At 38.3% G+C, this 72,089-nt stretch overlaps 3 protein-coding genes across 3 annotated transcripts in view; 2 read left to right on the top strand and 1 right to left on the bottom strand.

Moving 5' to 3' along the window:
- LOC139732546 (TBC1 domain family member 25-like) overlaps window positions 1-9,350 on the top strand; it is a 15,426-nt gene extending 6,076 nt beyond the window's left edge. The window contains exons 2-4 of the mRNA XM_071643401.1: window positions 4,790-4,899; window positions 6,219-6,370; window positions 7,445-9,350. Of these exons, the coding sequence (XP_071499502.1) occupies window positions 4,790-4,899; window positions 6,219-6,370; window positions 7,445-9,342 (2,160 nt within the window). The 3' untranslated portion in view covers window positions 9,343-9,350. The remainder of the gene's footprint in view (window positions 1-4,789; window positions 4,900-6,218; window positions 6,371-7,444) is intronic.
- A 10,295-nt stretch (window positions 9,351-19,645) lies between these two features.
- LOC139732547 (piercer of microtubule wall 2 protein-like) lies at window positions 19,646-24,767 on the bottom strand. Its single transcript, XM_071643402.1, has 4 exons — window positions 24,665-24,767; window positions 22,504-22,627; window positions 21,325-21,458; window positions 19,646-20,974 (listed from the first exon to the last, which is right to left on the bottom strand). Exons 1-4 carry the CDS (start codon window positions 24,701-24,703, stop codon window positions 20,906-20,908), a joined length of 366 nt encoding a protein of 121 aa, XP_071499503.1. The 5' UTR covers window positions 24,704-24,767; the 3' UTR covers window positions 19,646-20,905.
- A 1,203-nt stretch (window positions 24,768-25,970) lies between these two features.
- Window positions 25,971-47,883, top strand: LOC139732557 (nicolin-1-like). The gene is made up of 7 exons (XM_071643411.1): window positions 25,971-26,153; window positions 27,901-27,976; window positions 37,960-38,060; window positions 38,993-39,106; window positions 40,126-40,206; window positions 43,735-43,839; window positions 47,842-47,883. Exons 1-7 carry the CDS (start codon window positions 25,971-25,973, stop codon window positions 47,881-47,883), a joined length of 702 nt encoding a protein of 233 aa, XP_071499512.1.
- Window positions 47,884-72,089: the final 24,206 nt, after the last annotated feature.

Raw genomic sequence — 72,089 nt, forward strand, 5'->3', positions numbered from 1 at the left:
TCGTTATAACAGGGGTGCACTGTGTACATGAAAACCTGCAGGTTTAATCAGCCAGATACAAATACTCTTTCAACTGTTCTTTTTTGAGTTGCAAGATACAGACATATCAGCTGCATGGTATTTCAATTTGAATTCACCAGTGATCTGAAAAGAAAATTGACCAGTTGATAGGCATTTAGTAGCCTAAGAGTGCAATGCACACCATCTTGAAGTTTGCTTCAAGAAGTATCTAGGGGTAAATTAGATCAACAGAATGATACAGGCTCATGTAACTTTGACCTAAACTACAATGAAAGTAATTTGAATTCCAAGTTGTCATGTATTGCCACAACACGGTAGTATCAGTTGCAGTAACATACTGTTTGCGTATTGGAGGAGATAATTTCACAGTCTCACTAGTCACTGATATTTTAACTACGTACATACATATATCTTCACTAAGATTACTGGTACTTTTCACAAAAAGTATATTTCAACCCTAAAGGGTGCTGGAAGCATAATGTTCTACAGTATGTAGGGTAATCAATCAAGCTTGTAACTACATATGCCAATAGCAGAAATTTGCACATGACACGCAAAAATTAACGTCAGCGTCCTCAATCGAGAGCTCCCTATTTTCAGCTTTCACTTCATGTGGGTATATCCAGTGGTAAAATAATTTTCTCAGCAGAGTAGAAATAACGTGTAGACAATTATTTCCATGAAATGATAGTGGTAAAAGAGCAGCATCAAAGGTCATTGTACTCTTGTCCTGTGCATTATATCATGCATTAGGCTATATCTCACAATTTTGTGACATGTTCATCATGAGAAATAGCCATCCTGAAAATAGTTGATGTTTCAATAATCTGGATGGAGAGGTTTAAAAAGGATGTGCTGCACTGTCATGCTGTACTGTGCTGGGAGTGTACCAATTGATAGCAATCGCCTCTGTCATGAGAAAGTAAAGAAAAAAAAAAAGAATCTACTGTACACTCAAAGCTCTTTTTTGGCCATCAGCTGCCCATACAGGGCCCAGACCCTGGGAGTGTGTGAAACTTGACACTCGCCAAACAACTAATGACTGGCTATTAGTACCTGTGCGATGATAAAATGCAGGCCATCACATCAGTTCCAGATGGATGGGCAGCCCGCTCCCTCCTGATCGTTTAAAATTCAGGCTTGGGCAAATGTCCTCTGCTGGTATGCATAACATGGTCTCCCCGTTGAGTAAGCATACGTGTATGTCAGCATGGATGAGTGCACTTTTTAAACATTATTTGACCCTGTTTTTATCAAGGGTACTGACACGAAAGGCGCAAAGACATCATCATGACTTTACAAACTAGAAAAGCACTCTGAGAGCGTAGACCTCCGCCAAGCAGCTACTTCATTTCCACCGATGATCTTGCTCTTCCACAGAGATCAGTGATTTCCACTCATACATATTAGTACCATTACATGCTGAAAAATTGCCCAATTTCCCAATATAGAAGCCTTTGTTACGTCATAAACCTTCAGCTGCGCAGCGCACCTTGCCCTAACAGAAACTAGAGCACGCACTTCAGTGCACGTATAAAAACCTAAAAAATGCGCAGCTTGAACTCCCAAGTTCATTGACCCTACCTGCCTTAATATAAAAAAATCCTTCATAAAATCCATAAAAATTCCCGGATCACTGCCAAAATTTAATCGTCTGTTCCTTGTGTCATTCTCAACCTTTCCTGCAAGTTTCATCTAAATCTGTGCACAAATTTTTGAGTTATTTTGCACACAGACAAACAAACAAACAAACAAACAAACCAACGGTAATGAAAACATGACCTCCTCCCTTGGAGGAGGTATGTAATTATATTTTCTCTAACTTGCCTGAATGAGTGTGTGGGTATGAGCCCACTTACAAAACTGCTGTTGACAGGAAAGCATCTTCTTTATCCATTTTATGTGCCCAATACCGAGTTCTAGTTTGCTATGTCAAGCATGGGAGTGGATATGTAGCATGCTGTAAATCAGATCATACAGTCTACATATCATTTGTTTGAATGATAGCTTTTTTTATTAAAGAAAAATCCAGAGTGATTTTGTGGTTTTCTAATACCTTGTCACGTACATGTATGTCACTTACCTTTTGTATTATACAAAAGCAAACTGAACAGATTTAGATTTTGAGTGATAGGTTATGAATCAGCTAATTACTTCTTGGATTTATGGTAAAGTTTTTTTTTTCTTGTGTCATTGAAGATGAAGGTAATATTCTAAAATGGTACAATTTATTCATTGAAGTTGGGGACTGAATAATGAAATGGAATCAAAGTCCATACAAGGACAGGGTCAAAGATATGTGCAGATATGTGTATGGTCATTCCATGTGGTATCAACAACAAAAATCTTATAGCAATTAGTAGTCAAGGGCAAACTTTGTAAATGCTATTAGGATTTTAACACAGTATGCACAAAAACATTGTACATTGTACTGTATAAGCTGCATTGATATTATGCAACAGAGTGCTTGAAGGTAATCTTAAAGGGATCATATAGTTTTGGTTGAAACCTAACTAGGGGTTTCTAACATTTTTTGCTGAGATAATGAGAAACCTCTTTTAAAATGTGAAAGAGCATGTACTGTACATGGTGTACACACAAGTGTACATGTACAGTGTACATTGTAATTCCAAGAGGAATTCAATGTTTCTTTGATGAAAATTGGTTTTGAAATGGCTGAGATATCCAAAACAGAACAATCCTACTAAAAGATGGGACCCACTTTAGCGTATCACCTATTGTGATTGTCAAAATCTGTCTTTTTTAAAAATTCTTCTTTCTTTCTGGCACATTTTGTGTCGTGAATATCTCAACAATGACATTACGGAATGACATGAAATTTTCAGTCAACATTCATGACAATATCTAGCCACAATAACATGTTCGTGACAATAACATATCTCTGACGTCATCTAGGCGCCATTTTGTGATTGTCAGACAATGTCACATGATCGATCATAAGTTCATAACTAAATGTCATTTCTATATCATTTTCGTTTAGGTCATGCCTGATCGTTCATTACTATGCTAATTACCCAGGTCATCATGACGCGCGCGTCAAAATTTTAAAATGCTCAAAATGACTTCCCAATGGGAAATCTCGAAGTTTCAGACAATTATAAGCGTTCCAAACAATTCCGCCCGTACGCGTCCGTCCGCGCACGTTTTCGAGCGCACAGGGCATCAGCAACTTGAAAATGCACATTCCTGATACATTGAGTAACAATATCCACTGATTTCCGATCAATTTTGACCTATAACAAAGGAATGCACTGGTGTCAAGTTGGGCATTGACTTTTCCCCCTGTTATATCTATACATTGTTTTTTTGTCTTACCATTTCCATGGATGTTCCGTGGCCGAGTGGTTAGAGTAACGGTTTCGCATGCACGCATTTGAGGGATCGATGCTCGCAGGACACTTTTATTTTTGATTATTGTTTAACTCTTTTCAGATAACGTTTCATATTCACATTCTTTTTGTTGTCGACCACGGATGATCGGTATCTAATATCAACCCAGCGTATCACCAACTCGTCTTCAGTGAGGAGTTTCATGTCTCGTTTCACTTTGTTTTTGAAGGTCTCAGCCATTCCAAAACAGATTTTCATGGAATAAACTTTGAATTTCTCTTAGAATGGTGTGCTCTATACTATTTCATAAGTGGTTTCATGGTATCTTACAAAACATTAAAAGCCCAATCCTCATGTCAACTAACATTATACCATCCCTTTAAGCTTCATGTGTGTGAGGGTAGGATTGAAAGGATAGGGTCAAATCAAGGACATATTTGACTTGGATTAGATTTTTACCGTCTGGAGTGATAGACAAAATGTGGAATGTTCTATGAGTACTTCAAAATGTGAAGATGAGGTGCAGGATGGTATAAGGAAGAGCAACATTTTGATACATTCAAATGCTTTTCTCAGGAATATCAGACTTCATGGGAGAGGAGGGAGAGGGCAGTCTTTGTTTCTTTTAGAAACAGTTAGACCCCGTTTACAGTGCGAGGGGCTGGGCCCTTCATTTCAGTGTAAACGCACAAAAGGCCAAATGCGGGGCCAAAATTGGCCGCGCATTTGGCCACGCTCTGGAGGTGGTCTTGGCCGCGGCTGAGCCGCAGGCGAGCCCGGCCTTTTCTCACTGTAAACGCAAACTGGGCTAAATGCGCGGCCAATTTTAGTCTGGCTTCCAAACCCTCTGCCCGTACTATTTCTTTACTCAGGATATTAACCCCCTCAACGTCAAAAACTAGTATACAGTAGTTTAAGGTAGTTTTGTCCTGCAAAGGATTTTTCCTTCGGCAAAGGCCTTTGCCAGAACGGCGACTTCGTCGCCACGGAATTCATTTGGCAAAGGGTCTGAAAACCAGACTATACCAAATTGCATTTGTTTACAAGCAGAGCGCCACTGCGACAAAATATTGAAAGGTTTGAATGAAAAGCGCGGCCGAGCCCAGCAGTGTAAACGGACAAAATTGTGGGGCTCGGCCCCACAATTGAGGCTGGGCTCGGCCCTGGCTCGGCCCAGCCCCGCACAGTAAACGGGGTCATAAACTGCTTGTAATATGCATGCAATGAGCACTATATTTTCCCACAAGAGGAGTGCAAGGCAACTGTGACTCCAGTGTTGCTGTTGTCTGTCTATTCTTATCATTTCTTTTGCATGACTGCTTGCATTATGTTTACCATGCAGTACACTTTACACGGAACATACATATTATCGTTTTTGTTTTGTTTTGTTCTGTTTTCCTTTTGGTCTTGTTAACAGAAATGCTCAGGGCTCCATCAGCCAGAGTACAAGAGCTTTAGCATTGACCCAGAAATCACCAGCTTTGATATGCTGCAGCTGCTCCTCATGCAAGCCTTCCAACTCAAGATGTAAGTTGCATAATACGGAAATGTGTTGCATGTTTGTCTGTTTGAGCATGTGTTTTAACTTTACTGATTATGTTCGCAGCAACCATTTAAATCTCAAATATGGCTGTGTTTGATTTGCGTGCCAGGTATGTGTGACTGTACGCCATTGTTCTTATTAAGGCTCTGCCATGTACCGTTTCAGGAAGCTTGAGTTTTAATTTGCCCTTCATCAGGTGTGACAATTTCATTGTGCTGTGACACCTCAGTTAAACTTGATATATTATTGCGATTAAAAAGAGTTGCTAAAAGACTGGTTGTTCTCTTCTTCTTTTTCTTTGTGGTAAGAATTTTGATTTCAAGTGGTGTTAAAGGGGCTGTACAGTACTGGTTGAGGTGGGGATTCATGTTTTTTACATTCCTAAGTGAGATAATGAAAAACCTTTCATGAAATATGAAAGAGCATGTAATTTTAAGAAGGATTCAACGTTTATTTGATGAAAATTGGTTTTTAAATGACTGAGATATAAAAAAAAAGTGATTATAATAAAAGGCGACAGGCCACAACTTTATTAGGATCTCTTTGTTTCACTTTGCTTTGGGATATCTCGACTACTTCAAAACCGATTTTCATCAAATAAACTTTTGATACCCTTTACAATTGCATGCTCTTTGACATCTCATAGAGTGGTTTCTGAATATCTCGCAAAACGTTCAAAGCTAAATCCTCACCTCGACCAGAACTGTACACACCCTTTAATATGTCTGTGAGAGCTTGATTTGAGCAGATCAGGATTAGGGGGAAGTTTATGAATACTATTTCCTTGATACAGCATTGCAATGATGTTGATGCTGCTATTCTATTACCACATTCTGTATCAAAATAAAAAGTTTTGATGCTGTGTGTTGTTTATAGACACTGTGGCGCATCCTTTTACAGGAAGTGCCCGAGCAGGAAGTATTGGAAGTGGCTTGGTTCAGGAGGGCTCCAGGAAGATAACAAACAGTTAGGAAGGCCTCTAGGGACAATCTCTTGTCCATTGGCGACTAGGTACCACAGATCCTACGCTTTATCCAATGCATGTTATCATAGCTTGTGCCACTTCGTGTTGGGAGGAGCTTTAGCTGTCAAGAAAATGCCAAAATCCAAAAGGAATTGTACACAGACTGTGCATGGTCATGAATGAAAACTTACCTCTGTGACTGACCTGAGAGAATCACCAAAAGGATGCAGGTACATGTAGTATTGTTTGTGTTGTGTGTGTGTTTTGTTTGTTTGTTTGTTTGTTTTTCTTGCAGAGAGATACACTGTTTCGATGTATCTCGATACTATTCTCTTGCAGGGGTTTCACCATCACGTATCTGTCCCATGATGATAGCGGTCATGAGGTCTACCTTTCTATGCTGTCTGACTGGGACCTAGACGCAGCCATCTGTGGGGCTTCCGACCCCTGCCTGAGACTTAAGGTGGATGCCAAGCCATTCGAGGGACCAGGTAAGACACCCAGAGGTCAGGGCTTGCCCGCAATGGTCACATAAAACAATATACTACTTCCTTGTTTTGCTTGAGTGCAATGAGACCACTGCAACCAGGATAACTTCCTGGGGTGGGACCACTTCCTGTCATCAAGTACATGTTCTCCTTCTATTTCAATACTGTGCTTGTTGCCAAGTTTGCTTCACTCGCTTCAAAGCAAGATAACTTGTAGAAAGATCTGATTACTACATGAAATATTATGCCAATCCACCTTTAAAAAATAGTGTGCCAAGGAAAACTTGTTGTTTGAAATTGTGCATTTCATATGGGATTATCGTAGCAAATGTTTTGATGTGCTATCATGCGGTTCTATTCTAACCGTTCACCAAATCTACGAAGTGTATATGCTTGAAGCTTCTGGTATTTTCTGTTATGTAGGAGCAGCTACTTCTGTAGCATTAGTTGTGCTCAGATTTTCATCAAAAATACTCATCTTATCTTGCCTGTGATCTAACTAAAGCAAAAGCAATGCTTACCAGGTATATATACAAACTGTTAATGTGCAGGGTACTGTGTACATCATATATTTAGCAAGTCTAATTTTTTCACAATAACAGGACTTCGCAACAATTTGGCGAGTGGTTAAATTTGCGATTGCGGAGTACAGTCTGGACGATGAAATGTACTCCTTGCTCGTCACATTCATGTCGTGATCAGAGTTAATATTTTCATGTGTTTTTAAATTCTCGCGAAATTCACGAAAATAAAAACCTCACAAAATATTTGGTGTATACAGTAGTCACCAGTATAGAAATGTACAGTATTGTGGTATGAAAATGGGGGTTTGTCAAATACATTTTGTAAGTGATGCCAGCTACATTGTACAATGACAGTTAAATGCCAACATCTACCTGTAATGCCACTATTTACATCAAAGACCTTTGTTGTAGTCAGTGTGTTAGTGAAATTTTGAAATACCTAAGTGGTGAGAACCAGGGGTCACAGTCATTAAGTTGACTTTTTGCTGCCGTGCCAGGCTAGGAGATTGCCAAAGAATTGATAATGATAATGGTATTGTCATTTGGTTGGCAGGACTCTTGGAGGACTGGGATGTCATCACGGGAATGGAAGCACCAATGCACAATTCCAACGATCGCAGCCACTCCGTGCCGCTCGTCGGCGCATTCATGGATCAGGTGGGGAAGACATTCAATCGATTTCAGCGTATCTTCACCACCAATGACGACACTCCCGAGGAGAAGTATGAGATGCCTATGCGACCCCTGGACGACCAGGAGTTCTGGTCATTCCTCGATCCCCTGGGCCGTCTAGAGAGGCCCCATGAGCTCCGCATCAGGGTGTACAAGGGAGGAGTGGAGTCATCGTTGCGCAAGGTTGTCTGGCGCCATCTGCTGAATATATACCCTGAGGGCATGACGGGCAATGAGAGGCTGGAGTACATTCGCACTAAGTCACAGGAGTACGAAAGGCTCCGAGACAGGCTTCTCAATGACCCCCGTGACGACTTCAAGAACATCAAGAATATGGTTCGCAAGGACGTTGTTCGGACTGACCGCCTCGAAAAGTTTTACGCTGATGGTGATGAGAACCCAAATGGGAAAAAGCTGTTCAATGTGTTGACGACCTACTCTCTTGCACATCCTGATGTGTCTTACTGCCAGGGGATGAGTGACCTGGCCTCGCCCATTCTCTATGTTATGAAAGACGAGGCACAGGCCTACATCTGTTTCTGCAGTCTGATGAAACGTGTGAAAGGAAATTTCATGCCAGATGGCCACGCCATGTCAGTCAAATTCCTGCACCTGACAGAGCTCATCCGGTGTCTGGCTCCGGACTTCTACGAGTACCTCAAGGAGCAGAATGCTGATGACCTATACTTCTGCTACAGGTGGCTGCTCCTGGAACTGAAGAGAGAATTTGCTTTCCAGGATGCCCTTAGGATGTTGGAGATCATGTGGAGCTCTCTTCCACCAGATCCCCCGGCTGATGGCGTTTGTCTTAATGGTCCTTCCACTGGGAACTCACCATCTGCATATGCTATAGATAGAGTCCGCTTCCGTTTCTCACGCCTGAGAAGCTCCTCTAAAGACAGTCTTGGCAGCCAGAGTAGCCTGAACAAATCTCAGCACTCGCTGGCAGGACGCACTGATAGCAGTTCCATGGACCACCTCAAGGAAGAGGATCAAGACAAAGGATCTGAAGTGAAGCACACAGAAAGGGAGCACTCAGGATCTGATGGTAATCACCATGATGAGGATAATCCAGGAAGCCAGTCTGGGGGGAAATCGGAACCGGCTGAAAAGAAGGCTAAGCCATCACAGCCCAAAGGTTATAGAACTGAACTCCACATTGAAATAAGCCAGAATTCAGAGAGCAGCAAGATTTGCAGGAACGCAAACTGTCCAGACCAGCATGCTTCTGAGCACCCTTTGGACACAGCGAGAAAGAGCCCCCCGACAAGCCTTGCCTTTTACCAGAAATCCAGTGATGAGATGACGTCTCCCGGAAGTGAGAGTTCGCCTCTGTTGTCTTCTCACCCATTGTCTCCCCCTCCCAAGTCTCCCCAGAAAGCTCGACCCATATCGTCACCCATCAAGTCACCTGGAAAGTCCCCTACCTCCCCCTCTCACAGTCCCTATCGGGGCTTACCCGCACCGCAGGACTTTGGGGGAGGGAATCCTTTCATGATGTTTGTGTGTGCAGCCCTCTTGCTGGGACAGAGCAGGCGAATTATGGCCAACCGGATGGACTACAATGAAATGGCCATGCTGTTTGACCGCATGGTTCGGAAACACCACCTGGGCAAGGTTCTCCATCACTCCAGGGCACTCTACTTAGAGTACCTGCTCTCGGAGGCAGCAAAGCCCCAGGTCCAAGTTGTAGGTACCAAGGACATGGGCAAGGATGGTCCTGGAGGGGTGTCAGGTCTCAATGGGTCAGCTGCTGCCACTTTCCAAGGCTCCTGCTAAGTATTCTCAAGCTGATCACGGCACATATCTCGCTGTCTGTAATACTTTTTGTCCTGACTTGTCTGATGATATGTTTTGTTCCATGTATTAAAGCCAACCTTCTCATTAAAAGTATTATTTCTGGTTGTAAAGTGTATGGTTTAAATTTTGTTACATGCTAAGTCATTTATTTCCCGTCAATTTGCTTCAATGTGGTTCCTAACCATTCCTGTTTGCTGTAATTTTGAGAGGCCTATGTTGTAGAGAGGAGCGTACTAGGTAGAAGAACAACATGAAACTAACTCCTGTAGATGAAATATAACCAATACAATAACCTATAACATGTATAGAAGAGATGACTGTAATACGAGTTGATGCACCGCGTAGGGTGCTTAGGCATCTGTCATGACTGTGCACTTTTTTCCAAATGGTGCAGTGATTGGGCATTATCTACAAATAGTAAAATCTTTTCGTGCTATGCTCCAATTAGTGCCATGCAAGTGGGTCTGCTTTATATGGATTCATACTATGGTGGCAAAACATTCATTGTGAGCCCGCTTTCTTGACATCACAATTCTTGTGTTGAAATGGGGGCCTCCTCACATACAAGAACTTTTGTTCAGTTTTGGCGAGTGGTGTTCACATCATGACAGATTACATTTTTTTTTCTCACCTGCACACTGCAGATTTTGAATTGAAAGGTATTTATTGGATGACATCCATTGCAGCCCGCAGGCTGAATTGCAGACATTTAAAATTAGATACATGTTGTGTAGTGATTGGCTCAGTTGTGTTCTGCTGCGAGGTCAAAGTCACATGACTGGTACTCTTATACATGTACTTCATTGTTGTATCAAGTGATGACATAATACATTGTATACCGTATGTGTATATATATGTATATGTACATATATATGTACAGTCCTACAGGAAATAGTACTAACCATTGATTTAAATGCAGCATTGATCAATTCAGTACTACACTCCAGACATGGGCAATGACCAGATTTCTGAAGTCTACATTTTGAATGTGGGATAGTACATGTAGTATGATGCAGATTTACTCTGTCCTTTTAGTACACCAAGTTTCACAGCCCCTGGCATATGTGAAATCCTCCCTGAAAACTTGAACGACTTCTCATCTGATATATTTCATTATTCATATTATTATGCTATTTCTTTTAGCTGTGACACACTGTCTGTTATGTGCAAAGGCCCCTTCCTGTAGAGATGAATCTCACTAATATATTAGAATAACTGTAACAATCTATAGCGTACTACTTTTCATGTACATTCTTTTTTTTTTTCATTTGTGATGTAAGACTACTCATGTTGAAAGTGTAGTGCCATAATTCTTTATGGCTGGCTGTCAGAGCAGAAAAATTACTCAAACAACTTGCATATTCCCTAAATCATGTGGTTTGGGAATAAATGCTGGTATGATCATATCGTTGAGTATTACATGCTGACAAGAAAGAATGAGAGAAAAAGAAAAAAAAAACCACTGCACTTTTAGCACATGCATAGCAAGCGTGTATGGTGATAATCCTTTGCTGGGTAGTAATTCAATGTTATTGATCTGCATTCCTTTTGAGCACGTGACTGGCCAGAGATTCTCCGCTTTGTGATCAGCAAAAGCTGGTGGTTGCACAGCTGTTCCACTCCTTCTATCTTTTGCCAAATGTGTCGTAGTGGTGTTATTCTTTTTTTTTTTAATCTTTAGTTTTACATTTTTAACACTTGTGCTGAACTGGATATAGCTGAAGCAGACATAGTGATGCGCACTTGCTGTAGTGACATTTACTTTTATGTTTGGGGTAGATTGGGTTTCTCGTTCGTCTGTTTTTTGTTTCTTTGATTATTTGTTTTGTTGTTTTGTTGGGTTTTTTGTTTGTGAAACTGCTCAACTTTCCTGACAGAGATTGTTCAGTTATGTAACGTCAGGGATGGGGGATTGGATAGAGTGAGGTTATTAGCAGATGGGTGGGATAACTCCCTCGAACATACAGTATTGACACCCTTGTGGTTTTGGACTAAAGATATCATGTGACATTTCTCCATCATTATCATAGATTTTTATTTTGAGAAAGATTGGATTCAACTGTACATTCCGTTTCCTTTAGGATTGATGAGCAGCACATATGGGGGGCGGGGGAGGAGCTGTGTCATCATCCTCATTGTGGTGTTGCTAGCCTGTTTGCATGAGGTTTTGGATAATTTCTACTCCCCTCAGAAGAGCAAACTCAGAATGGCTGTCATTAACTGACAACACATACATAATAGGTTACTTTTTAAGTAACCAGTAATAGTTCTTTTCCTCAAAAGTGACAAAATTGTTGTATTTACATCTTGCCATGAATGCAGAAGCACATAGTTTAACACTGCCATTGCCATTCATATTTCCCTCTTTTTTTATTACCATGATAGCTGTACCACTTTTTTCTCTGTCTTTAGTTGTGATAGAGAAAAAGTTGCCATGTTTTGTCAGCATGCCCAGTGTCCCCTCTCCCATCCTCAGAGTGTATATGTGGGACTAAGCAGACACCAGTGAGCTGTATAGATGTGTTGATATTGTGTGTATTCAGCATAGATAATGTATCTACTGAGGCAAAGTGCATTGCTTTTGCTCTATAGATGTATTGTTTCTCGGTGGATTTTGTATAAAAGTACTGACATTGTACATGTGGAAGCATTGTGAATGTTTATTGAGCAAACAAGTTGAGATATGATTATGGTTTTGCAACTGGACTGTCTGTTAGATGTTTTTTCTTTCCAGTCTAAAGTACGGATATTTTTGCATTCTTTGTTTTTGTTAAGTTATGGTTCAATAGGATCTTGTTTCATCAATTATCTGTTACATGCTTGAAGTACTATAGTCATCATAGATTGACATACAATAACTGTACAAAAAGATACGTGATGTCATTAGCCACAACTCAGCCCACACACAACTTTCCACCTGGTTGCGATAAGACTGCAGACAAATTGTACCCATGTTGAATCATATTGGATATTTGATCCTTTTTGACATGCCCAAAACCTAACATGCAAATTCGAACTTTTTACCATTGTCGGATAAAAATTCATACTCTTTATCCATTTTTGAAAGAAAGTTAGTAATATGACATCACAGATTGCAAATGGGGCATGATGTTACTACAGGGTATAGACAGTTTGTGAGCAAATATGATCTCATTGCTCTCGGGTAGTATCTTGTATGTGGGTTTTGTTATGTTGAGCATATCACTTGGACTTTCATTATTAAAAGTGCTCCTTTTGCTTTTGTAAGTGATTGTTGTGATCATGTTATTGAGGCTAAGCCCTAAAAACAAAATTATATGAGATTTTACACATAGCATGATGCCTATATTGATAAGAATATGATATTGGCTGGTTGTGAGAGGGATATAGAAATATATTGCCCGCACCAGGAACATCTTGTGCAATTTTCAGACAAACACTGTGGAACATGATGTTAGCTTGTAGTGGGGGTGGGGGTGGGGGGGGGGGGGGGGCATTCAAAATTGCTTGAGTTACAGCTGTAGAAATGTATTGCACACCAGTCACAGTTAGACAAGTACAGTGTTGTCTTGCTAAAGTTTTTGTTTTTGTTTTCATTCCTTTTAAACAGTGGCAGGCCACTATCATGATAATGAGTTTTCACATGGCATTCTGTCTGTGAAAACGTGAAAAGCATATGGATTTATTTGCAAATGCCATTCTCCCCCATGATTGATATCATCACCAAAAGGACCTTTGTACTGCTAGATATGGTATCAGGCCTGATTATGGCTTACCCAAGTAATGTACAATTTTAACTCTTTCAATGAGAAAGTATATCGGGTGGAAATTGTTTACTTTCTTCTTTTTTTCATCTTTTCTTTTTATTAGTGGGTATTTAAGTCTATGTATGTGAAATTCTAAGTCATGGGAACTGGTCACCTAGGTTACTGTGATTACCTGGTACTCAATTGTAAGGCTAATTTATGGGAAAACAGTACGTAGGCCCTACACTGCCAGGCCTGCTCCCCACAGGCCCTATGTCATCGAATACCGACAACTACCTGTGGCAGAAAATGGCTTTGATGTTGCCACCTCACCTCACTCAATTTTGCATCAGTGCAATGCTGTAATTAAGTACTGACCCCCCCCCCCCACGCACACACACTCGCACAGCTTTGTTAATGTAATTCGCAAATGAATTCCTAATGAATCGTGAAAGTTTGTCCTTGAGATACAGTCAGCCTGCTAGAATTACAGTTAGTTGCCAAATTAATTGCCCAAGTGTAACATTTTTGTAATCATATTTTTGTAAGTCAGTATATTGTGACGGTTGATGCTCAAGTGAATTCAGGTCTCTGCCACTGTGTGTGGCCATGGTAGGATCTACCTATGAATGATATTTGTCAGCATAAATGGTGTTATAACATGTTTAAAACTAGGACCACTGAAAACATTTGAGGTTTGCTGGCTCAAAAGTCATAGATCAAATTTAAAAAAGGTGCAATGGACAACACTTTCTTGGTTAGGTTGAGGCTTTTGAATACAGGCAGAACCAGACGTTTCAAAATAAACGGATGGAAAAGGAATGGTAAGAGGAGACCAATTGATCAACATCAATATGTTCCTTTCTCAGATTTTTTTTTTGTCAAACTCTTTCTTACCAGCCTCTTTAACAGAGCTACCAAGTCTCATGCATTTTGCGTGAGACTCAAGCATTTAGAGTCCGTCTCACGATCTCACACATGGCACCCATTTTTCTCACGTATTGGGTGAAGTCTGCAACTTGATATATTAATATATCATTAATAATTTTATTTATTTTTATTATTAATATTATTAATAATGAGCGTAGCTCAAAGGATTAAAGTGATTGTTGCAATTGAAGGTATATTTCCCTTTTGTCTTTCAAAATAAGTAAAAAATAGTCACTTAAGTATGCACCTCATCACACCATTAAGAGCTAAAAATTGAAAAAGCTCCCTACTAACCCCTCCCACACCCTCGCCCGCGGGCATGTGCGCGCGCCAAGACGTTGAGTCATGAAAATCTCACTCATAAAAATTTTTTGAACTTGGCATCCCTGCTTTAAATGGAATGCACATTTTTCACATTGTACAATTAGCACTAAGTTTGGTGGATGTGCAGTGTGTAGGGCATTACAAAACCCTTGCCATGGAATATGTGACATGTATAAGTCAGCATAGGACTGCTAAGCACTGTTATATCATCGGTATACACCATGTGTAATGTAGGGTGATTAACCACCGTGGGTAAGGTTGCAAATCGGTGCAATGCAAACAACGGCGTAAGGTGAGCTCTGACACAAGTAGTGACCCTCACACAGGGTGTACATGTCGATGTGTGATATTCATCCAAATATCATTAGTTTAATAGCACAAATGTGCAAAATGGCTGTGCTGTAGTACAAATGCATGTTTCAGGCAAACTTGTGTATCGGTATTCTTCATGGCCGATAAAGTGTATTACCGGCGTTTATGAGATCCCTTGTTCATGGTGTCTATGTGATGAATCCTGAAAATGTCATAGATTAACAAGGCAAGAGTAAGTAGCGGTGAATGTAGTGTATACATTGAAATTTATTATGTATATCGCTGTTTGTATTCATGAAATGTCTTTTGTTTTACTTGAATGCGCATTGGTGAGCACTTCAGAAGTGCTACGTATAGTATTTGCAGTCCATATTATTGAAGCCTGATTGTATATTTTGTGTTGTAGAAACTACTGATGTGATAAATCAAACAAAAAGTACTACCTTGACCCTCTTTCCCTGGCCCTTTCATCTGGCCTCTTAGAGAAAGTTGATACAATTGTCATGTTCACACGCTGTTCCCAGGGGCGGATCCAGGAATTCCATAAAGGGGGGGGGGGGGGGGTGCCTTTACAAAATTAAAGGGGGGGGGCATGGTGCATTCAACTCCCTTTTTTTTTCTTTTGTTGTAACTGGATCCACCACTGGTTCCTAAACTTAGTTTAGGTCCAAAACTTAACTCTCAATGATTAGCATGAACCTTGCTTCTTGTTCGCTTCCGGGTCAACCTCCAGCTGCACTATTTTGTGTGGTCATTTTATCGGTCACAGAGAAGACTGCACTTTTGCTGTAATCATTGAGCAAGATTCGCTTGTAAGTTGTGTCTTAAAGTTTAGGTGCGCATGTGAACCCGCGTTGTGAATTCACAAGTAGAGCTAATCATCGACAATTCAGTTTACGATCTAAACTACAAGTTTATTGTACAGTTAACCACACCTTTTGGTCAGTGTGGGACATTGTGAAATCCCTGATTAATCGCTGCATTGTGGTAGTGCCTGAGAGGGGATGTCCCAGGGTTCTCTCTCTGTCTGTCTGTGGTTGGATAAATTCCTTGCAAAAATACATAGCAGCAAATTAGGTAGGTAGTCATGACTTTGAAATGTCTCAAAGATGGATCAAAAGGGTGATAAGATATTGAGGCCCTGAAATCAGTTCTTGTACAGGTGTAGTATTTGTTTTTCCTCTGAACCTTCTCATTTGTAAACAGACAGAAAAAGAAGTGACAAATGCTTTCTACATGGCCTCATCCCCTGTAAATAAAATGATACTATTCAAGCCATATTGCTCTTATGTGTTGTACCAAAGATGCTGAAAAAGAAATTAAAAACATTAGGCAGATCCATTCTGAGTCAGTAAAAGCATCATTATGATAACAGAAAGAGATAAATCACTTGATAAATATGAGTCTTACTGTCTCAATACAGATTCAAAGACAGAATTCAAGGTGAAAATATGACAAGACATCATTGGAACTATTAAAGGAATAGAACTAGATCTAGAAGGATCAAGATAAGTAGACCGAAAATAAGAGAGAGGTGGGGGGGGGGGGGATGAAAGCAAATCTTATAACTTCAAAAGTTGATTTTTTTTTTAGTTGCCCAAACTTGTCTGTAAGACAGTCTATGGACAAAATAATCCTGTGCATGTGTGCTTTTCCTCAGTTTTAACATTTTGGGCACTATATGCTGAAGACAGATGAAGCAAAATTGCCAAGACAATCACCTAGCTTAGTTTGGAAATTGGTAAAATGAACAAGAAACACTTGTAAGGGCACATATCTATTTTTTTTTCTTCATAGTATTTATGTACCTTATGTTGCATTTTCATTTTTAGAGGGTATTTGGATAGATTAGAGCAAAATCTTGCATTACATATCAGATATAAGGTGAAGGGATGTTTACCTACACAAACCTAACATTTCTGGTGATGTTTTTATGACCAAATTGGTGTGAACTTGAGTCACAACAACTATTTTCCACTATCTTCTTTTTGATTTACTATTTTGCTTTGGAAAGAGTGGTAATATTCTTATGAAATTCCTGAAGTTTTTCCTTTCATAACTTATCTTTGTTTTGTTTTGTTTTGTTTTGTTCAGGAGAGATTGTGCTTGTGTGTTTGAGTGATATTGTTATCGACTAGGAGGCAATTAAATGGTTATTCCAACATGTTCACTGGATGGATATTACTCCTCGTACAGTGTCAAGTCAGTAATCCAAGTTAAACCTGCTATAGCAGCCAGTACAAACTTCCCCAGACATGAATGATGTGCAGAGAAAATTTTGCCTGGATGTGGCCACCAGAGTTGAACATTTAGCAGCCATCTACTTTCTCACTTGTGGATAATATTTCAGTGTGTATAGCAGTCGCAGATTACAATACAGGTTTATCCCTACCTGCTAGTATCTTCAATTAAAGTACATTTTACCTTTCATTTGGCAATTGTTTCTGAATCTCACAAAGCAGCCTTATGAGGGCCAACTGAAATAGTAAGCCATGAATACATGAAAATATCTTCTTACACTCACTATAATACTTTTGAGATACAACTACTGTCGTCTTGTGTAAATTTCCTCCGCCATTTGTGTTGCCGACATTTGTGATATGGACAAATATCTGTGAGAATGTGTAACACAAAGCTGAATGGACTGCCAACCTATCTGTAGTGGCCATCTGCGTGTAAAGGCCACCCTGTCAATATCCTTTGTAATGGTTGGCATACTTTAGTTTGACTGTACATATTCTTTCTTCACAGGTCTGCTGCCATGATACTGTATAAAGCTGTTATTTTCGCGTACAGATATTTTCGCAAATGAGCAGGTCATAGACATTTTTGTGAGATGTTGTTTTTCGTGAATTGACACCGATGCTATCATAAGTGCACTATTCCCCTAGCGCATGGCAACATTTTTGCATGTTGCTAAATTCACAGACCAACTGTGATTCGCGAAATTCACAAAAATTAAACCCTCATGGATGTACACAAGGTAGGCTCATTCAGTCTAAGATTCAAAACCTGTGTCCTCTCTGTAGTAGTGAATTCTTCATGGCTGCGTATTTTGTCCCAGTGTCTAGCTGTCAAATATGTGATGTGACAAGTCTGTCACGTTGCAAATTGATCAAACTTTATCCATGACGGATCATGTTTATCCACAGCAATATTAAAAGTGTCGGTTATGTGGATTTACTGATGTAATTAAATCCCACATAGATCACCATTTATTCACTTTTTTCAATGCCCAGTACTGGGCATAATCAGGTATGTGCAGTTTTTTGTTTATCTATGCATTATTCTGCCGTTTCTGAAGTCAGTAAAACATACCAGCATGTGAATGAACCTCAAAAATCTATTTCATCACAAACATGTACAGCAAGGGCTTTAATTGTTATTGATTTATCTGTGTATGTGTGTAAAGTATATTTATTTATTGAGATATTGGGTGAAATATATAAAAGCTAATTGTAAACAGTACAATAAAGTTGAAATGGATATTATGTAACAAACAGTAACTCATAATTATACATGTATGTATTAAAGCAGAGTATGAAATATGGAATGTACTACATGTACTTGTATCCATGTCAGTGTACACATGGTGAATTATCACTGCATGAGGCGTTCATAGTAATTGTCAAGTGCTATTTTTCCATGGACAGCATTTATTGATGTACTGCCTGTATGAGCTCTGTCCATCATTGTATCTATGTGAATATTATTTGTGCAATAAAGCCATTTCAGAATGGGATGTGGTCGGCACTAAAAGAAGTGTTCTGTTGCAGTGATGTGTGCAGTGTCAGTTTGATCAATCATTACATGTCATGTCAGAGATATTGCACAAAAATCCTTCACAACTAATCACAACACACTATGCATGAGATTTAAAGAGACTATACAATTCTGGTTGAGGTGAGAATTTAGCTTTAAACGTTTTGTGAGATATTCAGAAAGCCCTCTATGGGATGTCAAAGAGCATGCGATTCTAAGGGGAATCAAAAGTTTATTTGATGAAAATCGGTTTCGAAATGGCCGAGATATCAAAAAGCAAGGTGAAACAGGGATCTTAATGAAAGGCGTGGCATGTCGCCTTTTGTTATTATCACTTTTTTGATATCTCAGCCATTTAAAAACCAATTTTCATCAAATAAAACGTTGAATCCTTTTTTGAAATTACATGCTCTTTCATATTTCATAAGAGCTTTCTCATAATCTCACTTAGGAATGTTATAAACCTGAATCCTCACCTTAACCAGTACTGTACAGTCCCTTTAAACTCCCTTGCAGATTGTTCGTATTTCTGATAGCCTAGTGTACACATTATGTACTTTGAGAGTTCATGATCCCCTTGTTTTGGTTTGTGTACAAGTACAATGTACTTCCCATGCTTTCAGGCAAATCCTTAACAATCACTTCTTCTTTTTTTCCATGAACCACATTAGTTTTTCTCCAAAAAAAATATTTGCAGGCGCACACACACACATATTATATACAAAGCCACACTCATGTAAAAATCAACTGACAAATCTAGTTGTCTTTTATAGAAATGCATGTGTGTGAATGTGTGTTATTTGTGCGATATGGTAATAAGTTCAATGATTTCTAACACATGCGTACAGTATAGTGTGTCCATATACTTTTGGCTACTTCTTGTGCCTGAGTGTTATGTGTATACATGTATCAATGTATACTGTGCTTTATCCAGTGTGTGTATATACAATCATACTGTATATCAATGATCAAGACTCATAAGAAACAAATTACTACAAGTATGTGAATGTCTAGACTATGTGCAAAGAACTTGCCATGTTTCACCCCCTTGTTTCACATTACAGTGTATAATGATCTAGTTAAATGTATTGACACTGCTCAATAAGTTACTAAATACCAGTTGCAAAGCACATTCCACACATGACTTTGTCACTGGTTTGAGCCATAAACACATTTTCAGTACACACTTCTGACCGCACGATTCATACAATTGTATGTGTACATCAGTCTAAACACTTAAGTGCATCACACCAGTTCATTGCGATTCATACATCCATACAAGTTTTATTACTTCATAAAATTTAAGACATGCACAATAAGAGAAAACACAAATCGATCATGTGCATGAGAGGTACATGACCCAAATGAGTTCTGATATTTGGATTACCGTAAAACATTGCAGGCACAATAGAAGATAAGTTGCATTCATATCATAACACCTTTAATGCTTTTTATTTCCCAACTGGTTTGAATACCGGTTTAATTAAAAAGCTGTGTACTGTACCGATTGATATACAGTCACAGGTGGTTTTCTCCTGTTACCAGATCCTTCAGACTTCAGTAATTATTGAAACACATCAGGTTAGCATGTGTCAAAGTAGTCAAAGAACCTCTGAAAGCTATGATGACTCTCATTGGCCAAATAATTTACACACTGTTTCTACATGTAGTATAACATACATGAGCAACGTATTGTGTGCGTCCAGACAAGAGCATAACAGTGAATTCTATTACAAGGTACTCGTGCAACTAAATTTGATGCTCCTAAATTCTTTCTCAAGCAGATTTAGTCACAAAGATCTTGTAGAGGCTGTAAAAAAAAATCTTCACTTTATGATCATTTCTGCTATAACCATGATGTGCAGTCATTGATCCAGTCTCGATGCATAGAACCTACAAGACTTGAGCTTTATCTACAAAATCTAAAATGATAACAGACTATGTTACACAAGCACATGCAGGTGATGATCATGCTTCCTTTGACATTAAAAAATTTATCAAATCGCAAAGATTTGCATTGCATTTAAGTTCAAAAATAACAAAATGTAATACAGGCACATTGTATGAATGTCCCTGGAGTGGTTTCATAACATGTATGAATATGATGTCAACACTCAATATCGAGAAAAGAGAATTATGTCCAGTTTTAATTTTTACATTTCTAATATATTTCGGCTATGTACAAATTTACATGAAGTCAATTTTACAAAACTCAAATATTGCCAACAACTTCCAGTTCATGTTTCAGAACAGCAGCTGTCTACACTGCATATTGTGTATATCCCTGTGGTAGCTGATAAAGATTTCCTGCCATGTGAAAAAATGTGAATAATCCTTAGAACCGTCCCGTATCACTGCGGATGCTGCGTGAAGGACACCTGGTTTGAAGAAATCATGCACCTCAGGAGGATGTCTTCTGCTGAACTGGACAGGATGCTGGTCTTGTTTTATTTTTTATGCTGGCAGCAGAGTCATTCCTTTTTGTTGCATCATAAACAGCTTGGGTTTGTGCTGGTGTTGACACCCTCGTATCGGACCATGCCAACCTTAAGCAGTGGCTGCAAGTGAAGGAAGTAAGAGTTTGTATTAATAATCTTTAGTTCGGTATTTGTACTCTTTAATGCTGCATTACAAAACATAGCAAAAAGAATTCTGACATGATCATACCTATCATACAGTTGCATTGAAGTCATACCAATAAATTTTCATGATACTTTTTTTCCATTTTCGTATAATAACTTACAAATTAAGAACACAATTACATTTGTAGAGTACTACACTTGTATGCCTTGCTTATGAATGCTACTCCTGGTATTTATAAGCTAGGGATGAAAGAGGAAATTGAACAAATGAAAACATCATAATATGAGTACTCTGACTGAAGATCAGTTGCCATGAATTTACTCACCTCTGTGAATTTGTTGGTTCTTGCATGAAAGCACGTCGGTACTGTATGGACAGAAGGCGGTATGCTTCCGTAGCTCATGTTTGTGGTGTAGTACAATGGATTCTGGGGCTTGGAGTTGTAGCCTTCAAACACATCTAAATAAACAAAAGGTGAAGAATAAAACAGTTCAACTGTTATTTCACCCTCAGAAATCTTAGGAGAACTAAAAAGGTATACAAGAATCCTTCATAAGTTTTCCTTTGCTATACAGGTAAGAGGGTAAGTAAGAGCATATAATTGGCTCCACTTCTTGTCATTTTAAAAACAATATACAGCCCTTCCATATCAATAACAATCATGCAGATAAAATATTGACACACTCCCATATTAACCCCCCATAAATAAAGCTGCACTCTTCTTTTACCCTGGTGTTATACCATCCTAAGAGTTAATGTATCTTAGGCATACAATATCCATTATGTGGTTTGTTGCTTCCTTTTTGCTGTTACATGTAGTATTATTTCATTTTCCTATATTTTCAGTTTCATCAAAAGAAAGTCACCTGTCAACAATTGCATATATGTCATGCAGACCTAATGATACAGAGTCTCTTTTGCAAGTATAAGAAATGTGTGAATCAGGAGTTGTAAAACAATTTTGCAAATATTGGAGTAAGAAAGACATAGACATCTATTGTAGGCCTAAGTATGGGATTTCCATCTTGGGTACCGGTACATAATAGAGGTCTGGGTTTACAACACATTTTTCATTTGTCATTTGGGAAGCTATATTTCCTCAGACATTTTTTTTTTTTAATTATTCATTGTCACAACAAATATTTGTTGATGTGCAAAATTGTCAAAAATAGAAACACTGTCACTGTGAACTGTTGTAGAGTTTCTAGGTATAGACATGCAGTACAAGTACAGTACCTACATGTATACCTCATCTGAATGAAATATTCAATTTATTCAATTTCAATTTATTTGTTCAATTCCACCAAGAATAACAAATCAAAAAATTCCAAAATTTTACCAAGTAGGGCCTGCAGTTTGTGTAAGTCTGGCAGGTCCTCAGCAAGGTGCAGTTTTAGTCTTGTGGTGTTTTGTTTTGCTTTGTTTTGTTTTTATTATTATTCTGATTCAGCTGCACTCATTGCTAAATAGAAATTCTACCATCATTGCAAATGGCAAAACTTACCAGGGTTTTCAAATCTATGAGGAAGATTTTCAGTACGGTAGAACTCTGACGTTTTTTCTCCTGAAGTTTTCTCTAGGGTCGATGTGGCAAGAAGCTGACTGGGCTCTGTCCTCTCAGTGTCCATCTGTTGGTTATGGGAAAAAAAAAACAAAGATCCGTTTTCAGATCAGGCTGCACTTCAATATTTTCCAAGAAAAGCTCCGACAAATTGTATGGTCTAGTTCTACAAATGATCTTCCTATTGACTCCAGAAGTCTAACGTTAAGAGTCTAGAAAAGTTCTAGAATCTAGACCCTACATGTGAACAACTTTCTGTTGGGCTTTTTTTTCCCCTAGTCTAGACATTTTTCTAGACACTCGTATCCCTAACCCCAGGGCCCAGGGCACCCCGTTCCAACATATCGACACAGTACCGGTACATTGTACATTGAAACTGACACCCCTATTTGATTCATCCCGCTGTACACTGTGTTACCATTGTAACACAGGGTACGGCACTGTGTAGCGCCATCTCATGTCCATTAATTCAATTACAATTGTACGTACAATGTTGTCACGGCGACTATTTTCTCATCATCAGCGCCGGCATAAATCGGGGTGCCTAAATCGGTGCGGCGATGATTGCAATGTTGATTTTCCTTCCATGTAAACTTTTAAACAGCAAAGAGTATAACAGAGCATGTAAATTATTATTTGCATGCATTAATTGTTGCATAATCAAAAAATTCTTATTTTCTGTGCATGAGATAGGCTAGCCCCGGAGACCCGCCGCTCTGCGGCGGGGTCCTGGCGGTTACCTAGCAGTTTCGTTCAAGTGAGAATCACGAACAACTCCCTATTGCCACATATACGGCAACTTCACAAATAAACCATGGCTAAATTTCTATCATAAACACAGTGACAATAAAAAATGAAATATACACTACCCCATTGCCTTGTTTCTTCTCACCAATTTATCTGGAAACAGCAAAATTTTCCACATTTTTTAGGAGTAAGCGGCCTGCCCTAGTGGAGAGCTTTGCTGCTATTTTGAACGTGTATATCCATTTGTACGCATCTACGCATGCGTGAACAGTGACGTCACCGTTACGGATGCTCAAGGATATGAATAATGCATCATCGCACGGTGCATATAAGGTGAAATGAATATGCATCATGTAGCGAGCGATACAGCTGTCAATGGACCGACTGAATGCATGCTGTGCGCATGTGCAAGTGATTGTGAGTTTTAGTGAGCATCGGTGAGCTGAAGATATTTGCCTTATAAGACAGCATTTTCTGCATCATAAGCAATGAAATGCATCAAACAGTCGCCTATGTGAATCATTTAGGTTTATATCGACCCATGTAAGTATTCCTAGTAGTTTTTGTTGAAAAATTCAGGAAATACAGCGCTGGAACGGCACCCGTTTGGTACAACATTAAAATCTCAATGCCAAAACGGCGCAGCCCCAACACTGTACGTTGTACGTTGGGGCTGCTGGTCGCAGTTAGAGATAGGCCTACTACTAGAGACTTGTAGAGTCTAGGCCCTACATATTTTGTAAGAATTACTTTTTTACATTTATGGTAACCCAGGGTAGGCCCTACAGTGCAGAAAAAAAAATAAAACATTCAACAAAGTGGCAAATTTTCATTTGGTAGGCCTACCCCAGGCCCAGGGTACCAAATATTGCATCATTTATATAGCATTGAGTAAGTCTGCAGTAAATCCCCGCAGGAGAGAGTCTTTACGCGTGCTGAGTTACATGTAAATAGATCTACAGTAACAGTATGATTATAATAAAGTCCTTGGATCTAACTATTGTAACATTTACTGTTATTTTAGATTTAGTGCATTTACGTAATAGCGTGTGTTGCAGAAAGGTAATAGGATTCCTTAGGAACCGCATTTCATTTTAAGGTATATTTAAAAAAAAAAAACTCCACAGGAGATGTTTAAGTTGAACGGTTAGGAGGTCTATCTAACGGAGTAACGCATCCAACTTTATGCAAGAAAATTAGAGATGGAGCTACGGAGGTTAGACTTCTTGGCTAGATTTCTTTTTAAAAGAGTTCTAACTTCTAGTTTCTACACTCACTCCTTTTATATTGAGTTATAATGCAAGTTCCAGTGATGACAGTGTAACATAGACATTTCCAAGTTTCAATAGTTACATACCTGGGCCTGCTGGGCTTGAGTTGACGTTTGGTTTTCCATTGTAGATCTCGAATATCTAGGGTCTACTACTGAGTAGAAAGTAGCTAAGAACTATCGTCTGTTTGACTCGGTAGTCAACTGGCCTTCTGACAAGTGTTCAAATGCTGACAAGACTAGATGGAATGAGCAAGACTCGGTCCGGTCGACACGCCAGTTCGATGCGATGTGATACACAGACTTTGCTGCATGCATGCTATGCTACGAATCGTACGGTAATAATATTGACAGCGACAATGGGGAGTTTTCCTTGTTGCTAAGCACCCGTCGCCGGAAGCAAGTACAGCGCCAGTGCTGCATTGCCAATCTAAATATAATAGCGATGATAACAACTATATCTGTAATGATATTTAAAATTGAATGCACGATAATTTAATTTTTTACAAAATTAATAAACATAAAATTTTTAACTTATAATATGTATTTCAAAAGTCTCTTTATGATAAAGATTAGTATTCTATATCTACATTTGCTCTAACGTGAAAGCGGTACGTACACAACTGTACGTATCGTACACGAAGGGAGTGCGGTAGTGGAATTTGGTGGAATCCTGACTTGCCTTCGCCGCCGCCCGCCGCCGGCGCGTCCCCGCTGCTGCTCGAGCTCCACCCGGTCCTCCAGGCCAGCCGAGGCGCCATTCCGCGACACCGTGGACATGATGCATGGATGCCGCCTCACAGATATGATGAGATAGGCCTGCATTACATAGCTTCTGAAGTTCTGTATCGTTAACTGCTTTGAGTAGAACTGCCGATTGATAATCAAGTATAAGTAGTAAAACTAGCATAGCACAGATCTAGTCTATATAGTTTTACTGGCTTGTGTGGCGGTCTTTCTTGAACGTTCAAATGGGTCATTCCTAAACAGAACGAGAAAGATCCGTCTTTCCGGAGGAGTCTTTTATTTATTTATTTTTTTTTTTTGGACGTTATCGCTCTCCTCCGTATAAGGAGGGGATCCGTGAAGCCAGACGCAGTCTCCGCGTAACATTTCCCCGAAGACCAGGTAATTTACACTTACAGACCGATCTTTCGGTCAAGGTCATTCCACGCTCACTATCATGCTATCCACTCTCGTCTCTCGTCTCGGAGCTCTCGTATTCTGCATGACTCTTGTTGAAGCTAGAATCTAGGGTGTTCTAGCAGGTAGAAGGAACGGTTAGAACCTTGCTGCAAGCACAGTCGCCTATGTAGGAGCAGATGCAGTTGTATTACTGATAAGATTGTTGCCACAGTCTCCAGAGTTCAGAGAGGGCAGGACAGACACAACAATGTTTATGAAGGTATTGAAGCATCGTACAAGTCAAAATCGAAGTGCCTCTGGAACTACGCTCAGTTGCACAGTGAAGAAACCAGTTGATCTGATCGCAAAACCGCCATCTGACAGAAATTCATCAGCAACATGTGGTGTTTCGGTGGTTGACATCACCTTCCCTAACTTCAATAGTGTTGATGTAAGTGTCATCACTGTTCATGCATTTGCAGGCATATATATATAACTGTGTGTGCTTGAACGAGAACCAGCCCACCCAGACGCTGTGTGCAGTGACATGGTTCATGATGGTCTACATTGCTGTTTGTTTGTTTGTTTGTTTGTTTTGTTTTGTTTTTGTTTGTTTTTTGACTGGTATAGGTACTTATAATGGAATCCGTGCATGAAAAATTGACATTGTTTGAAGAGGGTATTTCAATTACATCATTGTGAGTGAGACTTAATGTTTATGTCACATACATTGTAGGGGGGTCTACGTGATGATGAAGGAATTGAAGCTAGATGTTCTAGTCTAGACAAAAAAAAAATCTCAGATGAGAGGATACCTGTCTTTTACATTAGAAAATTGTCTGTAGTAATGGTTGAAGGCTTGAGTCGAGTTAAAAAAAAAAACATCCATACCTACATATTTTTCAGTAAAGACAGAGATGAAGTATTTGCAACAAATGTCAACACACAGGAGAGCTGATATTGGTCGATGAATGTTCTTAATACATGTAGCTGTGTCTTGTTGATGGCACTGGCACTACTAACAATCCCATTTTCAACACAGTGAAAATATAGAGCTCAATCTTGCTGTCAATGCTCTGATTTAATGATGAGTCTTTGACTTTGGACAGAAAATATGAAAAATATCTACAATCAGCAATAACCCCATCATGTTCATGATTGTGTTAATGACTGCAATTTATAGTACCAGTTTAATTTGCTGGAATCAGCTATTCTACTCCCCCCCCCCCCCCCCACACACACACACACTAATGCTGATCATATATTATGTGACAGTGCACCACAAAACGAACAAAAAGTCGCACCCATTGATTTTAAGTGAGAACTCAAAAAGGTGAAATGGGTCGACAAAGTCAATATCAAGTTTTTTATATTTTCTGAATGAGCTACCCTTCTACATTTTTCTTAAGTTTGGGATCATAAAATGACTGGGAAAATGCATTTTCAGCAGTTTTTCTACAATCCTTTTTTTTTTATTTTTGTAAAGTAGCAAGATAGACGGTATGTCTTAGAGGCCCCTTTTCATTTCTTGATAATCCATTTGCCCATTCTTCACTTTCCAGTATGATAACTTTTGAAGGGATAATGCTACTGCTTTGAAAGTTGGCGTTAATCGTGGACAATGTGTGTTAATAGAGCACTCTAAATTTCAACTTAATCTGATAATCCCTTCATTGTTGCTCCAGTGGTTTATGTCCTGGTTTTTGTCCCATTCATCGCACAGCTAGCACGGTTTGGTGAAGATTAAGCGCTTGAATAAACGGATAGACCCTGTACTTCAGAGCCTCTTTTCTCTGTTCACACTTTTCCAGAGTGTGTGCATTCTTTCCAATATTAAGATAGGTTAGGAGAGTCCATTTTAATTGAGCCATACATAATTGTAAAGCATATAGTCTGCTCTTTCAGAATCTGTACTCAAATAAAAATCCATTTGTGGTGACTTTTTGTTGGTTTTGTGATGCAGGGTCACATATTTATGTGCACCGTGTATTATACAAGTGTATGTCAAAACTGGTACCGGTAACATTTTTTGCGCATTAAAAATGTTTGTAGAGATGACTATTAAAAACTATTCTTTTTTAGAAAAACAAAACAAAACAAAAATAAGCAATCTAAGTCAATGAAAATGTTTTCCTTCATTTTACAGGTACCAGTACTTTCAAATTTTGATTTCTCCTCTTAACTATCTTTATGTGCAGATTGGAGAAATTACCTTTAGGAACAACTACACTGGCTTTCTGTCCATGAAGCTGAAGTGCTCCAAGGAGACACAAGGTACAATAATTAACCCTTCAGGATTGACTGAGTTTGCTAATAGTACAACATGCATTGTCTGCCTGAGTATACACAGGACTCGTCCTCAACGGGTTAATATTTGAGCTGTAATGCACAAGTAAAGGGTACTAGTAACTCCTAAAATTCATTCTTGTTTTCTGTGGCAACAATTGTCCTAAATGGATTGTCTTTTTAATTTCGTTACTAGTTGGTAAATTATGTCATATGATAACTATAATGTCATCACATATCAAGACACTGTTCTCCTACATTTACAAAAACATCAGAATGTCAATTTCATCATTGAGGATGTAAGATGGTAAATATGAAAAAACTGTGCATCTGTATGCATGTACCTGAATGCTAACTGTTAAGGGCCGTTCACACTGGAGCGGTTTTGCGGCAGCGGCAGCGGCAGCGGCGTGCCGCAAAAATCCTTCGCGTGTTGTTCAAGTACAACCGTTCACACTGGAGCGGTAGCGGTGACTTTCTAGAGCGGCAACCGCAAGCGGTTTTCTCGAATCGCTCCGCTGAGCGATTTTTCTAGTCTGCCGCTGCGGCGAGGTTGCTATTGACCAATCATGATACAGTATAGTTCGTGACGTTATTATGTGGGTGGGGTCATAAACTTTAGCTTGAAAAAGAGTCTCGCGAAGGTACAGCACGTCGATCGAAGAGCGGAACGAAGACGTCCAGAAAAGACAACTTTTGTACAATAAATTCAATTATGTTCACAAAAACACTCCCTAGGAAAATGTCGAATTGGAGACCATTGGTGATGAAATCGGGCTAAATGGTAAGTTGCTCGTTTGGTTTTCTCAAGGTTTCGCCATTTGTTTCGACCCTTGACAGCGGTCACTCTCTTGCAGAGGCTACATTGCAGATTGTAACTTTCCACGTATTTTGCCATAGACGCAGACTCGCCAGCGAAAGAAAGCAGTCTATCAATATCACAGTCCCATATACGCCTATCTACTGAAGCCTTGAAGTCTAGAGTAGATCTAGAACTACTGTTAGGTCCAGTAGGAGCACTCCTACAGTGTACTGTCCGACTAGTCTCACACCTACTGATGACCAGTAATGTATGGGGTCCATAGATGGGAAGGGCTTCTCATATGATAAATGGACCACAATATGGTCGATTGTATACCGGTAGGCAGGCGGTAGGGCCTAACATTCCTCATAAGTCATTGAAAAAAGGTTACATAGGCGTATACAACCTATAACGTTACGTTATGATATGCTTCTTAGTATACCGTACCGGTACTAGACACTCTATCGTTAGATATATTTGATATCATAGAGTATTTTTGAATTATTTCTAATAAAATCAAAATAATGTAGGCCCTGCCTAGGGAAAATTTTGGAATTCCAATCCAAGTACTAGTACTTAGTAGATTCTAGATCCTAATTCATAAGTATAAATTTGGCATAAATTAATACAGGGAAAAAATGATCAATGATAAATGGCAAACAAATTCAAATAAAAACAGAAACACCTAGCCTCTAGGCCTGATACTAGATACTCTGATAGTACTGTTAACGTTAGACATAGTTCTAGACTCTAGTCTAAAGTATCTAGACCTAAACGCGCGTTAGGCCCTAAAAAAAGGTATGTTCTGGGTATTGACTCTGCCTCCATACAGGACTAGATCAGTTCGGGAAACCCACTCACAAGGGGGGCCCCTCCTTATGAGTAACCCGTCCCCCTTATAAGTAACCCCGTCCCCCTTATAAGTAACCCCCGGGGCACCCCTTATAAGGAGTCTCCACGCTTTTTTGCAATGCAACGCGAAAATGAAAGGACTGCGGCAATTCGCTTGATTATGTCCATAAAGCTTCACAAGTTTCCTAGTTACTCACGAAATTTGAGCAAAATCGGTTTGAGGCATCATATCTAAAATCATGGATTTAAATGCGATGTCAAACGACCCATGCGAATGCTGAAATGCGAGCGATTACTGGCGTGAGTGTCGCCAGGCGCGGCGGCGCGGCAAATGCTTGAGTGCAGACGTGGCGACTGAGTACGTACTCAGTCGCCACATCTGCACTAAAGCATTGCCGCGCCGCCGCGCCTGGCGACACTCACGCCAGTAATCGCTCGCATTTCAGCATTCGCATGGGTCGTTTGACATCGCATTTAAATCCATGATTTTAGATATGATGCCTCAAACCGATTTTGCTCAAATTTCGTGAGTAACTAGGAAACTTGTGAAGCTTTATGGACATAATCAAGCGAATTGCCGCAGTCCTTTCATTTTCGCGTTGCATTGCAAAAAAGCGTGGAGACTCCTTATAAGGGGTGCCCCGGGGGTTACTTGTAAGGGGGACGGGGTTACTTATAAGGGGGACGGGTTACTTATAAGGAGGGGCCCCCCTTGTGAGTGGGTTTCCCGAACTGAGATCTACTAGGTCACGTACTACGTATAGTGTTTTTGTACTGCCATACTGCCACCGCACTGGTATAAATGCATACACATGACCACAACTTTGTCCATTGGCATCATTTTGGCATGACAAAGACGATCTACTTGAATTTACTCGCGTTCAGTCTCGCATCATCAGACAGGCAGTGAAGTAGGACTGATTTGTCTTGTTAGAAAGTGAATCAAATCCTCTCCGGCTGAGTCTGACCAAGTTAAGGGTAATGTTTTAAAATCACTTTAACTGTAACTGTACTGTAGCTGGTAAGCATGTGCATTATCTTGTCTTGCCTTTCCAAAGATGCCCACATTTCCCACAATCAATAGACTTGGACGGTTTCTTCAATGTATAGTAAGGGTACCAGCTATTGGCAGGGTACATCGACACCCTGCGTATCATGGCTGTTTGCGTATAGAACAAAAAGGTACGCGTGGGATTAAGTGCCATTTTATAGCTATGAGAACAGTAACAAAGAAACGAAAATCAAGCCAACAAAACAAACTGAACACATTTCAATTACACATCCACTCAGTAACAACGCATGACTATGAAATTCACATGTATTACCTATGGAGGGAAGGGGTGCAGATCGTGAGGTACCCTTTTTCAGCCACGCGAAGAAAATGCATCGCACGCACTAAAATTGCATAATTTTACAACGGAGATTCAGAATCAACAACGGTCACGAGATTTGAAATTGCAGTATTTGCAGGGTACAGCTTATTTGAGGAAAAACTTAGGCGAATTTGTTTTATACTTTTGGAATAAACGAGCCGCAAATTCATAGGGTGCCGATAGGTGGTACCCTCATTCATACAATTTAGATGCCAGTGATGCAGTGGTTGGTTAATTGCTGACCCTTGACATATTGTATCAAGGGTTGAAGCAGCCAATACTTCTTCTGGGAGGCTGTGCCAGTGTTGTGTTCCTCGGTAGGAAAGATGACCCTCTGTATTGTGTTCTGCAGGTAATTCAGTGCATTAATTCATGTTGGTAGCAATACCAAATGTATATTTTCATGAATAGTTTCATTGATATAAGCACTTGGCATTTTAGTAGCACTTACACTGTACTGCAAAATGAGCAATTTAAGAGCAAAATCAGATATCAAAAGTTCAGGCAATCAATTCCTGCATGTGGTGCTGGGTGAATATGGGCGTGAAGGGCTAAGGTGCTTTTTAAAAGAGAGCTGTTTATATTACATTTTCTTTGTGCTGAGTAAAAAGTTCCCCCTATTCATGTAAGGAAATAACGTTATAATAATGCATTGTACATGTATAACACATCATTTGTATAACACCTCACTTGTATGAATATTATTTACCTCAGATAAACAGTGAGTGAATCTGCTTCCCTCCTATTCAGCGAATGCGGAAAGACCATGCAAAGGAGGCTGCATCCCTGACCGGGCTTTGATGCAAGCTCACTCATTGACTGGAAAGCTGTGAGTTTCAGCTTTCAGGATTTACTGAAAGTGCATTATTCAAAAGATTGACATTCTAGGTACATTTCGTCGCTTGCCCGGAAGAAGGGAACGAGCGCGCGAATACGCGTAAAAATAGATTTCGAGAAAAGACCTGCATGAGGTAAGATCATAAGCAATATCATAAGATTTGTAGATTATTCATTATAGCCACTTTAGCTAGTACCAAATTGGAATATTATCTGTTCACTTGTGAATTTTCAGCAGTATTGATATTCAAATATCAAAGATATAGTCAATTGAAACTTTAAATTGCGATTTTCTCGAAATCTATTTTTTACGCGTATTCGCGCGCTCGTTCCCTTCTTCCGGGCAAGCGACGATTTATACCATAACCATTGTTCAGAACTTGATCTTAATCATGTGGGAGGAAAAAACAACAACTTTATTTACGAAGTGATGGTACATGTATTGTACTGTACCTGATAATTCTAATGACAACACAGGTACAGTGTACATATTTTGTATGTCACCTAGAACTAAAGAGTGAACTTAACTTAAGAGTGAAATTTCTGTGAAGGCACATCTTTTAATCTTTACCCTGCCCCTTCATTCCAAGGTAATGTACATGTATGTAGATTCTTCTGTTCTTTCATATAGCAACATCCCATGCATTTGACAAGTATCACAATATGCAGCGTGGACCAATCAATCATTTTAATAGTGTATATTATAGTGTACCAAAGGTGCCTAGGTCTAGCAATTGGACCATACCAATTTAATCAGTTTCGGAGGACATGAAAATGCAAGTGAAATGTAACTTTGAATGTGAAATTGTCTGTCACTTTTATTTTTTTTTTTTTTTTTTTTGGGGGGGGGGTTGTCAAAAAAAAATTGACTTTTTAATAGACAAAGTTACACTTCTTTGCAAAGATAGTTCTGGTTTGTAATTAAGCTAGACATGGGAAAAAACAAACAAACAAACAAATAGCACCATGAAGGCCAGAATTGTGTGAATTGTTCTGTTGTGATCTGTAGCTTTCATACAGGCCTGTACTACCTCCCCATTCCCTTCTGAAACAATTTTGCCCCCTGTTTCCAGATATCATGTTTGACTCACTCCTGTATGTGCATAGTAGATCTTCAGCTTTAAAGAATGACCTTCTGATCTTGGTCACTCTTACTCCTAGTTTGCTGGAGTTGCTAGTAAATATATTATACAAAATTACTGGAAATATCATGTGTATAAATGCATAAGAAAATAGTGCACATCGATATGTCTTCAAAATGTTTACGCTGTTTCCATATATGCTTGTCTTTTTCGTTCTTCCAGGAAGGACTGTTTTAACTGCTCATATGTGGTCGACACAGAACATCCGCTGTCACAGCCCTTCATCCTATTTATTGGAGAAAGCAAATTATACCCTCTTCAGGTACATGTATCTGCAGTTGTGAAGCACAGGGCACAGTCCTCAAGGCATTGTGGGTGCAGCTGATCTTGTCTTCAAGTTGATCTTCGTTCTAAATCTCAACTGCTGGCCACATTGCATGGCGGTGAGACCATTTTATAAGGGACTCCTGTACAAACAAGGAGGATTTGAAACTTTGGCATCCCTCCCTTATTTTCTAAATTTGCCGAGTCAACCATAATGCAACCATTTATTTATCATCTCCACCCTTCCCATATCAAGTCTTCATAATAAAACAGCATTTGCTTGAGAAGTACATACAATGTTATAGGGAAATAGGCACTGACCTTTAATTGTGGTCTCCTCATAACAGTGACCATGTTATTTCACAAGCCATTTGCCATATGGATATTGTTGTATTTTGACTATGCACCTGTACTGTGTATGAATGATAAGGTACACTTATATTGATACTATTAGTGGTCAGTGCTTCTTTGAAATATGTATTAAGTTTTCAAGGAGTTAGTTTTACTTATTATAATGTAGACAAGTATCGAATATGTGAAAAGCTGCTAATTCCATTATTACACACCACTCCCACACATAGTGTGTACAAGTTGACAAGGGATGTATAGAGCACCAAACTGCGTCATCGCCATGGAAACTAGTTCTAAATGACCTCACCTGGCCTAAATATCTCTCAACACTATTGTTGCTAACCATGCTTGCACCTGGTTCCAGCCCAAGTTCAACAACTCTCTTGCTTTTTTAGGAGTTGATTTAGAACTTGGCATATATGGCCACTATTACAGGTAAATGCAGTATGTAATTAATGTGTTGCCAATGTAATGACAAAAAAAATCCATAGAAAATTTAACCAAAATATTGTGGATCAAACTACTTTCAGTCTTTATAATGTGAATGGTAATTTGAAAACACAAGATACAATTGTCTTCAACTGGCATCCTTCATATATCACTTGAGTAGTGAAGATGTACCCCAAGCAATTTCATCTATGTTCGTAAGAAGTGATCAAGTTCATCACGATTATCATACAAGGCAGGCTATTGTGTATCACTTCGCAGTTAGAATTCGACTCAGGAGAAATGTGATAGCATATACATGTACCGGCCCACAACACAAGAATTCTTTGCATTGCTCCCAGGTAGGCCAGTAGCCAACATACTATTCAAAAATGTGATGAAATTCCACCTTTTCACTATGCACCTACAGTGTACATAGTACCTGTCACATTTGTGTATTTGACTTTGGAGTATGGATGCAATATTGTATTATGCTGCATGGTAATGAGTAAAATAATTAGCAGTAAAGCAAGCACTTTATAGTGTACCTGAAGCATGTTACTACAGATTTTTGAAAGCTTCAAGTTTATCTTGAAACCCAAATCTATAAATGTTTTTACAGTTTTTGCAAGCTTTAAAGCTTTTATGTAGGCCCCATCATATTTCTTATACTTACAAGTGACATTTTCACACGATATGACCATGTATATTTGTGTCAAGTATATTTTTTTCTTTTTCTTTTACAATCAAAAGACATGATTGTATATATTTTGTATTCTTGTTTTGTTGTCAATAATTTTGTAATCTCATCATTGAGAAAATGGAAATATGAAATAAATTTGAACTTTGAACTATAGATGTTGACATGGCATCGAATATTATTTTCATTACATGTATAATCTTGAACACTCAGTTTGTACTTTCCTTGCATTAAATTAGTTTTTGGTGTCAGAAAACTCATAACGGGTCATTGCATTATATGCGTAATATGTTGCTATTCTGTTTGCTACTTGATTTTGTTATCTGACTAGCTAAATTGAACCATGTAAGCATCTAGGTGCCCATTTTTGTTGTATTCCTTTGCTTATCCTGATTTTCTAGTGTTTGAGTTTGTAATCATTGTAAATCTCAAGCCTCATCCACCCCTATGTATCCGCTCTTTCTTGCTCACTTCATTTGATGAACTCTGTACTGCTCTTTTCTCTCAATCCTATTCTCTCCTATATTTTCCCGTCCTACATGTATGTACATGCGTATCTGGGCAATTGCCCCAGAGGGCAATTACCCCCTGGCTAAATACTGGTTAGTGGTAAGGTAAGAGTAAAGATTAGGGTTAGGATTAGGTCAAGGGTTAGGAGTTTAGGTTAGGGTTAGGATTAGGTTCAGAATTAGGGCCAGGGGAAGGGTCCGGGGTAATTGCCCAAGGGGTAATTGCCCTAGACCCATGTACATGTAATACAAGTCCTTTTTGTTTCTTATTATTTAGAAAGATTGGTCCTTATAAGGTTTGAAAGGTGAAATGTAAACGACTGATTTGTTTTATGTTGTAAAGTATGCAGTTCTGCCAGGAATTTGCACTGAATTAATTCTTTGTTTTTCAGATGTAGGAGATGAGAATAATATGCTCATAGAAAATTGGTCCAAGAAACAAATTACATTGGTGTTAATTATCATACATGTGCTCATGTAATCATTCATAAAATCCAGTACCATACTACCAGTACTGTATTGTTTTGACAACTCATGTGTATCCATTCAGATTTACAAAGTTGCTCATACAGTGTCAGATCTTGTGAATTTTCATTTTACATGTGAATGTGCTATATTACTTCCCTTCGCAAATGTTAACAGTATATGTATATACACTGTACTTTATTTCTGCAACTGACTGCCATATTAGATCACATCAAATGAGATTGTATGTTGCAACAATTGTCCTGAATTAGTGTCTCAAGTACTAAATTTGACATGTGTGGTTTGTATTAGTGTATGTACATTGTTTGATGTGTATTTAGAGTGATGTTTGTCATTTACGGACGTAAGTTGGTTAAAATTCCTGTTAACCAATGTTTTCACTCGATGGTTAAATTAATCGAAGAAAAGATTTAGTGCAATTCCACAAAACTTGCTTAAGATAAAACCGACCTCAGTTGGCTTTTGGTAATCACTTTACCCAACAGTTGTGTGGTTCACTTGGAAATCGACTGTCTGTTAAAATGCTATCCAGATTTCTGAAAGCGTAGATTTGATGGTGTAATACAGATGTATGAATTTGAAATCCAAACTGAGATCGTGTGTGTGTGTGTGTGTGTGTGTGTGTAGTTTTTGTTTTTGTGTGTTTGTTTGTTTTTCTAAGAGGATTCAAAACTGCCATTAATTTCTTCCCCATGCATAATATAAAACACATGTTGTGGAGAGTGAAAATGCTACTCTTGTTTTTCCATAGCTGGGAGTACAGTATGTGGGTGAGTTTATTATGGGCCGTTTGTGGATTACATTATACTCTACAGTTGTACATACGTGTAGATCTAGTAGGTTTGAGTAGGAGAGTGAATGGTAGGCATATTACCCAAAACATCCCCTCACCTTTGTAACTACAATTCCAGAAAGAGCATGAACTGTGACAGAAATCAAATCAAACATTAACATTTCATCCGTATAGAGTTCATCGGTAATAATAATAGTAATAATACAGTATACATTTAATGTGCCAATTCCACATGACTAACATGCTCAGAGCGCAGTAGGAAAAGTGAGTTATGAAGTACAAAAATCATTACACAAACATGCACATGAAAATGAATGACACAATCATGATGATTAAAAAAAAATATATATATATATCATAATACCGGTATACTATTCTATGGTAAAAGATTGGAATGATAAGTAAAGAAGTATGTTGCTGGTTTTTCTTTTCTTTTTAAGAGCTCATCTTTCATAGAGTTGACTACTTTGCCGACACCAGAAAAAAAAAAATACAAGTAATTTTCTCATTAACACGAAACAAGATAAGATATCATTACTTTGGATGCTGACTAATTTTGTAAAAAACAAAACAAAAAAAAAAACAAGGAAAATGTGACATTCGCAGATCATATTTGAGATATTGAGGTGTTGGATGTACACATTTTATGTACCGCCTTCTCAGTATATATGGCAGTGGTCCGATGCAACAATTTCTGCGTGCATACCAATATCAGTAACACAAGGAATATTTTGCAGTTTCATTGAACAGTCTGTGTTGAAAGTGTTGGTTTTTTTTTAAAGCAAAAAGTTGAAAAGCTGAGATTCCAGTACTGATTGTCCAATAGTCTTCTTGCATGTTACGCATCCTTGATTTCCTTGATTGTTTGTTTCGTTTTGGAAAAGTGATTTTGTAAATTCTCAGATCCATGGGGAATGTATTCACGGTATACACGTGCATGATAATTATGTAATTGATTACTAGTAAACTGCAGGTGCCCAAGGGCAACAATCTAATTTGCATATTACGTGCGGCAAACCGCTCCAGTGTGCACAGCGTGCCGCTGCGGCAGAGTTTAGCGGCAAACCGCCTCCGCTGCCGCTGCCGCAAAACCGCTCCAATGTGAACGGCCCTTTATTGTGACAGTATGTAATGTATGGCAATGTCTGGAGGGCTTTAATAGTTCCAGTTCATGAAGTACCGTAGTAAAGTCAGCAACTGATTTCCTGCCATTTTGCAGACCTGTGGTACATACGTGTAGCCATTATTGTACCAATTAGAGCTAAACGCTCCGGGAAATGGCAACTGATCACTGAATTAAATGCAGTGGGACCTGTAACTGCTGCCAAAGTTGAGACTCAAATGAAATTCCTCATCATTTTTTTTTTTTTTTTGCATTGTACTGTCCACGAAATGATAATATTTTGTCCAAATTTTCCCCTTCTTACAACCAAAAGGAGAATCAAAATGGCTGACCTGTGTCAGACCTGTGCAGTTGATGCCAGATGTCCATTGTGATGTCTGTTCTCAAGACTACTTCAGTATCTCCAGGGAACAGGTAAGACAACAGCTTGTAAAAGGGTCCATGAGTCATTCTCCCAAAAAGTGTGCAATTTAAAGTTGTGATGTCTGTTTCCAAGACTACTTCACTATCTCTAGAGATCAGGCAAGACAACAGGTTGTAAAGGGATGTAAGAATAACTTAGTCCCTCCCCCCCCCCCCCCACTATCTACCTACTCATCACCTGAGTTCTCTGTTTGCATGAATTTGAAATCTGCCTCATGAATTACCACATGAAATTCTTGGTATTGGTATTCTGCACTTGTAGGCGAGAGAAAGTCATGTCTAGTTTGTGGGTAAAAGTTTATGAATATTTGATGCTTAGAAACGGTAAATATACTGGGAAGTTTTATTTGAACGTTTTGTGAAAAGTTACATAATGACATAAAAACTTTTTTTTTAAATGTCAAGAAGTTGACTCACTGCTGTTTGCTAAAAATTGATGGTATCATGCATGATGGCGAGAAGTAATGAGAAACCTGGACAGCTGTAGGAATTGGGAAGTGGATAATGGAACACAGATATTGGTCGGGGGCCTGTTTCATAAAACTTGTCATCGGTGGCGACTGCCACATTTCTATGACAAATTTGCTCTCAGCCAATCAGATGCAAGGATTTCGGTAGCTTGTCACATTTATGAAAACTTGTTACCGATGACAAGTTTTTATGAAACAGGCCCCCGATAACCCTTTTCTCAATATTTCAGAGGTTCTAAAGAATATTGACAACTCCATGGTGAAAGGAAGAATGACATTAGATGAAGGGAAAAAAAATGGGATGAAGCTGAATTTTAAAAAACAAAAATGATGAAGGAAAATGGTCCACTCCTTATGAAAAGCGTGATCCAAACAAGGTGAATGTGCATACATATGTAGTACATGTGACCTGCTTTTCTCTCCTCAATCCCGTGTTGTTATGACAACCTACAGATGCTGGTGACCCCAGACCGAGTGACAGCTTTGCGTCTGATTCTCCAGCAGCCATCGACGGTGTGGGCGAGCTTTGGGGTCGACAACATCACAATCACAGAGTACAATGAAGAGGCAAGATGGCTGCTTGGCTTGAATTGTATTCTCTCTCTCTCTCCCTCTTAACTCTTGAAAATGGTCAAGAACAGAATTTTTGAATTCCAAGGCATATCTTGTCAATGTGATTTTATTGAAAGTTGCAAATTCCTGTGATGAGTTGATGAGAAATTTTGTCCCAATAAACCTTCAAAATTTGAAGCATAAGTCTTTTCACATTACTCTTCACATTACAGAAGCCAGAGGGGATGCAAGAAAGACAGTTTGCTTGGAGTTTCTCTCTGAAAATGATTGCTAATCTTTATGAGTCTTACTTAGGCAGGATTGTTTTCCCCCAAGTCATAAATTATAATACCCTTGAGTGGAATTGAATTCCCATCCATAAAAAGTTAGAGGATTTATAATGTCAGTGACCCTGTATACTTGCCCATGAATCTTAATGCAGTTATACAAATCAGTTTTTTGTTTATTCATAGACCGGCATATTTTTCAGTGTTTGCTTGACTGCATGGGCTTGCTATGTATGTGCCTTGGACAAATGCAGAACCTGAGTGCTCCTTGAGGCAATTAGTGGAAGGTTCATTGGAAAAGGAATACTTCTTCAAATGCTGTCAAACTGATGCTAGAACGTTTGAAAGCCAATTTGCAGGATGCCAAAAAGAATTTAAAAAAATTAAAATCTTTGAATATTCCCACTGTTTTCAAAAAGGTGCAATGCACAAAAAATAATATTGATTCTCGTTTCACTGCCCAAACATACCGATGGTAATAGTGATGATATATCTTCAATTATGTAATTTGATTTCAATATGTCATTTAAATGTTCTTTGCGAGAGTGATCTGCATACTGTATAGTGTGCATGGAATAGGATAGTGTGGTTGTGGCAGTGATCCTACAATGTATGTCTTGAATATGTGCATTTGTGTTGCTGTGATTGTGTTTGTATCAATTAATTGTATACATATTGTACCTCTTGAATAGATCCTTGTATTTTTTTGTGTTATATAATTCTTGCTCCTGGTCTCCTGTCACACAGAAAGTTGCCGTACCTCCTGTGGTAGAATGGCTCGAAAAGCACCAACACACGATGGCAGAGAGACTGCAACCAGGGGCCCAGGTGAGTGACCTGTAATTCATAAAATGGAATTGGTTTTGATCGTGTGTCTCATGTAGATGGGAACATCTGGCTGTGCTAGAGGCATCCAAGTAATGAGATAATCCAACTGGTATTTTTACTGTCCTTAACTCTCCTAGTAAAAGTTCAAACCCCCATATGACCCACCTTCATCAACCTTAACCTGAAACATGCCACATCTGTACATTACATCTGAAATGCGTGAGCTAGTACAAGGGACCCCATTTCCCCAAATTATATAATTTTGCCAAATTTTCTTCTCTAGAACCAGAAGTGAAAGAGCTTAGTTAAATAGTGCTGTTAGGTAACTTTAGTTTCATGTTTGTTCATGATGGATATGGCATGGCTCGACACTAACTTTTTTGTTTGGTGGCCCGATGGGGCCACCAAAATCCTAAATTTCAAATTTTTGGTGGCCCGAGAGAAAAATTTGGTGTCCCGAAAAAAACAAACAATAAAAAACATTAAAAGTCCTGGTTTTTTTTAATGAGTCAAATATTTAAGTTTTATGATAGTAAGAATTAGAAGTTGGACATATCTACTCATAAATTAAACTTCAACAAACTTGCAACACTCACTCTCAGGCACTCATTCAGTCCTTTTCATCCATCCTTTAAACAAATTTAACTGCTAATTTCCGGCGCAAAAAGTTACGAATTTATTGACATACTTTTCAAAAAATTGTGGTGGCCCGAGGCGGGCCACCAAATTTGCCCTTTTTTGAAATTTGGTGGCCCGACTTTCATTTTTGGTGGCCCCGGGCCACCGTTAGTGTCGAGCCCTGGATATGGGGTGCCCCCCCCCCCCCCCGGACCCTGTGGGGGGACACACCAATCAAGAGCCACATTGACAGAAATAAAAATGACTATCATCCCTTTGAAAGAGATAATGAAGTAGTGATTTCCCACCTTCACATTTCATTTCATCTTGTCAGTTGTTGATTTTTCCAATACTATTCAACTTGCAAGATTTGCAAAAGTAAAGACAAATAAAAAGCAATATAAAGCATATATACAGTAGTTTGTGCAGATTCTGGATATTCCATCTTTGCCAATGCCTTTTGCTGTCTGGTTGCATCCAACAGCAATAAACCAAATACAACGTACTCTAATTCCATATAGCAGTCGGATTGCACCTCCAGCGAACAAGACAAGTTAAAGGCAAAACTGAAAGCTGGTCTTGACTAGTAAGTTTGTAAGTTGATAGCACAAGCTCTAGGTTGAACAAGGAAAAGTAGAAATTACGCGGTGCGTAATATATGTCCCCGCCGGAAGTAGCATTTTGTAACAAAATGTACAATACAGGTCAAAAAATCAAGGTCAAAGGTCAAAGAAGTCAAAGGTCAAAATTCTGTGTAGAAGTGTTGAAGCCCTCACCTAGTGCCATCACATAAAGGAAACGGAATCGAAATCGGGTTAGAAATGGCGAAGGAGTAGCATTTTGTAGCAAAATGTACAATACAGGTCAAAAAATCAAGATCAAAGGTCAAAGAAGTCAAAGGTCAAAATTCTGTGTAGAAGTGTTGAAGCCCTCACCTAGTGCCATCACATAAAGCAAACGGAATCGAAATCGGGTTAGAAATGGCGAAGGAGTAGCATTTTGTAGCCAAATGTACAATACAGGTCAAAAAATCAAGGTCAAAGGTCAAAGAAGTCAAAGGTCAAAATTCTGTGTAGAAGTTTTGAAGCCCTCACCTAGTGCCATCACATAAAGCAAACGGAATCGAAATCGGGTTAGAAATGGCGAAGGAGTAGCATTTTGTAGCCAAATGTACAATACAGGTCAAAAATCAAGGTCAAAGGTCAAAGAAGTCAAAGGTCAAAATTCTGTGTAGAAGTTTTGAAGCCCTCACCTAGTGCCATCACATAAAGCAAACAGAATCGAAATCGGGTTAGAAATGGCGAAGGAGTAGCATTTTGTAGCAAAATGTACAATATAGGTCAAAGGTCAAGGTCAAAGGTCACGACTGAAATTCTGTGTAGAAGTTTCAAAGCTCCCATGTAGTGCTATCATATAAAGCAAACAGAATCAAAATTGGCTCATAAATGACAGAGAAGTAGCAAATTGAAGATTTTGATCACACACGGACGCACACACGGACGGACACACGGACGGACGGACACACGGACACACACACGTACGGAGCCCGTTTCATAGTCCCCTGCTCGAACTCGTTCGGCGGGTACAAAAAATCCTTTATTCAAGGAATGAAGGCATGCCCTCTATTCATTTTATAATAATGATAATAATGATGATAGTAATAGTAATAATAATAATAATAACAACAATAATAATAGCAAATATTATTATTATTATTATCATCATTATCATTATTGTCCCCGCCGAACAAGTTCGAGCAGGGGACTATGAAACGGGCTCCGTACGTGTGTGTGTCCGTGTGTCCGTCCGTGTGTCCGTCCGTGTGTGTGTCCGTGTGTGATCAAAATCTTCAATTTGCTACTTCTCTGTCATTTATGAGCCAATTTTGATTCTGTTTGCTTTATATGATAGCACTACATGGGAGCTTTGAAACATCTACACAGAATTTCAGTTGTGACCTTTGACCTTGACCTTTGACCTATATTGTACATTTTGCTACAAAATGCTACTCCTTCGCCATTTCTAACCCGATTTCGATTCTGTTTGCTTTATGTGATAGCACTAGTGGAGGGCTTCAAAACTTCTACACAGAATTTTGACCTTTGACCTCTTTCACCTTTGACCTTGATTTTTTGACCTGTATTGTACATTTTGCTACAAAATGCTACTCCTTCGCCATTTCTAACCCAATTTCGATTCCGTTTGCTTTAGGTGATGGCACTAGGTGAGGGCTTCAAAACTTCTACACAGAATTTTGACCTTTGACTTCTTTGACCTTTGACCTTGATTTTTTACCTATATTGTACATTGGCTACAAAATGCTACTCATTCGCCATTTCTAACCCGATTTCGATTCCGTTTGCTTTGTGTGATGGCACTAGTAGAGGGCTTCAAAACTTCTGCACAGAATTTTGACCTTTGACTTCTTTGACCTTTGACCTTGATTTTTTTACCTATATTGTACATTTTGCTACAAAATGCTACTCCTTCGCCATTTCTAACCCGATTTCGATTCTGTTTACTTTATGTGATGGCACTAGGTGAGGGCTTCAAAACTTCTACACAGAATTTTGACCTTTGACTTCCTTGACCTTTGACCTTGATTTTTTACCTGTATTGTACATTTTGCTACAAAATGCTACTCCTTCGCCATTTCTAACCCGATTTCGATTCCGTTTGCTTTATGTGATGGCACTAGGTGAGGGCTTCAAAACTTCTACATGGAATTTTGACCTTTGACTTCTTTGACCTTTGACCTTGATTTTTGACCTGTATTGTACATTCTGCTACAAAATGCTACTTCCGGCGGGGACATATATTACGCACCGCGTAATTTCTACTTTTCCTTGTTATTGTTGTTATTGTTGTTGTTATTCTCATTATTATTATTATTTATCTTTTTTGCTGCAGAGCTCCCTACCAGCAGATGAGATAGCAGCAGGCTTGCAGAGACTGTGGGCCCTGACCACCAAGGTTCAGGGAGAGCAGACAGAGACCTCTCTCGGCAGATTTGATGTAAGTCAAGCAAAATATGCGACATGAAATACCGCTCTTATCTCCGAAGTTGACTTTGACGAGATTACTAATTTTAAAGTAAAGCACGCAGCACTGTAAAATTTCACTGAAGTGACACAAGGAATAAGAAAGCTATTGAACTTTAGAGATCTTTTCATTTTGTGTGTATGTGTGAAATTTTGGTGTGAATTACATTAACATACGCAAATTTGACAGTTGACAGTGTCATCCCCTCACGATTCTCTTTGTTTTGCATTTATGAATTATTGCAATGTTTATTAGTGTGGGAAAAAAACATGGCCTTATGTAACCCTATTGGAAAAGTCACTGCTAAAATTGACAAAATATTTGCAGAATTTTTTGGAAGGCGCACACCGGCAATTTCTTTTCTGAAGTGTATGGATAATGATATCATACCTCAATCTAATTTACATATATGTGATTCTAGTCAGTAATACTGTTTTGTTTTAAACATGCGAAGCTTCAAAATTTCAACACTTCATACAACTGTATTTGAGTGTTATTGTGTTAAAGATTTTTATGCCTCCGCCACGAAGTGGTGCCGGAGGCATTATGTTTTCGGGTTGTCCGTCCGTCCGTCCGTCCTTCCGTCCGTCCGTAATGAATTTTGTGGACAGGGTAACTATCAAAACCTTTTGAGGTATCCTAATGAAACTTGGCATGTATGTGTATTAGGGGGTGAAGTTGTGCCTATCAACTTTTGGGTGCACATGCTCAAGGTCAAAGGTCAAAAGGTCAAGGTCAAATGCTTAAAATTTCACTATTTCCCCCATATCTATGCAATGCCTGAAGATATTTTCTTGAAACTTGGTGTATACATGTATTAGCCAATTAAGATTCTGTGGTGAAAGTTTGGGGTCATGAGGTCAAAAGGTCAAAGGTCAAAAGGTCAAGTAAAATGTTAAAATTTCACTTTTTTCTCTGTGTCTTGGAAATTGTTCAAGTTGTCTTTATGGAACAAAGTATATATGCATGTAATGACTGGCAGTGGTTATCTAGGGAATTTGGGGTTCATGGGGTCAAAGGTCAGGGGTCAAAGGTCAAGGGCAATACTTCAAAATTTTACTATTTTCCTTATATTTTTGCAATGCCAGCAGAATTATTTTTTTTTTTAAACTTGATGTATGCATGTATAACCCACTACAGATTCTCTGGGATTTTTTTTTTCTTTTTGCCAAGAAGGTCAAAGGTCAAAAGGTCAAAGATCAAGTGAAAGTGCTGAACTTACTTCTTTCTCCATATCTCGGAAGTGGCTCAAGTTATCTTTAAACTTAGTACATATTTATGTATGTTCTGCCTGACAGTGATTCTCTTATGAATCAAAGGCTAGATGAAAATGATAACAATTTACTGTTCAATACAGAAATTGCACTTTTTCTCCATACCTTGAAAATTACTCAAGTGTGTAAACTTGTGAAAGGGTCAAAGTCGAAGTTAAAGTTCTTAAATCCCCAAATACATGCTCTCCTATTCATCCAATTAAACATAGGTCAAGGAAGGTGAACATTCGATACATTTGTGACAAACGTATCATTTTAATATTTTGCCAATTTTGTGAAAATGTAATCACACATTGTCCACATGTACTACAGACCTATTAGGAGAATCGTGCATTATGGCGGAGGCATACCAGTCGCCATAGCGACATTTCTAGTTAATACTTGCTTTAATTTTAGCGTAAAGTTTACTCTCTGTAGTTAGTCAATGTGAACAAAGTGTGGAGAATTGCCCTGCAACCCATCAACTCCTGGGTTGATTTTTTATTTTGCTGTGAATTATTAATCCTTATTAGATTGGCAACTTCTTATTAATTATCAAATTGGCAAGTTTATTGCATGTCCTACGCCAGGGAGAGATTAGACGGGCATTGTTGAATTCACTGAATCATCACAAAATCAGGAAAAAGGTACAAAAATTAGCAAATTAGAGACAGAAATATGAACTTTAATCATCTAAAATGTGTTGCTAATTTTAGAATCATCTCTAGATTGTGAGATGTAGAGGCTGTAGATAATTCTGCCCTCAAGATGAGCAATTGCAAATGACCAAAATGGGGCTGAAATGAATGAGAAGTTTTTATTCTACTTTATGAAATACTAGAAGTAAATGATACAAATTATGATTAATGGAAACAGCATTAACAAGAGAATGTTTGTGGGATATGGTGGATTTGTTTATTCATTTTTATGCCTCCGCCACGAAGTGGTGCTGGAGGCATTATGTTTTCGGGTTGTCCATCTGTCCGTCCTTCCGTCCGTCCTTCCGTCCGTCCTTCCGTCCGTCCGTAGTGAATTTTGTGGACAGGGTAACTATCAAAACCTTTTGAGGTATCCTAATGAAACTTGGCATGTATGTGTATTGGGGGTGAAGTTGTGCCTATCAACTTTTGAGTGCACATGCTCAAGGTCAAAGGTCAAAAGGTCAAGGTCAAATACATAGAATCTTACTATTTCCACCATATCTATACAATGCCTGAAGATATTTTCTTGAAACTTGGTGTATACATGTATTACCCAATTACGATTCTCTGGTGAAAGTTTGGGTCATGAGGTCAAAGGTCAAAAGGTCAAGTGAAAATATTAAAACTTTACCTTTTTTCTCTGTACCTTGGAAATTGTTCAAGATATCTTCATGGAACATAGTATATATACATGTACTGACTGGCAGTGATTATCTAGAGAATTTAGAGTTCATGGGGTCAAAGGTCAGGGTCAAAGGTTAATGGCAACACTTCACTATTTCCCTCATGTTTATGCAATGCCAGGAGGCTTATTATTTTTTTTTTTTACACTTGGTGTATGCATGTATAACCTAATAGAGATTCTCTGGAAAGTTTTTTTTTTCTTTTGTTTTTGCCTCAAGGGTCAAAAGATCAAAGATCAAGTGAAAGTGCTGAACTAATTTTTCCCTCCATATCTCGGAAGTGGCTCAAGTTATCTTGAAACGTACTACATATTTATGCATGTTCTGCCTGACAGTGATTATCTTATGAATTTTAGGGTCAAAGGCCAGGTGAAAATGGTAACAATTAACTATTCAATACAGAAATTGCACTTTTTATCCATACCTAGAAAATTGCTCAATGCATTAACATATAAATGGGTCAAAGTCAAGTTAAAGTCCTTAAATCCCAGATACATGCTCTCCTATTCATCCAATTAAACCTAGGTCAAGGAAGGTGAACATTCAACACATTTGTGACAAACTTGTCATATTAATATTTTGCCAATTTTTTGAAAATGTAATCACACATTGTCCACATGTACTATCTAGACCTATTAGGAGAATCATGCATTATGGCGGAGGCATACCAGTCGCCATAGCGACATTTCTAGTTTGTTTTTGTTTTTTAATCAAAAGACTTCCAATGGCTTGTCTGATCTAGAAGTCCTCTCTACTACCAGTGGTTAAATTGTACTCTGCCCCAAAATAGTAAGAAAATGCATACCCCTTTATCTGTGTATTTTCTCATCTGTTGCATCAATGTAGAGATTTCCAAAAAGCAAGTCTGTCTTCATGATAAACATCTCGTGTACACGTTTACTACAACTATTGATTCATGTGACAGAGTTACATTACTGTGGCACATTTCTTTAGAGGCTTAACCAGTCCCCCCAAAACACTTTTTTTTTTTGTTGATACTGTCTCTTTTTATTTTATGTTTTTACAAATTGTTAGTATTTAATGAAGTGGAATATAAAAAAAATCATCTTTCATTTCAGCCACATTTCTCTGCTTTAGGAAATATAGGAGTTCTTTCATCCAAGAATAGAAATCATTGAATCAGAAATTATTTCATCTTAAGAGTAAATGTGTATTATATCTCTTTAATTGATCTATTTCATTGTAAGCTTTATGTAAATATATGTATGTCAATGATGGATAGTGACCTAAATAATGTACTTGGACAGATTTGCAGTAAAATATTTCAATTCTATGCTGTTCTCATCTGTGTGCTTCTTTGGCATTTCTGCATGCCAGGTCGATGGAAGCTATGAGGTCAATCTGCTGTCCTACACCTGACGGTGCTGGCCTGAAAGGCAAAGCTTTGGTGTACTGACCGACAGCCACAATGGCAGCTTGTGCTCCAAGGAAGTCTGAACTCAGCTGTCGCAGCCAGAACAAGTGATCTTCAGGGTAGACCCTGGTGAAAGTTCATTTTCTGTCACCCCTTCAATGTGAATGCGTTTCCAGCATTTGTCATGTCGGCATGGAGTTTGAAACAAAACCACAAAGTCTCTTATGAAGAGTTGATGCGTTCAGGAATGAGAAAGGGTGCGGTCAGAATGTCTACATCTTTCAAGACAGAATCTCCATGGATGAAATGCAGGGGAGAAGAAATGAGACTGATCTTGTTGACCAAGGTTCCTGAATGGACACTTTATTACTATATGGTATTATTTCAGTGATCTTTCATTAAGAGCTTCTCCACGGACCCTGCAGAACTCAGCTTGTAAGCCACTTCTGTTTACTGTAAAGCAAGAAATATTAGTGGCATGAAATTTTTTGCCAATTGGAGTGAACAGCCTTTCTTGCAGCATGCAATTTTTGCATATTGCCACTGGCATCCAAGGCATTTTAGTGTAGGTGAAAACTTTTGCGTGCCTTGTAATTTCACGAATCTTGGCTCTTATCAAATTCGCAAAATAGAAATGCTTCTGAAAATTTCTGGTTTAAAGTGAACATGTGAATTCAGCACAACAGTTATAAAATTATTGTCACAGATTTTCTCATATCAAACCTTGTTACAATATGTGATTATGCTGGAAATAAATGTACTAAAATCAATCTGGAGCTCAGACTGGCATTGTTTAAATACACCAAAGCATAGACTGTATATTTACATCAGTGTTGTTATCTCTATAAACATGTATGTATACATGTGTGAGCAGTTATACATACATGCATACATATAATATATATGCATGATGTGTTTGAGTGTGTGTAGAGAAAGATCGAGTTCAAGATTTTAAATATCCAAAAAAGGTGGATATTCAGAGAAATAATTCTTTACTCCCTTTCACCTGTAGATCAGGTGATTATTAAAGGGACTGCAGTATGCAGTACAAATGCATGTTGATTTGTATTGATTCATGTTATCCTAATAAGCAATTATGTGGCCAAATGAATATCTAAATATGTGCCATCCATTTTTTAAATATTTCTATTTGTTTTTCTTTAGAATACTTGGATATGCTCAGAAAAAAATACCTGAATTTTTACCAGCAATGTCCCACCCCATCATGCTGTACAACATGGAAATACATGTATGCAGTAATTTCTCAGTTTAGGGAAAGGTGCATTCCCATGCTGCTCATTAATCATATGACATGCAGTACTTTAGCAATGACTGACAGAAGTTGACACTGGCAGAATCTTGATGTGGAAGGTTTTTTTTTCTTCTTCTTCTTTCTTTTTCCTTTTTTTTTTTCTTTTGAGGGGGCGGGGGTGTATCCAAGTAATGTGAAGAAAGATAGTAGAAATTTCATAGAATATATGGCACATCTTTAGATATTCATTTGGCCATATAAGTGATGTTAAGGCTATCATAAATCAACATAAGACAACATGTATTTGCGTTACATAGTTCCTTTAATGTACATTTCCTTGTGCATTTCCAGCATCACCAGCTGATGAAACTAAAGAGTGCAGTGGACTCCCATTATAGCGAAGTCCTCGGGACCAGCAGTTTTCTTTCGTTATATAGAAATTTTGATATAACTAAACAAATAGACAATAAAAATTCATAGAGTGGTTAATGTTGCAGCCTGAATTTTTACTTCATTATAACTGGAATTTCGTTTTAATCATGGGTTAAAACAGGAGTGCGCTGTATTGGACTCGAATTGCATCTCAGAAACTGGTACCCCAGCACTTTCATTGTTTGGCCTTACTTCGAGTGTGTACATGTATTTCATTGAGATATGTAGATTTTGATGATAAAGTACATTGACCCACTGACAATGTCAGTCTATCCATTTTCAATAGAATTCAGCACATATGCCTACTGAGTTCATCGTTATTAAGAGGAGACACATCTGGATGTTTTATGCCTTGTGGTAGTTTTTCATCGGCAGCACATGTAACAGTATTTTTCAGTGATTTGTGTTTGTACTGTATTTATCATTTTAAGTGAAGCGTTTTTACTCATGGTTGTTGAGTGCAAGTAGAACATCAGTTCACTGAGCAGATATTCAGTCAATGAACTGAATAATTGTCAGAGAACATTAATGACACACTTACATTATTGAAATTGTGTGCTTTGGCTTTTTGGTAGTAGTGTGTGTATGACCATTTTGACATGTCCTGAAGCTAAATAAACATCCCTTATGTTGTTTTCATATTTCATTGGTTCCTGTGTCCACTGAAGCAAAATATGATTTTTTTAAAAGCAATTTACTGACAATACAGGCTTCATTTACTATTTGCTGGCAATAGTATCTGTTTTAATGTAAAGTTCTACAGATGATAGCCTCCCCCCCCCCCCCATAAAAAAAGGGGGAAAAAATACAGATATCGAGAAAGAAAAATACACATCTCCAGACATACCATGCACATATGTACTTGTCCACAAACCGCACAACTTCAAACAGTTCCAACAACACGGAGAGAGAGAGATCAAAGGAATAATTTTATGATGTTCACTTTTTTTTTATTCACTCAAATAAAGTGTTCCCCAAGCTATCGTTCCACCAATAATATAATTCTGTCTGTACAGCAGTGGAACAGTGTTTCATGTTTGATTATGGTACAGTACTTTCATATAAGGCAGAAGACAAAAAAAAAAAAAAAAAAAAAGAAGATCAACCAGTGACGAATACATGTATTTCATGGGGGACGTTAAACAAAAAAGGCCATTCATTCACTATAATTAGCTTTAGAAATACAACGTTGCTGTTGGACTATTTCACTACGTCGCATAGGCATCCCTCAATCAGCGCGTCAAGTTTCAGTTGAGCTGTAACTTTGTGCATTCGTTCACAGTTAGTCAGTAGTCTAAAGACTGAAAGTAGTTGAGGTGTTCACCAGAGGGGAACGCACTTCTTCCCTACTAAGTCAAATCCGGCCATCAGCGGCAGTCCGTGCATACGGTACTTCTTGGGTGGAGGGGCTCAGGCGGTGGCGATATCACATACTATAGCCTGGAGGCGGGCCTGTAAAGGGGTCGAAGGCTGCAGAAACACCCACGGGGTACCCCTACCATCTCGTAGGACACCGTCTTCAGAGCACCCTTCTTGAGGGTCGAAGCCGCCGGAACGACCCTCGCCAAGATCCAAGACTGACGCTGCTGGCATTCGGCCATGAAAAACGGGGCGCCAGGTGCGACTATACGATGAGATTAATCAAACCATAAAGGGGAGGAATTAAGAGGAAATTGGATTTAAGAAGCGAGAGGTGATGAAATTAAAGCTCTCTATAGATTAAGTAGATAATACAGGATGCTGGCGGACTATCCTGAAGTTAGCATGGCCCAGCACATGTTCACTTCACGTATATGATTTAGTATTCTTGTCATCACCCAGGCATTGTATCAATAAATTTCTCTCAATATACATAAACTGACGATTTATCCCTATCAATTGTACAGTTAAAAAAGTAGACGGAGAGAGACGTGTTAGGAAGTTTAAAGGTTTTTTTTTTCGCTAATGAAATCATCGATTACATTACTTGATCTCTAATACCTTCAGCATTATCAATACTGCTTTCTTCTATCATACAATGTACTTTCGAGTAGATAGAGGGAGACGAATTACAAAATCATGTCACAAACTTGCCTTGCAAGTGATTGCAGGGCGATCCGACGGACAAGCAGCGGTGGACGTCCGTTCTGAAATCGGGCGCGAAGTCCCTGAGCTGGTTTTCCTTGTTGCGGATGTTGACCAGCCGTCCGTGGTCGATGACCTCCACGCAGGGGTCGGCCAGGGCGGCGTCCCCCGTCCGCTTCTCGTTCACGAATTCCTGCAAAGCCTTCAAAAGAATAACACTCGTGTCAATGCGTAAGGTAATTACGGACTTTGAATCAATGAGAGAGAGAGAGAAAAAAAAAACAGACAGACATAACATACAGGAAGTGAGTGTGTGCATGTGTACTCCTCGCATTTCTTTTGTCCTTCACCGACTGCTCGGAGTTTTACTATTAGAGAGAAACTCCACAGTCTTTTAAAGTGAAACTCCGTGACTATGCCAAAATTGACAGAAATAATATGAAATCAAATCAAACAGAAAAGTCAAAAGTTTAATTCAATCCCAAATATTGTATTCCATAAGCATCCACTACTGGTACTTATGCTTCCATTCTTTTACAGTATGATCAAAGAGTTAGCAATATGACTTTTTCCAAAGCGAAGGCTGCCAAATAGTTAGATCAACAAGAGCTTCTTTTGTTTATACACAAAGGAATATGCGCTGGGAAAGTCGCGAGGTCGTGACGTCATTTTCTCATTCTATATTTGCATATTATTGTAATTGTGACATGTGTTTGTGAAATCGCAATTAATAAGATTCTAGTACGAAATGTTATGATATGACGACTCTTTTTCGTGCATAACTTTGTGATTTTGAAACCGTGTCATGCATATATCCTCTGACATTAGATATCTCTTTTGAAAATTCAGTACAAATGACAATATAGAACAATCAAGTCATTGAGACAAGATGTTATTTTGATATCTTCTGTAGATAGCACGCACGGCGGCCACATCACTGATATCATCTTCTAATTTTTGATGTACGACTTAATGAAAATATGTTAATCAATACGTCAGATACCTCCACTATGCCTGTAAAAAGCATATCCATTATTGACCTGGTTAATGTTATGAGAAAGAACTATCCAAACCACCGGTTCAACCGGTCCTTTTATCACGTTCGCCTCACCTGCGATACTGGCTGGAGGTGGCAGTGGCAAACGTAATGTAGGAATTGCATGTACAGGTCGCAGTGCGCTTGATAGAAGTTACGCTATGCAAACAACCATGTCAATCATCGAACATTTAAACAAAGAAAAGATAGGAGCATTGCTACATAAAATAATACTATTTTGAAGGTAATGTATATATACCTTTCTGTCGCTATCGTTACTGGGCTCCAGTTCGGTTTCCTTAACTACATCGTTCAGGGATTCCCCCTCCTCGGGGATGGACTCCAGTTTCCGCGTCTGATCACCAAGTGTTTCGGCTAGATACTGGAGGGAGGGGATGGGGGGGGGGGGGGGGGGGGGGCAACAACGACAAAGAAGAAACAAAGGAAATGGAGTGAACAAGCATCACGGAAAAGCCAACCTCTCCAACGAACTTACAAGAGAATCCCTAACTAAGGGTTTGTGGCTCGAAAATGTCGTGTGTGTGCGTGTGTTGTTTCTTTAACCTATATCACCGGAACTTTAGCATAGTTTTCTGCCTTGAAGATGCCAGCATCATCATTTTCCAAGACTACCGCATCGACGGTTAGTCGATCCTGCAACGGACTGTGAAGTGAAAGTTAATAATTCACCTTCCTGAAGAAATTGGGTCTTTAAATCACATCTAATTTTCCCGGTCCGTAAACCAAATGTCCAATTCATGTACTTGGCATTGATAAGACGTGAAAACAGTCGCTACAATATTTTCACTCTCTGTTACCTACTACCTGTATTCCAAATCTTTCTAGTTTGTCATCATGATTAGTGATCTTATTGCACTATAACACCTGCAGTTGATGTTGCGTCCATTCATTTTGTTTGTGTACTTTTTCTCTCTCTCGCTCTCTCACTTTTTTTTCTCCTTTCCATTGTCTTTTTTTATCTCAAGTGAAGACGCATCCGTCCTTTATAAAAGTCTCATCGGTATCAGATGTATAGGTTAAAGATTTTATATTTTTAATGCGCAATACTCATTTTAGTCACAACCGCAATTGGGCTGTGCAAATTATTTTGAGATGATGATATCAATACATTTATTCACAACTCTCCGAATGGTTTGTGATCTTTTTAATGATAAGTATGTAAATGTTGAACTTGTACATTACTATGACCAAATTGTTGCGCAATTAATCTTTGTGTGTGTGTGTGTGTGTGTGTGTGTGTGTGTGTGTGTGTCTTAAATTGAATGAAGGTGAAATTTGAGTGAGGTTCGTTGAGTAAAACATTTGAGAAATTGGAGAATTATTTTAAATTTTAGATCTCGTATTTCAATGTAAAATTTCTATTATTGGTCTGTTTTGATAAATGTATTCATTTTCATACTTCCATTGTATATGCAATGTAAGTTTTCTCCCCTTTCTTTGAAGAGTTGATATGATAGCAACTCTTGCTTCAAGGGCAAGATATCATAGTAATGACAAGGACAAAAATCCAGCTTCTTTTTCTCTGTTACTACATGAAGTTGTTATCGTAACAAGCTAACATCTTTTATAAAAAGTATCCGAGCAGATAAAATTACTGTACATTATATCTTAAAGGGTGTGTACAGTTCCGTTCGAGGTGAGGATTTGGCTTTTAACGTTTTGCGAGATATTCAGAAACCATTCTATGAGATGTCAAAGAGCATGCGATTCTTAGGGGTGTCAAAAGTTTATTTGATGAAAATCGGTTTTCAAATGGCTGAGATATCCAAAAACGAGGTGAAACAAAGAGATCCTAACAAAAGGCGTGGCCTGTAGTCTTTTATTATCATCACTTTTTTGGATATCTCAGCCATTTATAAACCAATTTTCATCAAATAAACGTTGAATCCTTGTTAAAATTACATGCTCTTTAATATTTCATAAGAGGTTTCTCAGTATCTCACTTAGGAATGTTAAAAACATGAATCCTCATATACCAGTATAAACTGTCTGACTGTACAGTCCCTTTAAGGGGAGTAGGTAATGTTATAAAGTATCCCAGCTGTTAAATTCACACTATCAAAAGGGTAGCAAGAGTAAACACTTCATACACAGAAAGATCACAAGCAGAGTACCTTTAAGATGTCGTAACCGTATGTGTTGCGCGTGTATTGCTGGAGCTGATTGGCGTACCCTGCAGAATGGCGCAAAAACAGTGTGTACAACAAACGTGAGTATACACGCAAGATCAGACTAACGTCTTGGAAGATATTCTAACAAGCGAACAGAACAACAACAACAACAACAACAACAACAACAATAATAATAATAATAATAATAATAATAATAATAATAATAATAATAATAATAATGATAACAATAATATTTGGTTGATCAGTTTAACAAGACGCGGTGAATATTTGTGTATATAGAGCTAAAAACCAAAATGTGAAATAATCATGCCTGTAAAAAGATTGCTGTATTAAATCAGTCACAACAACACGCTCAATCAGCAAGCTATCGACCATGTTATAGTGAAGATCTCAATCTGTAACTTGGAGAGAGAGAGAGAGAGAAAAAAAAAGGAAAAATCAGGAGAGCTCAACGACTGCGCTTGTTATAATTATTCTTATATCCCTTCCCGATGAATTAAGAGTACTAAGTACTTCGCCTTTCGTTCACCCCGTCCTTGTTAATCCATTAGCTGTAGTTTCCCGACGTAACTGATTTACAATAGATGAAAGCACTTTACAAGGTCAAAGAGAGAAAAAAGAACTCGGGGATTCAGGAGTGGAAATAATGTTGAGGCACTTAGGTTCCTATAAATTAATCGGAGAAAATGATGTGCCCTAAAATGAAATAATGATATCACTGAAAACATGCTTGAAACTAACTCAATTTTCGATCTGAAAAGAACCTGACACCAGAGACCTCCGTAAGATAAATACATTTACTATCACACATACCGTAGGCTCTATCACGAATATTAAAACAGAACGATCTTTTTTTGTGTGTGTGAAATGAAATAAGCGGCGATATACGTCTACGACAATAGGGAGTACACTACAACCTAAGACGACTGTGTTTCGGAAAACACAGTTCATGGTCCATGCGACGATTTTCTTTCTTCCACGGGGATAAAAAACTTCTGTAAATTCTGATCAGACGTAAGAAATCTGCATTAGCAAACATTTCTTTCAAAGAAAATTTTACACACGGATCGACACTTATTTTTTCCCCACTAAAATTCAAAATCTGAAATCTTATTATGACCCGATATAAAAGCAAAAGTGACAATCCATTTGAATCTTAGTTGCCCGTTCGGGCCATCAAAAGATGAATTTTTAGTGGCCAAAGCCACCGCTATAATGTTGAGCCGTGCTTTACGACTTATAGGCGCAGACTCTGCAATCATCTTATATTGTGATCATTACCATCACTGAGATCTTTATTTTGTTGTAGTGATCTTGTCGGAAGATAATTCTTTCTTTACCATTTTATATGTTATAATCATCAAGACATCATTTACATCACCAATCAAAGCTTGAAATTGTACCGAAATATAACATCCAATTAACGGAAAATTTCCGTGAAATAAAAAGTAGCATTCATTGATGTTCATTTTGATATGCTCATGCTAATATCATTCAGTTCAATTCCAATCCATTCAATTATACTTTATTTCCGTAAAAGAAAAGTACAATGCAAAATACAGAGTATACAAATTTGCCAACCAATATTGTTGAGCAATTAAAAAAAAAGTACAAGTCACGAAACATGTACGAAATATTATGTACGGATATTCAAGCAGCGGGAAATCAATGCATGCTTAGCAACAGTAGCAAAGAATAAATAAAGCGATGGAAAATGCATAACAATTCAACGTTTACTGGCCATGAGACACACCAAAACACGACACAACTTTGACGATCTTGTTGGGTTTTTTTAAGGTGGAATTTCCCCAAATGCACTTTAGGATTGAATGAAAGTAATATGAATATTATTGTATAACACTTTATCAGTAAAGTTTGAAGAAAATCTGATAACCCATTCAGAAATTAGTAATTTTGTACAGTGTTGATGCAATCATTGCATAAAACAGAATAACGATATACAGAAAACAAAGAGATTTTGGCAAAATATTTCCTTTTTTTTTCTCCAATAATAGGAGACTAATTGAGTTACCCTTTTTAGTAAACAGGGGAATAATACCACCCTTTACATAATAATATAAGTAACAAGCCAAAGGAATGTCTAGTTTTCATAAAAAGGAATACATTTTGTGAAATTCTTTTTATATTTTCTTTATGTCGCTGTTCTGTTGCAGTCATCTTATGAGGCGATTGAGGCCCAAAAACTTTCAAAATTAAAAACTTTTCAACGGATTGTCCTTAAACTTCACTGATGTGTATACTACCTAATTGTTATTACTACATTCACGCAATAGATATTTTTGAGAAAACTTCCCCCTTGAATACATTATAGAAAATGAGGAGTCGAAAAATAACTCGAATGTAATTCTAAAAAGAAAAAAAATCGCTTTGGATCTGATGCAAATCGCAATGTTTTACGGCAGGATGATTGTCAGAAATTCTTAAATCGAAACGCATTCAAATTAAAAGCCTCGATAATGTATCAATTTTATGAAATGTTCATTTCGGATAATGATATGCAATCCAGGGATAACACAAGGAACATTCAATAATTCACCTTTATAATCACGCCAATGTGAAGTTATTATCTCTCGAGTAGTGTCGATGATAACCAAATTCAGTATTTGATTTCAAACTCGAGGTGATCGAAGCAGCCTAATAGTTGTCGCAATATACTTTCTTTGTGAGTGGGATTTCTATAAAACTCAGCGTGACGTATACAAAATTTCAAACTCTGTACAACAATCAATATTCTTTCGTTATTGTTTCGCATAAGTAAGCATGAAAAAGCTCTGTTAATTTCAATAACTGTATATTATCGATCCCAAGATGGCGGCGTTAGGGAATCAAAGAATCTTGACCGTCATCGGAGGTGGCGTAAGAAATCGTTTTCTTTTTCTTCGTTTATTGATTGTAGCAGTTTTTTTCCCTCTCAAGCCATGCCGCTGACCATGGAACATGCACAGACTAAGATATTCTTGGGAGTTGAGAAAGAAAGAAATTGCGATATTGCTTCTGCTTAATCTAAACCTTAGACGAAAGATTTACAAGGGAGCATTATTCTTCTTCATTGGCAGTGATTGGCAATATTAGTCTGTCGTAAAAAAAAAAACAACTAGGGGTGTGTAAAATAGGCCTTTGTTGCCTATACATTCATGTGCATACAAATCATTTGCTTTATTTCATGAAGAACTTAAAAAAAGAAAAACCAACAGATGGGATGAGAGGAAATAAGTGCGCAGATAAAAGAGAAAACAACATAAACAGCAACTTTGAATATCATGCAAAGCAACATGATCTGTCACGTACCTTGTTGACACACGAGGAGACCGCAGATTAACATAGTCAAGTACTGCAGCATTTTGGACGGATGTTATGTTTGAGACAGCCTGTGGGACTTAACGGAATTCAACTGGCGTGATTTCTTCCTCTTCCTTTTTCTTCTCCTCCGCTGCAAAGAGGACGGACAACTTGACACACGCGGCGCCTTTTTTTACGATTTCACGTGTGTCCTATATGGCGTGGCGTCGCGAGGAAGGGATCAAGGGATCGTCTCGGATTTTCGCGGCAGAGGACGGTACAGGCGCAGTCGACGCGATTCAGGCAGGAATGACACGGAGTGAGATTCGAAGTGCAATGATCTTTTATATACTCAAACTTCGCTGGGTCTTTCAGCTTACGTAAATTGTCCTGAAGGTTATCATTTCGTCTTACATCCCACTGATCCTCGCTTCTTTTTCTTCTTGTTCGTTTTTTGTTCTCCCCCACCGCGATTACGTTGGCAAAATTCACCGCCGGGTTCAACTGAAATTGTCACTTCCGTGTCTGGCACTCACTCTGGTTCTTTTTTCCCCCCTTTTTTTCCCCATGGAATAATCACTGTTGCCCACTTACGAACCAATTATTCCAATTACTATTCTGCGTCCAGCACTGTCCAGAGCGCAGTTATACATAGCTGAGAAATGACGAGAGAAAACGTTTCACCTTACTTAGTGTCAGGTGCTGAAGATGATGACCTTTCTATCTACACGAAATTTCACGTAATATTTAACAACCCCCTTAATACAACTAAAAGGGAAAAATAAATCTCGTGTCCTTAAACGCACTTACAACTCAGTGGGGATGACACTTTTTCGTTTGTAATACGTAACTTTGAAGGTTTTTTTTTTTTCATTCCTGCTCTTGTTCCTCACGTCACTTTACAGAAGATTTTTGTGCCGAAAATCTATCGTACTGTGACTGTTGGATATTTCAGTCAACTTTGTTGCGTCAAATGAAATTCAAACAATGAGGTACTGTAGAAGCCAATCAAGCCAAATTGCGACATCTTTTGCAATAACTTCATCCCCCCCCCCAAAAAAAAAAACAAACAACAACAACAACAACAAACCAACAAACCTCAGAAACATACAAAACATGCTTTGATTGATACACTGGAGAACAATGTTACTATATAAACAATATTCTTTGCTTAGTTCCTGCATTAATGATTATATCTATACATGTAGTATCACAGCAAGATTTATATTACTCTTTTGTTGATGTCTCTTTCAAATATCAATGACTTTTATTTATAGTGATGAATGAATCTTCAATATGAAATTGGATGGGGTCTTCTTCTTCTTCTTCTTCTTCTTCTTCTTCTTCTTCTTCTTCTCCCTCCTCCTCCTCCGCCTCCTCTTCTTCTATTGAGAAAGAAAAATTGGTGAGGGCATTGAAAATGCTCAGGTGTCGCATGACAAAACTAATGTATTTCCTGTTTAGTGTCCATGGTCTAAATCCTCTGCAATAGATCTGATTTGAACTACCTTTGAGAATTCCGACTGACACGTCGATTTCTTTTCGACAGCCACGCCCCTCGCCCGGAAACTTGTACATTAGAAGCTCTCAAATATATTGTTATATCAGCCAAACGATTTCCCTCTAATTTTTGCTCAAAAGAAAAAAAAAAAAACTCTCTTGTATTGATACAGTGTATTGCCATGTTGTAATGTTACAGTTCAAACTGTGACTGAAGCCGTAATCTGACTGTAGAAGGACTTAGCAGTTTAGAAAGGACCAGCAGTTGTCACAGATTCAGAAGCAGTGTTGAAAAATGAAATCACAGTCATATATATACATAGTAATGATTTCTATCATCCATAATATTGATAACAATATGCCTTCTATTACCGTTATGGTGATAGGGCCTTTTCTGTTATTTCCCCACTTCTTTGGAATAAACTCCCTTTCTATATTCGTAACGCTGAAAATGTTGATAGGTTTAAGTCATTGTTGAAAACTTATCTGTTTACACAACCTTAATTCTGCTGCTGTTGTTGTTGCTGTTGTTTTATCATAATATGTACATAATGCTGTATTTTATTTTTACGTTATATATTTTTTTTTCCCGGATTGATGCGCTTAGAAACGTCAGTATTAAGCGCTATATAAATGTTATTCATTATCATTATCATTCTTCTTCTTCTCCTTCTTCTTTAATTATTGGCATCGTCGTTGTCAGGATCTTACAGTCATCAGTTTATTCATATGTCGATGCCGTGATTCTGATTCTGATTCTGATTCTACATAAAATGAAAGGTTCTACATCGAATGTTACGGAAAATTGTACTGTTCGATCAGCATTAAAGACAAAGTGACAAGGACGAATCATTCTGGGGTTTGAACTCTTCACGTATCGTGCACCTTTCCGGATAGCCTTTTTTTCGGAAGCCCTCTCACTTTAGTAATCGTCGACAATAATTGCGAGAGAAACCGAGGGGAGCATCACAGGGGCTTGTTTCTGACTGATATACCTTGATATCTCCAAGACCTCGACTCAGTTTCGCGCGATTTGCTCGCTTGCCGATAGAGCGCAGATCGATGACTGCACTGCCAGCTGATCTACCGGTAGGTATTTAGCCTTCTGATTTTTCCCCCAACTTACATTGAGCGAACATAAAAAGACTCGTGGAGTACTCGGTAAAATTTGAGGAATATCCGCTACAATTCACGCCCTCATGGTAAAATGTCAGAGGTTATTGAACTGTGACTGAATAATTACGGAGCATTTTCAGCCATATTCTCCAGCATTTATACATAGAGCCAAACTTACGAAGATTGACCGGCATGTTTTATATGTTTACATTAATTTACTGTGCATACTATAGCCGGATATTGTGATTCACTTCCTTTAATTATATTTGAAGTACATTCCTTCTTGAGAAATATGAAAAATAAATTGTATTGTATTGAATTGAATTGAATTGAATTGAATTGAATTGTATTGAATTGAATGAATTGAATTGAATTAAATGATTTGAATTGAATTGATTAATTTCAGGATACAAAGTGATGTCTAGAGCAATCCAAAATTTACTTTTTGTCACAAAAAGTACACATTCCATCAACTTATTGCTGACATAATGTCATAAGAGTACTAATATTTCCCCTGATTTCTGAAAGAGATATGTCAAGTGATCCTTATTTATGCTACAAAAGTGAAAATATGTAAAATGCTCTTTATATTTTCTTTTATAATGTATTATCCATAATGTCATGAACTGTAGTAGTCTCCTTAATCCACTAACTATGCCACCAAAATTTTACAAATTCATAACTTTTGATTTCCTCCAACCTGTGTTAATGTGTTTCACTGATATTGCTCTTTTCTCCAAATCCAAGTTTACATTTGGGTTTGTTGTTTCCTTTAAGTGCACACAGACCCACACAAAATGACAGGACACAAGGAATCCACAGTTACATCATTTTTATGAGCAGCACATGCTCTTTGCCAGATTTATTATTTCACAAACTCTCCTCAGCTGATTATGGACAGGAAATTCAACATTATCAAAACAGTGCTTCTTAAAAAAAAAAAAAATGTGTCCATGCAGGTGCACTGATAAATGTCAATCAATGGTTAGAAGATCCATCACCGTGACACATCAATAGTCTAATGCTGCACACACATGGACAGTGAGACCACAATCAATATGAACACCCTATCATAGTTTCCTCACACAGTTTCCATTTAATTACAATGCATCTTTCACACCATCATTGGGCCCATGCTTCAATTTGCATTGAACTTGGTAAAACCCACAAGGCAAGAGAGTCTACAAAGGTAAAGCGCACTTCCATTATAATGAACGCAGTTATCAACAAAATTCTTGCTACAACAAAGTAAAAAATTCGGGCTCAAAAATCATTGTCTACACATCTTCATATCCTGCTATAACAAAATTGGGATATAACAAAAAACAAACAAACAAACAAAAATGCTGGTCCCAAGGACTTCATTACAACAGGAGTGCACTCTACTAAACTGTGTCGACTTTATTAAAGCTGAACATACCCTTGTGACAAAGTCTTCTCACACAGAATCTGGCTACATTTTATGAGAGACTCGAGGGGCAAAAAATGACTGAGCAAATTAATTATTTGCATGCACTGAAGCAAACTAGTGGCATCATTAAAAACTTGCCGAGGATCACAAAGGCAACTAAGTACACAGTCACATAACAGACCTGCCAAGTCTTATGCCTTTAATGGAGTCCTTCTCATCCCTTATTTGTAATTGAAATAACATGATCGGGTGCACTCAATTGTGAAGCATTTGATAAGTTTTCATAGCTAAATGCAACATATGCAAACAGTTTGCCATTCATGTAGCAGTCTACCTCTATCATCATTCTTGTCCCAAATCCCCTGAAATACAATGTTGAGAAATGTTACTTTGGAGAAAAACGGGGTTTAAAGTTTGGTGTATTTTTCAGATTTCATTTTTTTAATTTTCATAATACATAACACTCACAAGCCATTCTCTTTACAAACACAAGAGGCAGACACACAAATACACGAAACTTTATACCCATTTTTCTCCAAAGTAACATTTCTCAAGATAGAAACTTTTACCGTGGAACGGCCGCCCCATCTAGGACCCACATTTAACACCCATGAACTAGCTGCTCTCTGACCTTGGTACCTCTGACATGAAAGAGAATACTGGACTGCTGTCTTATTTTCCATTCACACACACACACACACACACACAAAGAAAAAGAAAGCAAAAGGCAGTCCAAAGGCAGGCTCTTGATCACACTTAATGCTCTTTTTTTTTCCTCCTTCTTCAGCAAAGCAACAGCAGATTTGTTTAAATTTGATAACAGTTATATGAATATCACACAAGAGTAATTTGATCATGTAGAAACATTTTCAGAGAGATTAGAAGTGCCGTTACCTTGAGAGTTGCTGAATCATTCAGCTACACTGTTTCCATTTCTTTTAAAGTTAGGCTCATATAGGAATGTTTTTTGTTTTTGTTTTTTTTTGTGTGTTTTTTTTTTTACACCCACCAGATATCTGTAATGAAAGAGTAAAATCTAACAAGCACAACAGTGAAAGTTTGATCAAAATTGGATGATAATTAAGGAAGTTATAAAATTATGAAGTTTCACTAATAATCGCATGAAATAGTTCTTGAACAGTCAATATGAATATGCAAGAAGTGGATTGGTGATGTCATCCCCCTTACAATTTGCCATACAGAATGTACATAGAATCATTTTTTTTTTCTTTTTTAATCAAATGCTAATTATAGCCTAGTCTCAAATCCCGATATATCGGACTGATTATTATCTTGAGAGTACTGTAGTGAGCCAGGAATAACATTATGTCTAACACTTTAAAAGCAGAAAATTTATACAATTTTCATCCTTTTTTTTCACATGATCAATGGAAGACTGCAAGGTGATGACATCATCAGCTCACTCATTTGCATATTCATGTCAACAGTATGAGTATTATAGCGTATACAGTACCATTTCTCTGCTATACCATTTCTCTGCTCAACCATTTGCCATCAAGGAATGGAATTCCCTATTAAGCAATCAAGAAAGAAAAAAGATCTTCAGCAAGGGCAGATGACTGTTACAACACGAGTCCTCTAAATGACAAAAGGTGGAAGCTTCAGAATGTCATATTTGGGTTGAAAACTAACAGTTTCTGTCAAGCTTTAAAAAGATACAAAAATGAGTATGAGGTCAAAAAGTATCAGATGTACAATGTACCATTTCTCTGCTCAACCATTTGCCATCAAGGTCAATAATGGGCTAATCTTTGATATAGATATGTACACTATGATTTACAACATTCACAATCTGATGAATTCCTGCATTACCACATGTTAAGACAACTCATTAGAAATTCCTATCGACTAGCAATTGAAAATACACAGCATTTTCCTGTATGATAGCTCTTTGCACACGATCTGCAGACCAGAACATGGAGAATAGAAAATAGCCTCTTCTGTAAACCATTTGCATACCAAATGTATCTTTTTTCTTTATTCAAAACTTGTCTTTGGCTACTGTTGTCATAAAAATTCCTCTCATAAAGAAAACAATTCCCCAGCATCAAGGACCTCTTCACAAAGAATTTCCCCTAAAGTATTTTTAAACGAAATCTAAAGCAAACAAGCACTGACAAACAAACAATGCAACAAACTGCAACCGCAAGAAAAGTTTGGGTGTCTTGCAAACACCAGCATGTTACACAAATTTGCTCTAGTGCTCCTTTAGTAGAAACAATTATTTCACAGAGTTTATTATATCATGCTGGTCTACAGGTTTTGGACTATCTGGACTATTCATGTCTAGTCTGCGATGGGCAAATGTACAAATAGCCTCTGTTTGTAATTATATACTTGCTAACTATATCACAAATAAATTTGTAAATACACTTGCACAAGCATGTACAAAAATCATTAAAAAAAAAACATAGGAAAAGATTTAAATTGGCATTAGAAAGATTTTATGAGAGTACGCACAATACGATCAGCTCTTTGACTCTGTACAATAGGGTCTGACTAGACAGCTGCTCCAGTTCAAGTAGCAATAGTTGGACTAACCATCTAACTACTGTTGGCACAATCTAAACATTATGCAATTCCATTCATGCTTGTCTTGCAACACTCGACCCACAAGCAACAGAAGCAACAGCAGCAAGGTGATCACTTGGTCACCACGGCAACACAGCAAATTCTTGAAATTTCAATCACCCTGTGGTGATAGCTGATCTATTACATTCTATGCTCCAGACTGTCGAGTTATCATAAAATACTGGAACAAGCAATATTATTGTACATACAGCACATGATTAATCAGTCTTAACGAAGATAATGATGAAATGTTGACAATGATAAAAAACTAAAGCATAAGGAAAAGATGAACGTGATGGGAGGAAAAAAAAAAGTTGATAGCAGTCACTACATTAGAGTTGAGACACAAAAGAGTACAGGACAGCACCAGTTAAAGATTTTTACACGAATGCCCAGAAGAATAGTTTGCACAATATACAAGCCAGACGTCAAAATTCTACAGAAAAATATGCACACGTGTGAATAATATGTGTATGAGTACATAAGGAGAGAGAGAGAGAGAGAAAGAGAGAGACAGACAGACAGACAGACAGTATGCAAACTTTTGTAATTCTAAGAAAATTGAAAGCCCCTTTGTGGAAGAACTTTTGAAATTATATTCTTCTCCCCCATGGCACAATGTGCCTGGTTGATGCCTGTTACTCCAATACCACTAACCATCTGGTGTAAACCAAGTGCAGTTCACCATCATGCACCTGTCTTTCCCTGCGTGAGTGTGTTTCTTTGTGTTGTATCGACCACTGTCCAGGGAATTAATGCACCATGCTCTTTGCCATGAAAATTCCCTCGCACAAAACTCACACTGAGCTGTCCACTACAAAAGGATCATGACACCTACTGTATGATAAGAAATCTATCTCAGAAGTATGAAAATATACATGCACTCACTTCTAAATGCATATGAAAAAGTAGATACTACTGCAAGTGTTATTGTCATACAAAGAATATGATAACATGATGCTCTACTCATGCTTTGTACAGGAGTTGGTGAATATATAAAAGGATATACATGTATATGATTTGATTCACCAATTCATAGCAGGTTTTATATATCATTGTACCCCTTCTCAAATCTATTGTAGGAGATTTATGTAGAGTGATGTGTATGAAACAAAATAATAAAAGAGAGAGAGAGAGAGAGAGAGAAAGAAAACCTCCCCACATATTTATATACCTTTCTTTCATAATTGCTATCATTCATTGTAGTATTTCAGAAGCTGACATACGAAATTGTCATATTTTGGTCATATTCCAGTGCCTTTTTTCATTGCAGAATTATCCAAAGCTTCTAATTGCATAGCTGACCTTCAAATTGGCATCACATTTGAGAATAATACAGCCAATATTTGTTTTCTAAATTGGCAGATTTTTAAAGATATTGTCTTTTTCCCCATTTGTGCAAGTTTCACAACTTAAAGGGATAGTATAGTACTGGCTGAGATGAGGATTTAGCTGTTGACTTACATACTCAGAAACCACTTTATGAAATGTTAAAGAGCATACAACTCAAAGAGAATACTGTAAAAGTGGAAATTTTCGCGGTGTTGAAATTCTCGCGCATTTCGCGCAACCAGAAACTAGCGCGAAAATAAAAGCATGTGAATATTTTCCTTGCCATATGTTCCTGTGCTTGATGTCTTGATTCTGCGGAATTAAAAACACGCGAAACTCTTCAGACTCCGCCAAGCGCGAAAATATCCACTTTTACAGTACAATTCAAAGTTACTTGATGAAAATTGACTTCCAAAGAGCTGAGATATCCAAAAACAAAGTAAAACGAGGTGGTCGTAAATGGTGGGTCTCATCTTTTGTTTTTGGATATCTCAGCCATTTCAAAACCAATTTTGATCAAATAAACCTTTAATTACTCTTAAAATTGTGCGCTCATTCATACTGCATTAGTGGTTTCTCATTATCTCACAAAAAAAGTTGGAAACCTGAAGCCTAATCTCATCAAATCTATATCATTCCGTTAAGCAGTTCCATTTAATTTCTCTTCAATACGGGATATGCCACAAAATTCAGAGTTGCCCATCAAAACAGGAAAAGATGAACATTTTTTGCTGCGAAATTACCACAGGATTTGAGAGGTCAAGCATCTACCATGCTGCAACTGGCGGAAAAGAATGTTGCAGAATTACAGTAAAGGGATTTGCCCCTTCCTCGGACATGGCAACATCCCATAGCCACAGCTGACAGGGTCATCCAGCGCGGTATCTTCCTACCAGCCATCAGAATCATACCACTATCACACGCTGCTACATGCATGGATACAGCAGTACAGATTTTCATCTTTTCATCCCAGTAAATCAATATACATGAAATCATATTGAAAAATAAAAGAAGTCACATGAACAAAACAAAGCGGTTTTCATTCAAAAAAATAAAAGATCAAAATAACCACACTTTGTGAATCACTGACATGATATATTCGATATTTCATTGTTGCCAACCCCAAAATTATTGCAGTATGCTCAGTCTGAGATTCTGGCAGTGAGTTCTATCTTGGCGGCCAGAAAGTTCGGCTTGACCGTCAGTGGACTCCTGGCAACAGGACTTGCGCACCGCCATCAGCTGTGCATGGAGGATGGAGACTTAACATTCCGGTCACTACCTGGACAAGTGTACCAAACATTCTTCCACAGGGCTCCACTCCTTGGCATCTAGCACCAAAATCCCTGGGGTCCATCCCAGTGACACACAGCAAAGTTGTCTGGACTGTAGGAGTCTCTTTGCTGTGTTGGGGTCCTGACAATTGCCTCTTCAATCTCCAGGTAGGCATGACGGCGCCCTCCTGCCATGTCCATGTGGATCCATCTCAACTCAAGCTTCAGGAACAGGACCAACCCGTACAGAATGCTCTCCTCTTTTCTTTTTCTGTTCTCTTTTTGCGTGTTACTGGCCAGTAGGTTTATGGTGTCTCTTGAAAAGTCAGGCACAAGCTTTGAGATTGGCATCCTGCATGATTTGACCCAACTCGCAAAGGATTCCCTCCTTTATGAGAACGCATCGCTGCAAATCACATGCAAGGCTGATGCATGGCTGATGCATCACTGAGGTTTATTTCTTTGTTCTTATGGTCAGAAAAACCCATTTCTAGCCTCTGCAGTTGCAAAACCCAATGCTGTTGCGGCCTGAGCCAAGCTTGGCACGACACGTTCGCAATGCAGTTACTGGCGTTGTGTTTATCACCTGCATCTCCTGATGAAAATGTCACATGAGTGCTGCTGCACGGCCAAAAGTCTGTTTAAAAATGGCAGGGATGTTCAAAAGAACAGGTTGCATCAGTTCAATTCAAAGTTCCCTCTTGAGGAACCAAAATGACCCATTCCCTCTGTTCAGACGGCATTTCCGTTTAAGTGCTGATGGCCTTGGGGAAGAAATCACAAAGAGAATAAGTTAATGTGTTACTGGTGGGAGAGGTGTTCATTCTTTCATTCAGTGTCTACACAATGCACAAAATACTGATCTCAAAAAAGCATGGGAGTAAATTTTACAGCCATCTTTTGACTTGTTTGGTTTTGTTCTTGTCTTTTTTCCCCACAACTCTGTCTGGTGTCTGACTTCTTTCCACTTCCTTCATAGGTATTTGGGAACATTGTGTCTTGCCCACTTGAGACAATTCTTTAATCACACGGGAAAGTAATATGAATGAATGACATATGCAAAAAGAAAAAGGAAAAAAAGATGAACAATTCAAACAGTGACACAAGGTATCAGTACTGACTTGTACACAAAATCTTGGAATTACGGCAGCAAAACTACATTCATTGCAACAATACACAAGTGTGAGGGCATGTTTTATTGTGTATGATATTGTTGCCACTGGTCACTTCATTAAAAAGTTAAAGACAAGAAAATCTTGCAGGTGAACTTTAATGACCTTTGACCCAAGTACATGACCACGGACACCACCATAACGTAATGATTCATTACGCATCTCTGATCCAAATTTCATCACTAATGGTTCCAAGGTTGTATAATCATTTGCCACCATTAAGCCAGTCTTTGTCAGATCGAAGTTTCGAAATAGCGTGCTATTTTGTGGTTAGGAAATTAGCCCGATGTCAAACTAACCCTCTAGATGTGCAATAAAGATGCAAGTAATGCGCTATTTGATAGGGAAAATTTTCCCTCAAATCTTAGTCGAGGTCATATTTGGGTTGTGTCTCCATCAGCCCGTAATTTTCTCGATCCCATCATACTGGAGAAACTACTTTTGAACAGCATACCGAGTTGAGTGTTGATGTAAAGTACATATGTGTCAATTTGAGGCTAATTTCCCCCATGGGCATGTTTTTGAGCTAATAAGACACCTTTTTCATAATATTGGCTATTTTTGGTCTGATGAACACACACCTATTGAGTGTTGGAAGTTAACATGGCACAAGAAATTCCTTTTGACCTTAGCGTGACTTTTAGACAGCACTATAGCACAAAGATCCCTAGACCGATAAATCTGCCTCTTGTTAACAATGTGGTTGGTAATACGGTCCGCCCCGAACAACACATTGGATATTTTTCATTCACTCTGCTGTGCGGACTTACCAAAAGCAGCAAGTTTTTGTTATAAGAGAGTACAAAAATTGGCATACATTCATTCATTCGTTCATTTATTTTTTTTTTTCCATCTCCAACAGAACTTGTAAATACATTTTTCTTTCCACATACAGTTGTACCTATATATACTCAAGAAACCAGTCAAGCTCTCCAAATTTCGTGATTTTATCCCTCTCATACACCATTTTGCATGCTTTATCACATAAAACAGCCTTCAAACTCTGCTCATTCACATCACCTAGAAACCGCTGAACCGGTATGTAAATACACAGATAAATTGCACAGTCCGCACAGTAACGTGAATGGAAGATATCTGTCTGTTGTTCGAGGCAAACCGTATTGCAGACCGTAGATTTTGAAACAAGAGGTCACCATACAGGAGGCGGATTTAACGGTCTAGGAGATCCCCACATGCACCTCAGACCCAACTTTGGTCACAATTTGAGTTATTTTTGGAAAGTTATTTGTCCCAAACTGAGCTGTCTAGAGTGGAGGGGAGGGGATGGGGAACAGGAGGTAGCTGGGAAGGAAGTGGAGAGGGCATACTGAGGAAGTTCTTCTGCCACATTTGCAACTTGCATACCCCATTCGATGAATCCTCAGTTCTGATTGGTTGAAATTGGAGGCACAGATTCAACAATTGGCTTCAGCACCATAGTACCCACAGTGCCCCATAGTATCAAACTCCCCTATTTCAGTTTGATGCACACATATGTACACCCGATGTAAACACATGACTCCCTTTAGTTTAGGAGGCGACTCTTGTCCGATGCTTACGCAATGCAAATGCTTATGGCAGTGCAGGTGTGTGAACTGGCTGCGCAATTGTGATGAATGAAGTAAAATGTAATTCGTTTTTTGTATACACATAAAACAAACATGGACTGCATTTATTGGGGGTGCTTTTAATATCGTTAAACGATGGGATCTCAACTTCATGTTATCATATGATTCTCTGGGCAATACTGTAAAGCTAGAAACATTTGTGAAATAAAACTTTTCCAAATTGGAGGCGACAGCCTTTTTGGTGGCATGAAACTTTTGTGAAAATTGCCACTGGCATTAAATGCACAGTGTACACAAAAACATTCTGTGCATTTCACTTTCACAAACCTTGGCTCCTCACAAAATTCGCAAAGCTTCACACACATACAAATTTATGTGTTCATCGTAATGCTAGCAATGCCCCAAAAGCAGTCCATACATGGTACCTGTACACCACAAACTAAGCAGTAGCTCTCTCAAATTCCTCAATGTTACCTCTGTACATAATACACAGCTTGTCCAGGAAATCTTCACGTGATTTGCCCTCCACTTCCCATCTTCGCAAATAGTGTTCACCGGGATTGGATTGCTTCCACACCTGGCAATCCTGATTAGCCTCCCGTAGGTAGTCTTGAGCTATCCTTATCCAGTCTCTCTGATCAACGCCCTCTGCAGTGAGCTTAGAGATAAGATCGCTGCATATTCTTGAGGAGAAGGCTGCTTTTATTATGATATCCTCTAGTATATCATCTCTGTCCATTTCACGCAGCAAGTCCATGAACTCTTCCAGTGATCTGCCCTCCGACTCCCACCTTCGCAGAAGAAGTGCAGCAGGATTGGATTGCTGCCAAACAGTGTACTCCTGATAAGTCACCCGTAGCTTGTCTTGGGCAATCATTCTCCAGTCTCTCTGGGCAGGGTCCGCTGCATTGAGTGCCTCGATGAGATATGTGCGTATTATGGCTGGGAAGACCTCCTCCTGTAAAGAGACACCAAACACAAACTTGGTCATTTACTTCACACAAGTTGATTTGACCCTTAAACAGCTTGAAGGGAGGTATTTTGAATCCCCTCCCCCCCCCCCCAAGCCTTTCATGACTTTTTGAGCCCCAAGTCTTATGCATCATGTGATATCAAATTTACCCAATTTGGACCCTCACAGTGTTTTACAATCACACACCCAGCAAAAAGTTAATTTTCCTGTATCATAACACATGAAATAGCGTACAGTGTATGCAATATGAGATGAATTATGTATGAATCATGTCTGTTAGTATGTCAGACTGTTTATCACACAAATTTAATATTTACTTTATTTGAATAAATATTAATGAAAGTCATGATCATGGTCATGGTCACATTTTCATTTATTTATTTTCATCCCTTTTCTGTAAGATAGTTTTGGTTTGTGAGGTTCCACAGTATGTACACTGATTGGGTTGATTCAATGCCACATTTGGCCATTTAAGCCAATATAATTTTTGCATTTCTTTGTTTTCCATTCAATAAAATGATTTCCAATGACACGATCCTTAACAGAGTGAATATGGTTTGCTCCTCTTTTTTTTATTATTGTTGTTGCTGTAAATATATGTCCTTTTTCAGTTTGAAGTTCACCTGTATTGTTCCTAGAAACTTCAAGTAAGTTCTTCTTTCATAGGAAATGTGCTTGTTTGTTTTTTTCAAACTGTATCATGTGTTGCCTTCTTTGTAAACGGATAAATTAAGTCACTGATAAACAGCCCTGAGGATGAATTTCTTTTGCCTGTATTGCACATAATGGCAAACAAGCAAATCAAAGTCCATAGAAACTAGCTGAGAATGGAAAAAATATATATATATGATTGCAAAAGTTTTCACTCTTAGAGAAGATTTAAACTGTTGCTTCAAGTAATAGCTATAACAGCAACTTGATTCAACATCAACTGCCATGATGATAATTACTACAAATCTCGAATTTAAATTGGCAACTGCTGTGAAGAATTGACATTTGTAACTTCCAAAAAAAGTTTTCGCCAGAATAGAGCCCC

This window comes from Diadema antillarum, unplaced genomic scaffold, assembly GCF_040938485.1.
Source record: "Diadema antillarum isolate AM-2024a unplaced genomic scaffold, OU_Dant_1.0 seq00000432_RagTag, whole genome shotgun sequence".
Classification (NCBI taxonomy): domain Eukaryota; kingdom Metazoa; phylum Echinodermata; class Echinoidea; order Diadematoida; family Diadematidae; genus Diadema; species Diadema antillarum.

Excerpts from the sequence above, each read along its gene's own strand:
- LOC139732557 (XM_071643411.1), top strand. The coding sequence starts at position 25,971 with ATGTTTATGAAGGTATTGAAGCATCGTACAAGTCAAAATCGAAGTGCC. Across the intron at positions 27,977-37,959 it reads GTGCTCCAAGGAGACACAAG|GAGAATCAAAATGGCTGACC; the intron begins GTACAATAATTA and ends TACAACCAAAAG. Across the intron at positions 39,107-40,125 it reads TCACAGAGTACAATGAAGAG|AAAGTTGCCGTACCTCCTGT; the intron begins GCAAGATGGCTG and ends CCTGTCACACAG.
- LOC139732547 (XM_071643402.1), bottom strand. The coding sequence starts at position 24,703 with ATGGAAAACCAAACGTCAACTCAAGCCCAGCAGGCCCAG. Across the intron at positions 22,628-24,664 it reads CTCAAGCCCAGCAGGCCCAG|ATGGACACTGAGAGGACAGA; the intron begins GTATGTAACTAT and ends CATAACCAACAG. Across the intron at positions 20,975-21,324 it reads GAACCAACAAATTCACAGAG|CCACTGCTTAAGGTTGGCAT; the intron begins GTGAGTAAATTC and ends CTTCACTTGCAG.